The 72,089-nt window shown below is 36.6% G+C and overlaps 2 protein-coding genes across 2 annotated transcripts; both read right to left on the minus strand.

Annotated features, from left to right (window-relative positions):
* Positions 1-10,959: 10,959 nt before the first annotated feature.
* LOC136412293 (uncharacterized) lies at positions 10,960-11,430 on the minus strand. The gene has a single exon (XM_066395323.1). The coding sequence runs from the start codon at positions 11,428-11,430 to the stop codon at positions 10,960-10,962; it is 471 nt and encodes a 156-aa protein (XP_066251420.1).
* A 15,760-nt stretch (positions 11,431-27,190) lies between these two features.
* Positions 27,191-28,516, minus strand: LOC136412295 (tigger transposable element-derived protein 1-like). Its single transcript, XM_066395324.1, has 4 exons — positions 28,312-28,516; positions 28,019-28,218; positions 27,960-27,967; positions 27,191-27,830 (listed from the first exon to the last, which is right to left on the minus strand). The coding sequence occupies exons 1-4, from the start codon at positions 28,514-28,516 to the stop codon at positions 27,191-27,193; spliced, it is 1,053 nt and encodes a 350-aa protein (XP_066251421.1).
* Between the last annotated feature and the right edge of the window lie 43,573 nt (positions 28,517-72,089).

Raw genomic sequence — 72,089 nt, forward strand, 5'->3', positions numbered from 1 at the left:
TTATTTCGGCCAAATCTGTATATTTTGGATGGAAACAGAAGCAAATTGATGAAAACGTGGCAAAATGACTAAAACAGGCAGAAACGAGCGAAATCGGTCAGAAACGATCGTTTCATCTCTGAATTTGCTCAAATCGACCGATTTGGCTTATTTCGGCCAAATCTGTCTAATTTGGATGGAAACAGAAGCAAATTGATTAAAACGTGCCAAAATGACTAAAACAAGCAGAAACGAGCGAAATCGGTCAGAAACGATCGTTTCATCTCTGAATTTGCTCAAATCGACCGATTTGGCTTATTTCGGCCAAATCTGTCTATTTTGGATGGAAACAGAAGCAAATTGATGAAAACGTGCCAAAACTTCTAAAACAGGCAGAAACGAGCGAAATCGGTCAGAAACGATCGTTTCATCTCTGAATTTGCTCAAATCGACCGATTTGGCTTATTTCGGCCAAATCTGTTTATTTTGGCTTCAAATTGTACCAAATTGATGAAAACGTGCCAAAATAACTAAAACAGGCAGAAACCAGCGAAATCGGTCAGAAACGATCGTTTCATCTCTGAATTTGCTCAAATCGACCGATTTGGCTTATTTCGGCCAAATCTGTCTATTTTGGATGGAAACAGAAGCAAATTGATGAAAACGTGCCAAAACTTCTAAAACAGGCAGAAACGAGCGAAATCGGTCAGAAACGATCGTTTCATCTCTGAATTTGCTCAAATCGACCGATTTGGCTTATTTCGGCCAAATCTGTTTATTTTGGCTTCAAATTGTACCAAATTGATGAAAACGTGCCAAAATAACTAAAACAGGCAGAAACCAGCGAAATCGGTCAGAAACGATCGTTTCATCTCTGAATTTGCTCAAATCGACCGATTTGGCTTATTTCGGCCAAATCTGTTTATGTTGGCTTCAAATTGTACCAAATTGATGAAAACGTGCCAAAATAACTAAAACAGGCAGAAACCAGCGAAATCGGTCAGAAACGATCGTTTCATCTCTGAATTTGCTCAAATCGACCGATTTGGCTTATTTCGACCAAATCTGTGTATTTTGGGTTCAAATTGCACCAAATTGATGAAAACGTGCCAAAATGACTAAAACAGGCAGAAACGAGCGAAATCGGTCAGAAACGATCGTTTTATCAAGGAATTTGCTCAAATCGACCGATTTGGCTTATTTCGGCCAAATCTGTCTATTTTGGCTTGAAATTGCACCAAATTGATGAAAACGTGCCAAAATAACTAAAACAGGCAGAAACCAGCGAAATCGGTCAGAAACGATCGTTTCATCTCTGAATTTGCTCAAATCGACCGATTTGGCTTATTTCGACCAAATCTGTGTATTTTGGGTTCAAATTGCACCAAATTGATGAAAACGTGCCAAAATGACTAAAACAGGCAGAAACGAGCGAAATCGGTCAGAAACGATCGTTTTATCAAGGAATTTGCTCAAATCGACCGATTTGGCTTATTTCGGCCAAATCTGTTTATTTTGGATGCAAACAGAAGCAAATTGATGAAAACGTGCCAAAACTTCTAAAACAGGCAGAAACGAGCGAAATTCGGTCGGAAACAATCGTTTACATCTCTGAATTTGCTCAAATCGACCGATTTGGCTTATTTCGGCCAAATCTGTTTATTTGGGTTCAAATTGTACCAAATTGATGAAAACTTGCCAAAATGACAAAAACAGGCAGAAACGAGCGAAGTCGGTCAGAAACGATCGTTTCATCTCTGAATTTGCTCAAATCGACCGATTTGGCTTATTTCGGCCAAATCTGTCTATTTTGGATGGAAACAGAAGCAAATTGATGAAAACGTGCCAAAATGACTAAAACAGGCAGAAACGAGCGAAATCGGTCAGAAACGATCGTTTCATCTCTGAATTTGCTCAAATCGACCGATTTGGCTTATTTCGGCCAAATCTGTCTATTTTGGATGGAAACAGAAGCAAATTGATGAAAACGTGCCAAAATGACTAAAACAGGCAGAAAGGAGCGAAATCGGTCAGAAACGATCGTTTCATCTCTGAATTGCTCAAATCGACCGATTTGGCTTATTTCGGCCAAATCTGTTTATTTTGGATGGAAACAGAAGCAAATTGATGAAAACGTGCCAAAACTTCTAAAACAGGCAGAAACGAGCGAAATCGGTCAGAAACGATCGTTTCATCTCTGAATTTGCTCAAATCGACCGATTTGGCTTATTTCGGCCAAATCTGTTTATTTTGGCTTCTAATTGTACCAAATTGATGAAAACGTGCCAAAATAACTAAAACAGGCAGAAACCAGCGAAATCGGTCAGAAACGATCGTTTCATCTCTGAATTTGCTCAAATCGACCGATTTGGCTTATTTCGGCCAAATCTGTTTATTTTGGCTTTCAAATTGTACCAAATTGATGAAAACGTGCCAAAATAACTAAAACAGGCAGAAACCAGCGAAATCGGTCAGAAACGATCGTTTCATCTCTGAATTTGCTCAAATCGATCGATTTGGCTTATTTCGGCCAAATCTGTTTATTTGGCTTCAAATTGTACCAAATTGATGAAAACGTGCCAAAATAACTAAAACAGGCAGAAACCAGCGAAATCGGTCAGAAACGATCGTTTCATCTCTGAATTTGCTCAAATCGACCGATTTGGCTTATTTCGGCCAAATCTGTTATTTTGGCTGCAAACAGAAGCAAATTGATGAAAACGTGCCAAAACTTCTAAAACAGGCAGAAACGAGCGAAATCGGTCAGAAACAATCGTTTCATCTCTGAATTTGCTCAAATCGACCGATTTGGCTTATTTCGGCCAAATCTGTTTATTTTGGATGCAAACAGAAGCAAATTGATGAAAACGTGCCAAAACTTCTAAAACAGGCAGAAACGAGCGAAATCGGTCAGAAACAATCGTTTCATCTCTGAATTTGCTCAAATCGACCGATTTGGCTTATTTCGGCCAAATCTGTTTATTTTGGGTTCAAATTGTACCAAATTGATGAAAACTTGCCAAAATGACTAAAACAGGCAGAAACGAGCGAAATCGGTCAGAAACGATCGTTTCATCTCTGAATTTGCTCAAATCGACCGATTTGGCTTATTTCGGCCAAATCTGTATATTTTGGATGGAAACAGAAGCAAATTGATGAAAACGTGCCAAAATGACTAAAACAGGCAGAAACCAGCGAAATCGGTCAGAAACGATCGTTTCATCTCTGAATTTGCTCAAATCGACCGATTTGGCTTATTTCGGCAAATCTGTATATTTTGGCTTCAAATTGTACCAAATTGATGAAAACGTGCCAAAATAACTAAAACAGGCAGAAACCAGCGAAATCGGTCAAAAACGATCGTTCATCTCTGAATTTGCTCAAATCGACCGATTTGGCTTATTTCGGCCAAATCTGTATATTTTGGATGGAAACAGAAGCAAATTGATGAAAACGTGGCAAAATGACTAAAACAGGCAGAAAACGAGCGAAATCGGTCAGAAACGATCGTTTCATCTCTGAATTTGCTCAAATCGACCGATTTGGCTTATTTCGGCCAAATCTGTCTAATTTGGATGGAAACAGAAGCAAATTGATTAAAACGTGCCAAAATGACTAAAACAAGCAGAAACGAGCGAAATCGGTCAGAAACGATCGTTTCATCTCTGAATTTGCTCAAATCGACCGATTTGGCTTATTTCGGCCAAATCTGTTTATTTTGGCTTCAAATTGTACCAAATTGATGAAAACGTGCCAAAATAACTAAAACAGGCAGAAACCAGCGAAATCGGTCAGAAACGATCGTTTCATCTCTGAATTTGCTCAAATCGACCGATTTGGCTTATTTCGGCCAAATCTGTCTATTTTGGATGGAAACAGAAGCAAATTGATGAAAACGTGCCAAAACTTCTAAAACAGGCAGAAACGAGCGAAATCGGTCAGAAACAATCGTTTCATCTCTGAATTTGCTCAAATCGACCGATTTGGCTTATTTCGGCCAAATCTGTTTATTTTGGATGCAAACAGAAGCAAATTGATGAAAACGTGCCAAAACTTCTAAAACAGGCAGAAACGAGCGAAATCGGTCAGAAACAATCGTTTCATCTCTGAATTTGCTCAAATCGACCGATTTGGCTTATTTCGGCCAAATCTGTTTATTTTGGGTTCAAATTGTACCAAATTGATGAAAACTTGCCGAAATGACAAAAACAGGCAGAAACGAGCGAAGTCGGTCAGAAACGATCGTTTCATCTCTGAATTTGCTCAAACCGACCGATTTGGCTTATTTCGGCCAAATCTGTCTATTTTGGATGGAAACAGAAGCAAATTGATGAAAACGTGGCAAAATGACTAAAACAGGCAGAAACGAGCGAAATCGGTCAGAAACGATCGTTTCATCTCTGAATTTGCTCAAATCGACCGATTTGGCTTATTTCGGCCAAATCTGTCTAATTTGGATGGAAACAGAAGCAAATTGATTAAAACGTGCCAAAATGACTAAAACAAGCAGAAACGAGCGAAATCGGTCAGAAACGATCGTTTCATCTCTGAATTTGCTCAAATCGACCGATTTGGCTTATTTCGGCCAAATCTGTCTATTTTGGATGGAAACAGAAGCAAATTGATGAAAACGTGCCAAAACTTCTAAAACAGGCAGAAACGAGCGAAATCGGTCAGAAACGATCGTTTCATCTCTGAATTTGCTCAAATCGACCGATTTGGCTTATTTCGGCCAAATCTGTTTATTTTGGCTTCAAATTGTACCAAATTGATGAAAACGTGCCAAAATAACTAAAACAGGCAGAAACCAGCGAAATCGGTCAGAAACGATCGTTTCATCTCTGAATTTGCTCAAATCGACCGATTTGGCTTATTTCGGCCAAATCTGTCTATTTTGGATGGAAACAGAAGCAAATTGATGAAAACGTGCCAAAACTTCTAAAACAGGCAGAAACGAGCGAAATCGGTCAGAAACAATCGTTTCATCTCTGAATTTGCTCAAATCGACCGATTTGGCTTATTTCGGCCAAATCTGTTTATTTTGGATGCAAACAGAAGCAAATTGATGAAAACGTGCCAAAACTTCTAAAACAGGCAGAAACGAGCGAAATCGGTCAGAAACAATCGTTTCATCTCTGAATTTGCTCAAATCGACCGATTTGGCTTATTTCGGCCAAATCTGTTTATTTTGGGTTCAAATTGTACCAAATTGATGAAAACTTGCCGAAATGACAAAAACAGGCAGAAACGAGCGAAGTCGGTCAGAAACGATCGTTTCATCTCTGAATTTGCTCAAACCGACCGATTTGGCTTATTTCGGCCAAATCTGTCTATTTTGGATGGAAACAGAAGCAAATTGATGAAAACGTGCCAAAATGACTAAAACAGGCAGAAACGAGCGAAATCGGTCAGAAACGATCGTTTCATCTCTGAATTTGCTCAAATCGACCGATTTGGCTTATTTCGGCCAAATCTGTATATTTTGGATGGAAACAGAAGCAAATTGATGAAAACGTGCCAAAATGACTAAAACAGGCAGAAACCAGCGAAATCGGTCAGAAACGATCGTTTCATCTCTGAATTTGCTCAAATCGACCGATTTGGCTTATTTCGGCCAAATCTGTATATTTTGGCTTCAAATTGTACCAAATTGATGAAAACGTGCCAAAATAACTAAAACAGGCAGAAACCAGCGAAATCGGTCAAAAACGATCGTTTCATCTCTGAATTTGCTCAAATCGACCGATTTGGCTTATTTCGGCCAAATCTGTATATTTTGGATGGAAACAGAAGCAAATTGATGAAAACGTGGCAAAATGACTAAAACAGGCAGAAACGAGCGAAATCGGTCAGAAACGATCGTTTCATCTCTGAATTTGCTCAAATCGACCGATTTGGCTTATTTCGGCCAAATCTGTCTAATTTGGATGGAAACAGAAGCAAATTGATTAAAACGTGCCAAAATGACTAAAACAAGCAGAAACGAGCGAAATCGGTCAGAAACGATCGTTTCATCTCTGAATTTGCTCAAATCGACCGATTTGGCTTATTTCGGCCAAATCTGTCTATTTTGGATGGAAACAGAAGCAAATTGATGAAAACGTGCCAAAACTTCTAAAACAGGCAGAAACGAGCGAAATCGGTCAGAAACGATCGTTTCATCTCTGAATTTGCTCAAATCGACCGATTTGGCTTATTTCGGCCAAATCTGTTTATTTTGGCTTCAAATTGTACCAAATTGATGAAAACGTGCCAAAATAACTAAAACAGGCAGAAACCAGCGAAATCGGTCAGAAACGATCGTTTCATCTCTGAATTTGCTCAAACCGACCGATTTGGCTTATTTCGGCCAAATCTGTCTATTTTGGATGCAAACAGAAGCAAATTGATGAAAACGTGCCAAAATGACTAAAACAGGCAGAAACGAGCGAAATCGGTCAGAAACGATCGTTTCATCTCTGAATTTGCTCAAATCGACCGATTTGGCTTATTTCGGCCAAATCTGTATATTTTGGATGGAAACAGAAGCAAATTGATGAAAACGTGCCAAAATGACTAAAACAGGCAGAAACCAGCGAAATCGGTCAGAAACGATCGTTTCATCTCTGAATTTGCTCAAATCGACCGATTTGGCTTATTTCGGCCAAATCTGTATATTTTGGCTTCAAATTGTACCAAATTGATGAAAACGTGCCAAAATAACTAAAACAGGCAGAAATGAGCGAAATCGGTCAGAAACGATCGTTTCATCTCTGAATTTGCTCAAATCGACCGATTTGGCTTATTTCGGCCAAATCTGTTTATTTTGGCTTCAAATTGTACCAAATTGATGAAAACGTGCCAAAATAACTAAAACAGGCAGAAACCAGCGAAATCGGTCAGAAACGATCGTTTCATCTCTGAATTTGCTCAAATCGACCGATTTGGCTTATTTCGGCCAAATCTGTCTATTTTGGATGGAAACAGAAGCAAATTGATGAAAACGTGCCAAAACTTCTAAAACAGGCAGAAACGAGCGAAATCGGTCAGAAACAATCGTTTCATCTCTGAATTTGCTCAAATTGATCGATTTGGCTTATTTCGGCCAAATCTGTTTATTTTGGCTTCAAATTGTACCAAATTGATGAAAACGTGCCAAAATGACTAAAACAGGCAGAAACGAGCGAAATCGGTCAGAAACGATCGTTTCATCTCTGAATTTGCTCAAATCGACCGATTTGGCTTATTTCGGCCAAATCTGTCTAATTTGGATGGAAACAGAAGCAAATTGATTAAAACGTGCCAAAATGACTAAAACAGGCAGAAACGAGCGAAATCGGTCGGAAACGATCGTTTCATCTCTGAATTTGCTCAAATCGATCGATTTGGCTTATTTCGGCCAAATCTGTCTATTTTGGATGGAAACAGAAGCAAATTGATGAAAACGTGGCAAAATGACTAAAACAGGCAGAAACGAGCGAAATCGGTCAGAAACGATCGTTTCATCTCTGAATTTGCTCAAATCGATCGATTTGGCTTATTTTGGCCAAATCTGTTTATTTTGGGTTCAAATTGCACCAAATTGATGAAAACGTGCCAAAATGACTAAAACAGGCAGAAACGAGCGAAATCGGTCAGAAACGATCGTTTCATCTCTGAATTTGCTCAAATCGACCGATTTGGCTTATTTCGGCCAAATCTGTATATTTTGGATGGAAACAGAAGCAAATTAATGAAAACGTGCCAAAATGACTAAAACAGGCAGAAACGAGCGAAATCGGTCAGAAACGATCGTTTCATCTCTGAATTTGCTCAAATCGACCGATTTGGCTTATTTCGACCAAATCTGTGTATTTTGGGTTCAAATTGCACCAAATTGATGAAAACGTGCCAAAATGACTAAAACAGGCAGAAACGAGCGAAATCGGTCAGAAACGATCGTTTTATCAAGGAATTTGCTCAAATCGACCGATTTGGCTTATTTCGGCCAAATCTGTTTATTTTGGGTTCAAATTGTACCAAATTGATGAAAACTTGCCAAAATGACTAAAACAGGCAGAAACGAGCGAAGTCGGTCAGAAACGATCGTTTCATCTCTGAATTTGCTCAAATCGACCGATTTGGCTTATTTCGGCCAAATCTGTTTATTTTGGATGCAAACAGAAGCAAATTGATGAAAACGTGCCAAAACTTCTAAAACAGGCAGAAACGAGCGAAATCGGTCAGAAACAATCGTTTCATCTCTGAATTTGCTCAAATCGACCGATTTGGCTTATTTCGGCCAAATCTGTTTATTTTGGCTTCAAATTGTACCAAATTGATGAAAACGTGCCAAAATAACTAAAACAGGCAGAAACCAGCGAAATCGGTCAGAAACGATCGTTTCATCTCTGAATTTGCTCAAATCGACCGATTTGGCTTATTTCGGCCAAATCTGTGTATTTTGGATTCAAATTGCACCAAATTGATGAAAACGTGCCAAAATGACTAAAACAGGCAGAAACGAGCGAAATCGGTCAGAAACGATCGTTTCATCAAGGAATTTGCTCAAATCCGTCGTTTAGGCTTATTTCGACCAAATCTGTCTGTTTTGGCTTGAAATAGAACCAAATTGATGAAAACGTGCCAAAAAGACTAAAACAAGCAGAAACGAGGGAAACCGGTCAGAAACGATCGTTTCATCACGGACTTTGCTCAAATCGACCGATTTGGCCAAATTAAGCCAGAAATGGTGGAAAACGGACAAATTGCACGTAAAATGCCTCAAACCCACCAAATGACGTAGATTTGGCTGGAATTATAAAAATAAGTCGAAATTTGGCTTTTTTTTACGAGGAGGGGGAAATCGTCTAAAGACACCCAGCCTGGTCGTTAGCCGGGTAGTGTGGGATTTGACAGCAACTGGTGCGCCCACCTACTCACTAAAACCGCCTCCCCCCTTCCGCCCCGATCCGCCTCTCGGCATTACATCGGGGACTCCTGCTCGCCCGACCTAGGTACGGTGACCATTCCGCATCCCACTCTTCTTCTTTTCTTTCTCCCTGGCAATCTTTGCTCTCAGAATATTTTCAATCAGTCTCTCAAACAACCCCCCCTTCTCCCTCCTCTTCACCAATTCGTTCCTTATCGTACGTTGGTTCAGGTCGAGACTCCCTCCCTGGCCCCCGCACGATAGTTTTCCCATGCCGGACATCCCCAGAATGTGTGCTCTGGGGTGTCCTCATTTTCTTCACAAAACCAGCACTCCGCCCTCCTCTCAGTTCCGATCCGTCTCAGGAATTTCCCGAACACGCCGTGCCCCGTAAACACTTGAGACAGTATGTATCCGCTCTTTGTCCATTCATATCCATACCACGCCCCAATCCTGGGTACGAAGTTCTTCACCCAACCTTTGTACCCTTCCCACTCCCTTTCCCATTCCTCCAGTACCCTCCTTCGCTCCTCCCCCTGCGCTTCCTCCCCATTTCACACATCATGCACCTCTGTTTCACTCCAAATTCGCACCGGCGATATCTTGGCTAGGGCCAGCACCGCCGCGGTCGGAACCGTCCTATAAGCACTGGCTAGCACCCGGAGTGTTAGCGAGCTCTCCAGGATGCTGTCGTACTTTTTATACTTCAGCTCCTCCTGCCAGAAAGAAGCCGCATACAGTAGGGCTGACAATGCCGCCATCACCATCAGCTGCCTCCTTTCGTACTCTAATCCGTTCACTCGCGACAGTATGCCATCGAGCTTATGGATCACCTGTACCACCTTGTCGGTCGTTCTTCCGGTGTGCTCTCCGAAGCGAGCGTCTCTTCCGAACCATACTACCAAATACTTTACGCACTCCTTCGTTTCATACGTTTCTCCGTCTACTCTCAGACTCATACTTCGCAATTTCCTCCGTCCTTACAGGAGCACCATCTCCGTCTTTTCTGTCGCCATGTGGAGGCTTTTCGCATGGAACGTGTCGATGACCAGTTCCATGGCCTCCCTGGTCCTCATCTGCAGGATTTTCTTGTTCCCGCCCGTGACCATCAACGCCAGGGCGTCCGCGTACGCCAGAGGAATGACACTCTTTGAATAACCCACCCTCAGCAGCTCGTCGTAGTACAGGTTCCGCAACAATGGTCCCAGGACGGACCCTTGAGCAACCTCACCACATGACAGCTCACGAACCTCCCCGTTAAGCAACGTCAAAATTCTGTCTTGCAGGTATGACTGCACGACATCAGTTAGGTACCTGCTCACGTGAGATTTCCTGAGCACCTCTACTATGTGGTGTCAGGGCGCGGAATTGAACGCATTCTTAACATCAACGGTTACCATAACGCAGAAGCCCCTGCGCTTGTAATCCGTTCTCTTGATCTTCTCTACGATACTCATCATACTCAGCATGGTATCTATGGTGTTCCTGCCCTTCATGAACCCATACTGCCTTTCACTAATCATGCCATGTGCCTTCACCTCTTTCATCAGTCTGGTCTTGATCACCTTCTCCGTTACCTTTCCGAATCCGTCGATTAAACAGATGAGGCGCTACGAGGCCTCCGCACTCGACTTCCCTTTCCCTCGCTCGCTCCCTTGTCCAATACTTTCTTATCCTAATTCATTCTCTCCTTCTCTCCACCATCTTCTCGTTCCACCAATACGTCGCCTTCTTTCCTCACCTGTTCCCCTTGTCCCACTTCCTAAAACAATCATCGCAGGCGTCGCTTATTTCCCGAACTATTTCATCGAGAGTTTCGGCAACGCTCAGACCTTCTTGCACATTCACGTATCGACTCATTCTCTCAACTCATTTCTGGTTAACTATTCATTCCGCTCTCCCCACACCTCCGTCTCCACTGCTACCAGGTACATCTCCTCCCTGTGCTAACCGGTAGGAAATGTACCTGTGAGAGCTCCCACTCTCCATTCACGCTTCTACTTTCCATTCTCTCACCCATCTTGTCACAGACACATCCGCCATGGTTACATCGATCAGCGACCTGACGTTTCGTTTGCTGAATGAGATGTCTACTTGCCCCCGGTGTTGATGGGGACGAGTTCTGTCGCGTCTAGGAATTTCTCCAGGACCCGGCCGTAGGTATTCGTCACCGCGGAGCCGAACCGCCTACTTTTCGCCTTCAAATTCCCCGGTAAGAGGACCCTTCTGCTGTCCCGCCTGCTGACGTACCCCTCCAACCGACCAAGGCACACCTTTAATTCAGCGGTGCTCTCGTTCGGGAAGAAGTACACAGAGACGAGAGTGATGCCGTTCAGCTCCGACGCAACGAACCCCCGATCACGGAAAATAGACCGCGCTGCCACACCCGGCGCTAACCAGATGAATGTGTCGTCGCTCCTGTCCCGTATGAAGCCGCCGTCCACTTTACACGGTTCTTGTCCTAGTACCACGTCTACACCTCGCTTTATGCGGTCCATCGCGAGACAGCCCCTATCTAGATTCATCTGTAGGCACCGCATTGACTTGCCCGACGACGCCATGACCCTTTCAACATCACGCATTCACTCTCTCGTTCGTTCCTACTCATCCCCTTCCTCCAGCTAATCCGTCTGGGTTTGTTCCCGGTCGTTCCTCCTGTTAACTTACTCCCGTTCTTCGAACAGCGACCTTTTTTTTTACGAGGTAAAAATCTTCAAAAGACACCCAGCCTGTTGTTCTAGCGGTGGGATTCACCAGGGCAAATGCCTAGGTACCTACCCACTAAAAGCCTCGGTTCCATTTGTGCCCTCGACCGACCCGGAACTGTCCCTGGGAATATGACGTCGGTATCGGCTGAGGCTCCGGTGTTTTTTGTTTTTTGTTTTTTTTTTGGGGGAAACCTACTATACTGTCGACAGGGATCTAACAAAAAAGATTTTTACGTAATGAATGAAAAAAGGAAAACAAACTTACGTAACTAATTTAATATTAAATTTTTTAATTTAAACTTTGGCTTTGATATTTAAAACCCTACAATATGCCGAAAAATAATTACGCTCTCGATCGATTTTAGGATTATGCTTCCGTGGTGGTATGTTCCATCCTTTCTTTTACCCTAACCATGTCAGTAATGATTTTGCTACATTTGTACCAGCTTTTTTTACTTACGAGCATCGTCTCGATCAATGCTTTCGGAGTTAGCGCGTTCACGCACGTACGCAATTCGTTTCTTTGAGTTTCAAAAAGAGTGCACCGGAAAATACAATGTTCCGCAGTATCTTCTATCCCGCAGCTTGTGCAATCCGGTTCCGTTTTCCCGATGCGGTGCGTGAAGGCCCTAAAATTTCCGTGACCGCTAAACGCCTGAGTTAAATAATAATTCAGGCGCCTATGTTTGCACGAAACCCAGACTTCGAGATCAGGGATTAATTTCTTAGTCCACTGTCCCTTGTCTTCGAGTCTCGTCCAGCGATCTTGCTATTTCTGGATGGTCGCGGTTCGGGCCGCTTTTCTATCGGCCCTAGTGACTCGCGGAAGAACGCTGAGCTGGGTTCTCTCTTCGATTAATAAATCGATGGGAGAAATTCAAGCCAGAACTTGCACCGCTTCGTAGGAGACGGTCCGATACGCGCACACGACTTTTACTAGTGCTTTCCTTTGCACCCTCAACATCATGTGGGCGTATTTTTTGATTTTCCTAATCCCTCCCCAAACGGGGGCGGCGTAGAGGAGCGTCGATTGCATCACTCCGTAAAGCAGGTGTCTTTTTTGCGTGGACGGGCCGTCTATCGTCGGCATAATCCTTTGCAATTGTCCTAATTTTTTTAAACTTTTGTCGCAGATTGCTTTCACGTGCCGGGCAAAATAAAAGTTTTCTCCGAATTCGACTCCCAAATATCTTAAGGATTTTTTAGGCGTCACGCGAACGTCGTCAATTAAGAAAAACAATTTGTTTCTATCCCTCTTTCCGCTAAGGATAACCGCTTCGGTTTTTTCCGGGGCTATCGCCAACGAGTGGTCGGTCAGCCATTGCACGCAACGATTTATGGCCGCCTCCGACTCGTCGACGGGTTCGAGCCTATCGGAGCCGCAGACGACGAGAGCGATGTCGTCCGCATAGCCGATTGCCGTGACGCGCTCTGATTGGCCCACCGCTACGGCCAATAGAGGGTCGTACATTACGTTCCATAGCAGAGGGCCCAGTACCGATCCCTGTGGTATGCCCATCACCATATTGAATTCGATGTCTTTATCTATTTTGACTATTCTATTCGTAAAATAATCTTTAATTATGTTTATTAAATAATTCGAGATGTTTCTTCTCGATAACTCGTTTACTATGCATGTCCACGATGCAGTGTTGAACGCGTTTTTCACGTCTAGAGTAATTAATGCGCACCAACTTTCCTCGCGACCGCGCCGATTTTTCGCGGCGTCGACAACATCGAGAACTCGCGTCATGGCGTGCATTGCGGATCTATTTTTTCTGAAACCAAATTGTACATCGGAAAGCGGATATTTTGCTTCCAGTTCCTCTTCGAGACGATTCTTGATGAGGTGTTCGTACAATTTGGCCGCGGCTTCTACTAAACAAATGGGCCTGAACGATCCCAGCTGTTCGCTATCCTTGTTCGGTTTAAGGAGCAGGATTAGGTTGGCTACCTTCCAGGAATTCGGAAATTCTTGGTTTTCCAACATTTGATTTAACAGTCTAAGCCACACATCCGAGTATGCTTCGAAACTAAACTTGACCGCTTCCGCCCTCATCCCGTCGGGGCCGGGGGCAGCTGCGTTTTTTAATTTATTCGCAGCCGCTTGTACTTCCTCTTTCGAGAACTGAGTATAAACGACTGGCATGATTTTTCCTGGAACGTAGCCGGGGCCTCGCGAAAAGAGGTGTTCCGCGATTTCCAATTTTCTGAGCGTCGTCAATTCGAAAGGATTTCCGGGCTTGAGATACCTCATGACGATTTTGTAACCGTCCCCCCAGACGTCCTCGTCGAGTTTACGACATAATTCGACCCAGTTGGCCTTTTTACGACTCTTTATCTCTTTTTGAAGTTTCTTTTTCTCGTCCTTGTATTTTTGCCACGATGCTTCCGCATCGACATCCGCGACGTTACGATATCCGCGGGCGCGAAGCGCAAGTCTCCTAGCCTTTACACAATTCTTCCTAATACTATCGATTTCTTCGGTCCACCAGTACGGATTTTAACTGCCGGTTGCACCGTTGCGATTTGCATCGCACGCGACCCGGTAAGCTATTCGCATGATTTTCTATAACTCTTTCCCGCTATTCACCTCGGGGTAGCGGGTCAAAAGTTCACCGAAGGTATCGACGAATTTTTGCTTTTCCGGCTTTATGCAGCCGTTTTGCAGTCGCGTTTTCCGTCTCGGCTTGCTGCCAATTTCAAATAAAATATGTTTGTGCGGCGAACACGGCTCATTATCCAAGACCTGCCAATTAGTGACGCGATTGGCCAGGATTTCGCTTACAAACGTGACGTCGATGCACGTTTGCTGCTCTCTTCTGACGAATGTGGGCTCGCCCGTGTTTAGAGCCACTAAATCGAGTCCCACACACATCTGGGATAGCGCCGCGCCTCTGGCGTCTTCGGTCGTCGATCCCTAATCGGGCGATTTTGAATTGAGGTCGCCCATTAAAATTAATTCGCCGTGTCGGCCGGCAGCCGCTTGTTGCAAATCGTTCAAATATTGATCGAATTGGTCCCTCGTGCAGTTAGGTGAAATGTATCCGGCTATAATTGTATATTCTTCTCCGAATAGTACAATTATGCCGTCTCCGCGCTTAATTTTCGAAAACTTGACCGTATTGGTCCGATCATAAATAGCGACATTTTGTAAATTATCCCTTAGCCATTTTGGATTTCTTTGCAACAATTTTTTATTAGGCTCGCTAGCCACTATTAGATCGGCATTTCGCTTAGCTGCTTCAAAGAAGGCCATGTCGTGCGCTTTTATGGAGCGATCGGCATTGATTTGTAGGAAAGTCGTTCTCAAATGGATTTTCATTAGTTAAACGAAAAATGAGAGAAATAAAACGGAGGCTTGATTTTTGGGAAAGAAAAATAAAGTTTTTTCCTTGTTTTGTGAAGAAGTTTCCGTCAAGAACTAGAAAAAGGAAAACAATCGACGATTCGACGAAAGAGAAACGCGGATTAAATTCGATTAAAATGGTGTGCTTTATTCGCTGTTTTGGTCGCAAGTTTCGATGATCGTTGCGTCCGGGTCGGCAAGCAATTCGCATTGTTTTCGCATTTCCTCGCGATGCTGATCGGCCCTCCTGGCCGACCTCGCGCGATTTAGCGCGACGCGGAATTTCGCGCACCTATTGTTTCCCGGGCGATGTCCCTTTTCTTTACAAAGGACGCAGAAACCGTCTTCCTCTTTTTTCGGGCAGTTCTTTTCCCGATGGTCGGGTTTCCCGTATCGGAAACAGCACTTGCGACGGTCTGGACCGTTGCAGTTCGTCATCGCGTGTTCGTAAGACCAACATTTTGCGCATTTCTCGATTCTCAAATGTCGTTCTAATTTGAATCTGACGAGACCCACGCGCAAGGATCCTTCCAATAATTTCGTTGCGTGTTTTTCGGCGAGTTGCACAGTGACGGCTTGTTCGGATTTTGCGTCCGGGCACATTTCCCCTTAAAAATTTGGAGTTATGTTAAGTTCGATATTTACTATTTTTTTAAAAATAGTTTCAACTTGCTGTCACTTCCGGTTTAACCGAAAATAGCTGTAACTTGCTTATTTCAAATGGAACCCCCAGTATATTATTTTATTTTTAGATTCTTCATAATATTTTAGGTACATTTTCTGTATAATGTCCTATACTTAGTTCTCACCCTTTTTGAGATATTTGACCTTGAATTAAAAATGTGCCTCTGTAATGGCCAATTTTAAAATTGCATATCTCCGCAGTTATTATAGACATATTCTCCATATTTTGCTGAATGTCAATAAATAGTCTTAAGTTCACACTTTCACTATTTATATGGCTCAGTATTATATACAAGGTGTCCAAAATTCAGCTCCTAACATTTGCATTTTTGAAGTTGTAAATGTCGGTTTTTTTAAATGGGACACCCTATAACTTTAAGCAGTATCAAGTAGAAAATGTAATTCTCTATCGAACTGTATTAGGGTTACCTATACCTATTCCAAACTATTTTCGAAATAATTAAGTTAATGTGAATCTAATAGTAGATATTCATTCTGGTACATTTTTATTCTTCGCGTAGTTGGCCGTGGAAAAGAAATAATGACAGATATTAGGAAGAATACAGAAACGCTGATATTCTCAATTTTGATTCAAAGTTTCACTTTAATTTTGCTACTAACAGCCACCGAAAAACAAAAACGTACAATAACTGTTATTATTAACAAATAACTGTCATTATTTCTTTTCCACGGCCAACTACGCGAAGAATAAAAATGTACCAGAATGAATATCTACTATTAGATTCACATTAACTTAATTATTTCGAAAATAGTTTGGAATAGGTATAGGTAACCCTAATACAGTTCGATAGAGAATTACATTTTCTACTTGATACTGCTTAAAGTTATAGGGTGTCCCATTTAAAAAAACCGACATTTACAACTTCAAAAATGCAAATGTTAGGAGCTGAATTTTGGACACCTTGTATATAATACTGAGCCATATAAATAGTGAAAGTGTGAACCTAAGACTATGTATTGACATTCAGCAAAATATGGAGAATATGTCTATAATAACTGCGGAGATATGCAATTTTAAAATTGGCCATTACAGAGGCACATTTTTAATTCAAGGTCAAATATCTCAAAAACGGTAAGAACTACGTATAGGACATTATACAGAGAATGTACCTAAAATATTATGAAGAAGCTAAAAATAAAATAATATACTGGGGGTTCCATTTGAAATAAGCAAGTTACAGCTATTTCCGGTTAAACCGGAAATGACAGCAAGTTGAAACTATTTTAAAAAAAAAGTATATATCGAATTTAACATAACTTAAAATTTTCAAATTCGCATCACTTTTAGATCCTAGTAAACTTCTAATGAACGGGTTGAGTGAATAACCCTGTATAGTCGTCAAAGTTTTGCCTATACTGAAAAGGTATGGTCAGAAAAGAATTTCGTAATTGGTTGTTCTTGAAATCGATGTTTAATTTCAATTTACTAAGGTCCTTTAGTCCTAAGATACCGTCAAAATGTTCATGAAAAGGATACAGTATGAAATCGATAGGTTCTGAAATACCATAACTCAAAAGGAGTGGAATTGTGGCTTTGCTGGTTGCCTTTTGTGAACCTGCACAAGTGTGAAGAGTGCTTATATATGGTCTGATAGAATCGGGAAAACAAGTTTCAGCTATCGAGGGTCGTAATAAAGATGCATGCGAGCCTGTATCAATGAGTAGCCGAATTTGGGAATTGGGAATTTCAATATATAGTAGTTGATTTGTTTGAAAACTGTTATTATTTATCCATGATTTGTGGAGTTTGAGGCTTGCAAATGAAAATTTTCCAATTCATCGATTAGGGTTTCGTCTAGCATAGGAGATTCTTCAGAAATTTCATCACAATCAACTTCATCTGTATAGATATTAGTATTTTCGAACTCAGATTGAGAGTCCCAAGGACTGACATCTTCTTCGAGATGTGTTAACTCTTGGAAGGTAAAGTTGGGTTTCCTCAAGTAAGTTTGGAAAAATCTTGTTAGAGGTTTTACCTGGCTGGGATTTTTATAAAATGAGGTAGGAAATGGAATAGTACTAACCCCGGACATTAGTTGTGGATATTGTTGGTTAGAGTTATGATTGCGTGTGAAATTTTGATTAGGATGAGATTGTTCACGACTCATAAAATGTTGTGGTTTAAACAACGATTTTTAGTTTTTCAGCATTGGGGTGCGCATGAGTAAACTACTTGGACGATTCAAGAAGGGAGAATTGTTTGGACGATTCGGGAAAAATAGCGATTTTTTTTTTAATTTTGGGAGATTTCCATCATTCGCATAGGAGTTATCAGAAATGGGTTTTGGTTGGTTCTGGCTTTGCAAATAATGATTTTTGAAATGACTTTGACTTGTTAACCTTCGTAATTATTGATTATATCCATTGCCTGATCTAAATTTTGTAGGTTCTGAACAATTAGAAGGGTCCTTAAATCATTAAAAATATTTGCTAGAAGATTTTGAGTGGCGGTTAACTCATTTTGTGACATTAGAATAGTACGAGCTTCGATGTTTGTGACTTCTGTACATATTTTATTGTTAATTTGAATAACCAAGGCTTTGAGTTTCTGGACGTATTCTTGAGTAGATTCGTTTCTCTTTGATAGAAATATTAGTTGTTGCTGAAGCTCTAGTTAAGGAATCGTGGAATTTCTGCCTCAGAACAGATGTTAGGTTCTGCCATGTCACTAAATCTGGGCGAGTTAACAGAAAGTCCTCGGCTGTTTCTACAATTTTGGATTTTATTGCCAATATGACATATTCTTGCTTAGACAGATCTGTATTAAAATAGCGATTATGAAAGGTATTAATTTGGTTGATGAAAGCTTCTAATCGAGAAGGAGTTTCATTAAAGGTTTTTAGTAGGCTTACAGTTGACCTCAAAGCGTCGGCCATATTTCTTTCAGGATTATTACAACTAGGGTTACAACTAGGATTATTACTACTATGATTTTCGTTAAATAGATTAATGATATCACTTGAAAAATCGAGAGTAATATCAGAATACACTTGACTAAGTTCTATGCTTGATTTATTTGAACTATTACTGTCTACTGAAGTAGTGCTCTGTCGGGGATAGGTAATATTTCCTAGTATTGCCTTTTTTAAATTTTCGCATTTAGCATTTCGATTTCTTAACTAATATGTATACAACTATAAGAAAACAAGTCAACTTACAGTAAAGCTTGCTTCCAGTCTCTTTCCTATATCAAACGATATGATGCTGGTAGATAAACTATCCAAGATCGGTTGTCGTCTGTAGCGGACACTAGCACTGCCAAGTTGTCCTACTGGCTTCCGTTTTGATGAAACAAATTGCGGAAAATTTGCCAGGAGTTATAAAGTGCTTTGGTACTGCTGTTCGCTAATCCTTCTGGACTGTTAAAACAGAAGATTCAGTCACTTTTTGGGAATGTCTATCGTAACACGCAATGTTCACTTTTCGACTTTCGAATGGGACTAGTAACCGTTTCCAAAGAATCCTACCGACTGCACCAGTTAAATTTGGGTTTAAGCAAATTTGTTTAAAAAAAACTATTACATAAACTGAAGCGAGAACACTGAAGCAAACTTAATGACTAACTTGCATCTGGGCGATCTAGTATTTATAATTAAAGAAACTGCTGAGCTAGATTCAGCTACAAGATGCGTCATAAAAAAATAACAAGGATCATGGAAGTGCCCATATAACTATAGCCGGATTGCAACGTTGTTTTATGCAGGAAGGCAACGAAAGCAGCCCTGTATCCGCACTAAATACAGGGTGTTTCAGAATTATGGTGACAAATCGATAGAGGTAACAGATTATCAAAAAATAAATATAGTTTACTTAATAAAAGATTGTCTTAAGACCCGTTATTTCTGAGATACAAGGTATTAAAATTCTACTTTTCTTTTATTTTTTTTTTAGTTTATTTTAAAACTACTGGGAATATTGAAATGAAAATCGATGTATATTTGTTTTGTAATTCGATAAATTTGATAGGCATAATTAAAATTTGGTACTTTATAGAGGGTGCTAGTTATATGTGTATCATTACATATTTTTATCCAAAATTGTTTTAAATTTAGATTTATCGGTAAAAGAGTTCAAAATGTATGTATGTTCAATATGAACCTTCCGGAGCTCGCACCTATTTTAGGGATAACTCATTCGCGCGCGGACTCAAAGTCTGCAAACGTAAATTAACCATATTTTAGTTCCTTAGAAAAACATCTAGGGAAAAAATTACAAAAAACATAAATATAGTTTAAATATAATTTGTATTAAAAAAATCATCAGTTTTACAACACTGTTACTAAGAAAATGCTGAGAATAATTCAAGCTAACGTTATAGTATATTAAGTATAATCTAAGTCAGTCTTATTCCTGGCGACAGTCCCCGCATACCATGAGAGAGTGTTTCAAACACATGAATTTTTGACACTGAACACATCGATAGCGAATTGGTCTGTTCTTTTTTCGGTCGCAATATGAACAGCGTCCTCGATGTCCCTCGGGTACTGGCTCGGGTGTGGGTGCTTCTAATCCTAAAATGTCCTTTATTATTATTTGCATAACCCGTGGGATCGATTGAGTCACTCGTTGACGAATATGTTTTTCCACTAATTGAAAAGATAAAGCTCGTAAAAAGTGCCTTCTTTGTAAATTAGTAGAGTTTTTCATTAATAAAATGACATGAATTGATTCCAGTCACATTTAGTAAAGAGTAAAATATGACCATGGGTCATCTTCGTGTATTATGGGCACAATTATAAGCGGCACATAATTTGTCTACACAGTCGACTCCATCCTTAGTCATATTATAGTCCAGCATCACCTCTGATTTCTGAGACGACTCATCTATTTTATCATCATAATGCATACTTGATAAAAGCAAAACGTTTTTATTTCTTTTTGGAATAAAAAATACGAGTGTACAATTTTTCCTAAAGCCGAACACACTTGACAAAATTGGGCGGCCTACTGGACGGGAAAACTCTTGAGGTGTTTCTCTCTTATTTTTGCATGCAGTTCCTAATAGTGTCAACTTAAAATCGGTATAAAGACAATTTAGTAAATCCATATTGGCAAACTAGTTATCGACTGTTATATTACGGCTAGTTGCTTTTATTGATTTACATAATCTTTGCACTACTGCAGTTGGTGAATTACTATATTGAAATAGACCAGTAGGCTACTTGCCTATATAAACCTCCATATCACAAGTATAGAACGTCTTAGAGTCAGCTATAGCAAATATTTTAATCCCACATTTGTTGGGTTTACTAGGAATGTATTGCCTGAACTTACATCGCCCTCGGAATGCCTCCAATTTTTCATCTATGGTAATGAATTCTAACGGTGTATACGCTGTTTTAAAATTTTCGACGACATTTTCGAAAATTTCCCTTATGGCAGCGAGATTGTCCGTTTTGTTCCGTTTATCTCTTGTTGTTAAATCATCGAATCGTAAATGTTGCAAAAGAAATCGGAATCTACGTTCAGACATAGTCAGTATAAACAGTTTCACCCCTGTACCATTTTTGCTCCATAGCTCATCGATGTTTAGACGGATGGATTTCAAAACTCCAGCCAAATATAATAATCCAAAAAATACTTCAATTTCTATTACATCAGTGTCTCTCGCATCCCTTTCTCGGTGGTAATTTACTCTCATTGACTGTATGCGTTTATTTGTATAATATACAATCAAGTTTAAAACGTCATTTAAAAAGAAGTACCTCCAACATTCTATTTTGTTTTTAAATTTTTTGCAGCTCCTGTTATCCCTAGCACATCTTTTATCAGGTTTTCGGCTCTTGTTTTTACTTTTTTGTTTGCCACATGTTTCTCCCACTGTGTTATGCCATCTTTGCCAATGAATGTAGGTACTCTTTCTGTACCAACTTCTTCTGAATTCGAAATTTCTTGTTCCGTGTCACTATTCAAATTCTCGTGTTATAAATTGTCTTCTTCATCATCATATTCAATAACTGTTTCCAAGTTATCTTCTTCCAAACACTTGAGCATAAGCTCTTGCAAATGAGCCTGCTCTTCTTTCCAGGGGCACGTCATGTATAAAATATTGAAACATAAATTAAAATACAACCCAATCAATGCTAAAATTAAAAAATAAAAGATAATACTTACCTCTATTGTTTTAAAAATTAGCAAACAGTAAAACTCTTACGTGGACTCAGAATTCGACTGTAAAATTACTGAATAATTTTAAATAGAAATTAAATTGTTCTTCATTCATTCTTTTAAATTTTTGCACCCTGATTAAACTGTATTTAACAATATTCAAATGATCCGCCAACTAAAGCGGGCACTTGTTCAAAGGGTGTCGGTTCTTTGTCGGCGATGCCGACAATAGATTATAATTGCTACTGCAATTCTAATGTGATACATTGAATATTTCGGCAAATGCCGACAAAGTATATTATAAACATTCGAATATGTTTCCTAGTGCGAACCATGGACGTATCGCAAGGGAAGTTGCCTATATGTGGTTTAACAAACGGATTATGACTAAATACAAAACACCATTTATGTAAAATAATCTAAACCCGCCTTTCAATTAACAACCACTTCAACACTGCTCACTGAGATCGTTGAGACAGATAGGTACTCAAAGGCGTCAGAGAATAACATGGCCGATTCTGAAATTAACTTTCATAAGACACCATGGGGTCATATGTACCCCGGACTTGACACAACTATGAAAGTATTTTATATCAAGCGCTAAAATGTGCTACAATCTCGTGTAAATTTAAGTTAACAGTTATTCAGATACTGCCCGCAGTGTTCGTTGATATTTCAATTAGTTCAACGTTGGAACAAAGTGTGTGTGGGGTTAGCTTGACCCCTAGATGTCTTTGACGTTATTTATTTGTAATTACAATAATCCCTCATTATCCGCGAGAGTTACGTTCTTATCAAAATCGCTGATAACGAAAACTGCGGATAATTGGGCTTGAGATTAGATACAAAAAAAATCAAGTTTCATTCAATTCAAAATAACACAACAATATGTAAATATCATGTGAGTATGCATATATGTTATTTTATTAGTAAAAACATAAATATTGATGCAAACATAAAATTCTTTACACAGAATGACATAAATATACATTACATATGTATATTCGTATACAGGGTATTTCAAATTCGACCCTCCCCATTGGGATCTCGGAAACTAGAGGAGATACGAAAAAGTTTAAATGGGGGCAAAGTTGCGCAATCTAGTGCTTGATCGAATACCGTTTTCGAAATTTTAATTTTCCTATCAAATTTGTAATAAAGTCTTAACATATCTCGTTTTTCTTCACTTCGGAAACTCATTTTCATTGGAAATCTGCACACGCTCTAAATTCGTTTGAGAAGTTCTGTCATATAACGCGAACAAAAGAAAGTCTTTCGATGGAGTCAAGGCCAACTATGTAATATTTCTTTTTATTTAAATATTTCGGCTTTTAAAAAAGTAAATTATAAGAAATTCTATATCAATGAATTCAGAATGAAACGCACTATTTTTTTGTCGAAAAATCCAATATGGGGCCCATAAGAAAAAATAAAGTTAATGATGGTAGCCGAAAGACGAAACGTCGGATCGCAAATTTGAATATGTCATTGTGTAGCTGAGAAAAAGTGACAATGAAAATGTGCTTACGGATTTAACCTTTCTTGTCAAGTAACGCTAAAAAAAAATAAAAATGGATTCTCCAATTTTTAGTTTTTCTCGGATATCTTCGGAAGCACTCGGAAGATTAAAATTTTGAAAACGGTATTCGATCAAGCACTAGATTGCGCAACTTTGCCCCCATTTAAACTTTTTCGTATCTCCTCTAGTTTCCGAGATCCCAATGGTGAGGGTCGAATTTGAAATACCCTGTATGTACGTACATAATACATACAAAAAATATAATTATTATCATGGAGAAAAAACTGAGTTATGCAAGTTTGTTTTCTTTTTTGGTCAAATTCTTTTTTAATTTTTTTGTAAGGTTCCAACAAATTATCCATTCCCCTCTTAAATTTTAGTCCTCTTTCTACACTTGGATCTAACTCGATAACGCGGCTAGTTAGTTGTTCTGCTAATAAAAAGACATCATTAAGTGATTTAATTGAGAAATCTGATTTAGGAATTCCTTTTTCCTCTTGATCTTCAACTCTTGATTCATCAGGTACTGTGATAATGTCTTCTAGTTCTTCCAGAGTTAGCTCTTGTTGATGATCATGACATAAGACCATTTCTTCTATATCGGATTTATTAATATCATCAAAACCTTCGCCTTCTATATTTTGTGCTACGGTTACAATGTCAGCTATCACCCCATTTATATTTAATAACTTGCTGTCAACTACAATTTCTGGCCATAATTTTTTCCAACAGGCATTTATGGTAGACGGCTGAATTTCATCTAAGGACTCCTTGATATTATGAATGCATTTGGCAATATTATAATTTGTCCAGCTTTGGGCTACTGTTAAATGTGACTGATCTTCCATATTCCCTAAGAGATCCCTAAAAGTTCTTCGTTCGCAATAAGCCTTAAATGCTGCGATTACGCCTTGATCAAATGATTGCAAAAGTGAAGTAGTGTTAGGCGGTAAAAACATGACTTCAACATTTGGGTGATCCAATTTTATGGACTGAGGATGTCCTGGAGCATTATCAATTAACAGTAAAATTTTAAAAGGTATGTCTTTAGACTTTAAATAAGCCTACGTTTCCGAAATGAAACACTTTTTGAACCAATCGCTAAATATTTTTACTATAACTCATGCTTTGTTGTTAGCCCTCCAAAATACCGGCAAATTGTTCTTGTCCTTCTTTTAAAGCTCGAGGATTTAACGATCTGTATACAAGTAAGACTTGATCATGTACCCAATAGCATTGGCGGAAAGTAACAGGGTGAATCTGTCTATGACAGATTTAAACCCAGATGTGCTTCTTTCACTTTTTGATATGAATTAATAAACTAATAATAAATAAAATAAACTAATAAAATTCTTGAAGGCATTCTTTTCCAAAATAAACCAGGTTCATTAGCATTAAACATTTGCTCTGGCAGGTATCTCCTTTCTTCTACAAAACGCCTGAACTCGGTGGGCATATTGTTGGCCGCAACGTGGTCAGAGGAAGCTGATTCACCCACAAGCTTCACATTGTCAAGGAAAAAACGTTTTTTATAATTTTCGAACCAGCCTTTTCTCGCGAGAAATGATGGATTATTACTGCTTTCACCTAAAGATTGATTAAAATATTCATAGAGGTGTTTAGCCTTTTCTCGGATGATAAGAGAACTTAGAGGAACGTGTTTTCTTATTTGATCTTCGATCCATATATTTAGTGCCTTTTCGGTTTTCTCTAGCCTAACGTCCCGTGATGTAGCGCAAATTTTAGTGGCCATCACAGCACTTTCTATTATACTACGGTGTATTTTCTGTTCACACTTTTTTATTTCACGAACACTAGACTCATTCATGTTATAACTCCTAGCAACGGATGCTACACTTTCTCCATTTCTTAGTTTGTCAAATATTTCAATCTTTTTTGATAGTGTTAACACATTTCTATTTCTTTTTATACCCTTTTTTAATTGAAACGACATCGATGTAAAACAATAAACTTGTAAATAACGTGAAAAAATTCTTTAACTAATCAAATGTAAAACGCGAACTGATTTAACTAAATTGTCTTAATCTTTTATGGCTATCACTAGCAGGCAGGAACTAACAACGGACGGGGAAGTACCCGAAAACGTCGAAAAGTGATGACACGGTGTTCAAATATTACATCGTTGTAGCGCGGGGTATTTGAAAATATACAATAATGCATTTTTATTTTACACCATTACGCTGCCGCGGATAAACAAAACCGCGGATAACGAGGAATTACTGTACATCAGTTGGTTCAATTTTTTATTATTTTGTTAGGTGAGTAGTTTATTAACTTTTACTGTTTATTATAATTATTACACTCGATTATATTTTAATTCAAAAATTACATTATGGATAAAGATCGGCCATTAACGGAAAAAGAGCTTGAAGAAGAAACGGATAGATTACTTTTAGAAGAAGGTAACGAAGAGGAAAACATTTTTGGCGACGACACGGACGAGGATTCCGACTATTTGGAAGAACAGAAGGGGTCAGAAAGTGAGCAGAGTAATGACAATATCCCAGAAGAACAGTTTTCTGTGAGCCAGTCTGTAGGGCAGGTTGATGGTGACATTGAGGAACAGCCTTCTAGGAGTCGGACTGCAGCACTTAAGGGGAAAAAAACGGTTACAAATGGAGTGCTAAACTACCTGAAAGAAGAGGAAGACGTGCAATACGAAACATTGTGTCTCTTATGCCAGGTCCCAAAGGAGAAGCCTGCAGCGTGAAAACTCCGTTTGAAGCTTGGTCACTCCTATTTGACTAAGATACTCTGAATAAGGTTGTTCTCCATATTAATGAGGAAATTGTAAGAAAAAAAGTGTGTTGAATAAATTACAGTCCTACCACAGTGATACAGATTTGACCGAAATTCGAGCTTTTATTGGACTTCTGTATTTATCTGAAATTAGAAAATCCACAAATTCAAACACCGAAGAATTATGGTTAAATAAATATGGAATGACTCTGTTTAGAGCAACAATGTCAAAAAACAGATTTAAATTTTTGTTACCTTTTCTACGATTCGATGACAAAGAAACCAGAACAGAGCGGCGCGCCAACGATAAACTGGCTCAAGTTAGACAGATATGGGACAAATTTATATCTAACTGCCGAAAATACTATACCCCCCATTCCTAGTGCACATTAGATGAGCAACTGATGGAGTTTAGAGATAGGTGCCCATTTCGAATCTACCTGCTATCCAAACCAGATAAATATGGAATTAAAATTGTCATGATGAACGATTCCAGAATTTGGTACACGGTCAACGCAATCCCGTATGTCGGAAAAGTCGCAACAGAAAATAATCAATTAGTACCTGAATATTATGTTCGAAAACTATCAGAAATTATACATGGAACAAATAGGAATATAACCGTAGATAACTGGTTCACTTCAGTAAATCTGTTCCATAAGATGTTCACTGAATATAATATCACTATGATAAGAACACTTAGAAAAAACAAAAGAGAAATTCCTCCTTTCTTTCTCAACACACAAGAAGTAGGAATATCAAAGTTTGCATTTGATAACAATAAGACCCTTGTTTCTTTTGTTCCCAAAAAAGGTAAAGTTATACTTTTATTACCGACTATGCGTTATTCTGGTAATATCGACAACGAGATGAGGAAGCCTGAAATAATCATGTATTATAATACACCTATCCCTCGATTTACACGGAAGATAGGTTCCGCACAAAATCGTGTAAATTGAAATATTAGATTTTGCTAGGTAAAATCGTGTAAAACGAAAAAAAAAACAAAATGTGTATCTCGGTCGATTCTTTATGTAAAGCAAGAGTAAGACATCTTGGAAAACTTAAAATTATATTTTGTTTATAAAACCAGAAATATATTTAGGTAATATGTACGTACATATAACAAGAAATAAAAAATCAAAAAGATCCTTAGAAAATGAATTATAAGTTTAATTGCTGTCATCACTTTCGAGAACTATCAGTCTTTTCTTCTTGATTGGTGTGATATGACTTTCATCACTTGAGATTTCTTCATGCGATTCTGGTTTAATGGTTGACGAATTAAGGAAGATCTCAGATCGACAAGACTTTGTAGTGAAATCCGTAATTAACAATTGCGTAGGTTTTTTTGCTAAATTTTTATAGACCTCCTCATATTGATTTAAGCACTTACTAAGATCTCGTTGAAATCGGAGAGCTCGTTCCACATTGGTGTCATATTGTAAAAAATGATTACTCAATTTTTTTCCCATTTCAAGTCCTACACTGATAACTCTTGCTGTGAACGCAACTGGTTCAGATTGCTCTTCATCAGAATCATATTTTTCATCATGTTTATTTGTTTCATGAATCATGTTAACTAACTCATCTTCATTTAGTTCTTCATCAGCCATTATTTCTTCAATATCTGCCTCAGCTAAATTCTCAAAACCTTCTCCTCCTATGGTATGAGCCAACTGAATGATCTGAGAACATTCATGTTCTAATGGTGATTTATCATTTTCACTTTCAACAGCATCCGGCCATATTGCTTTCCAGCAAGCATTGATCGTTGATTTTATGATCTGAGTGTCCAATATGTCCAATATGCTTAACACAATTTAAGATTGTAAATTTCTTCCAAGTATCCATAAAAGTAAGAGATTCATCATTTTCCATTTGTTCTAAAATATACCTAAAAGTTTGCTTGATATAAATTGCTTTAAAAGTTGAAATTACCCCCTGATCTAAGGGTTGTAATAAGGAAGTCGTATTCTTTGGTAAAAAACAACTTTTACATTGTCGTGTTGTAAATCTGGAGGATGACCTGGTGCATTATCGATTAATAGAAGAGCTTTAAAAGGCAATCCCTTTTTACTTAAATAACTTTTCACATCTGGGATAAAGAAGTTATGAAACCATGCATTGAATGCTATGGCAGTGACCCATGCTTTCTTACTAGCCATCCAATAAACGGGAAGGTTTTTGATATTTTTTCCTTTAAATGAGCGTGGTGTTTTTGATTTGTTAATAACCAATAGTTTCATCATATAATCCCCTGAAGCATTGCAACAGAAAAGAACCGTTATACGATTTTTCGCTGCTTTATGACCACTAGCTGATTCGTGAGCTTTAGCTAAATAGGTTCTTTCAGGCATTTTCTTCCAGAATAACCCAAACTCGTCAGCATTGAAGACCTGGTAAGGAGTATAAAAGTTGGCGGCAATAATTTCAGCAAATTTTGCGGGATATTGTTGTGCTGCACTCGAATCAGCAGATGCACTTTCACCTTTCATTTTTAGATTATGTATAGAATGTCTTTGTTTAAATCTTTCGAATCAACCATGGCTTGCTGAAAAAGATAACTTCTTTTCATCTGACGAAGTGGACGGTGACTGATTCTGAAGTGCCTGATAAATTTTTAAAGCCTTATTTGTGATAGTATTGGTATCAATTGGGATCCGTTTTTGAGTTTGGTCTTCGATCCATATCACTAATGCTTTTTCCATATTTTCCATTGTGACATTTCTTACATATGAAATTGTACTCATACTGCAGCATGTTCCAGTAACTACACTTTTTCTAATAGAGTCTTCATTTTTTCTTATGGTCCTTATTGTGGCTTCATTCATGAAGTAAAATTTAGCAACATCCGTTACTCTTTCTCTATTACGTAGACGATCTAATATTTTAATTTTGGTTTCTAAAGAAATAACTTTTCTTTTCATTTGATTTTTTCCCAAATCTTTTGGTATTCTAAAACCTTAAAAAATTTACGCCAATTATAAAAATGTTAGAAAAACTATAAATGTTGAAAACTTACCGTTCAAATACGTAAACGCACAATGTAATACATATGCATAAGCTTTGCTGCTAAAATGATTCTGAAGTCGATATGTAATTCATATGAACAAGATAACCTTACTGTAGTGAAATACAGATGTACATAGAACGGGGATTCCCCTAAATGTATATTATATACAATTTTACAACACAGGGAATCCCCTGTTGTTGCCATCAGTGCTACCAAAGGAATGAGGTTTAAAAATGTCTTCAATTATATGTATATGCGTATATGCAACCAAATATACATTTTTACCGGTTTTCTGAAATTCGTTAATTTATAAACCGTGTAAAAGCGAAATCGTGTAAAATAAGTACCGTGTAAATCGAGGGATAGGTGTAGTACTAAAGGAGGGACTGATACTTTTAATAAGCTCTGCCACAGTTATACAACTGCAAGAGCAACTCGGCGGTGGTCAATGAGTTTTTTTGTGGAATGTTGGACCATTGTGGTATAAATTCATCAGTGCCGCTAAATTTAGCTAATAGGGACAATACGATCACTAGAAGACAATTTTTAAATGAACTCTCGTTTCAACTAATAGAGACACTACTTAGGGCTAGATTAGAAATTCCAACACTAAATAAATTGCTTAAGATATACATTAGAGAAATATTAGGTGTTCCCGAAAATGTAGAACCTGCACAACAGGATAGATATTTAGTAAAACGAGTATGTGCCTTTTGCGTGAGATGTGCCTTTTGCCCACGTGAAAGAGATAGGAAGACAAAAATGGTATGTGGTAAATGCAACTTTGCCATTTCCGATATTTATCGAGCCATCATGTGTTGTAACTGTAGTCAATGAATTTTTTTTGGTATACACCATTTAATTTGTTTTTAATATTTAATCAAGGAAATGTTTTATTAAAAGTATTAAGTTTTAATTAATTTAACTAGTTGAGTACTTATTTTATTTACTTCATTTTTTGTCAGAAAAAATAAAGAGGTTTTTCTAATATTCCTATAAAAAGTTCTTAAAAGAAATTGATCTTTCATTTAAAAATATAAGGAATTTACTGTTTTCTGTTAGTTTAAGATCTTATTTAATACCTATTTTTTTCTTAAATATTTTTTTTAAGCTCGAAATGCTCTAAATGCTCTAAAAACTTATGGAGTCTGTCTAACCCCATGGTGTCTTTCATGTTGGTAAAATTAACGGTGTCGAATGAAGGTTAATGAAGAAAGAGTATGCTTGCGAAGTGAGAATCCGCGCGCGAGCGCCGGAAGATTAAAGAACAGTCAATTCTGCATAAAAAAGTAACTCTTAGTAAAATACCCTAAAATTAACTGTTGTCCGGAAAAATTACAATTATTGTCATATCGAATTTAAACGCTATTTTAAAGAAAGTGTGAAGTTTATCATTGCTTTTAATACTATCTAATTACAATGAAATAAACACTAATACAGTAGACACTTGATACCGTGAACAAAATAAAACAACGCACGTTCACGTTAGCGATTTATTTATGTAATCGGGGGTTAATCTAAATAGAGTGGAAAACAGATTATTGGATGACAAAAAAGTCTGAAATTTTAGTTTGCTTCTTAGGATTTGTAATTTTTTGCACAAGGGCTGTTTCTCTTAGTCTTTTTAAAACTATGAGGTCTGTGAAGTCCACACCACTATATTCTGCCCACTGGATTGCAGTATTTAATGCAGTTATAGCGCTGTCTAGTGACACTTTACTTGACATTTCTTGAAAATTCTTGACTACATGAACTTCACATTCTTCTTGGCCGTTTTCACATTCTTTGTCAGCATCATTCCATTTCAATACATCAGTTTCCTTGAATGTGGCCTACAAATATACATAAATTATACATATGTAATAACAGATTTAAATTTTAAAGATAAATCCCTTACTTGTGGTACTAGTGTATTTAGAAGATCACAGGATTTGGAGATTAAGCCTGCCTTATCATCGTCCCATCGACGTTTTAAAACAGAAAGAGGTAATTCATCATCGTCATCCTCGGACATTTCAGTGTTCTCTAAAATATTTCTTCAACATTTTGCAATAATTTGTGAATCGAGTCGATTCCATGCAGCCGTTAAGTTGACAACAGTTTCCTTAATAGTCAAGTTTTTCAATGTATCAATGTATGTTTGAATTACTTGCTATAACATCAGCAAGAAGGCTATTCCTGTAATATAATTTTGTAAGCCTAATAACATTTTGATCCATAGGTTGGATAAGCGGCGTAACGTTAGATGGAAGAAACATTGTTACTATCTGTCCATCTTCGCTCTTTAATTCTTCTTCGTTTGAATGAGATGGAGCGTTATCTAGCAGAAGTAAGGCTTTTATCGGGAGCCTTTTATTTGACAAAAAACGTGTAACCTGTAAAGGAATACGTAAATTTATGCTACGATTTCAAGAAAAATACACAACAAAATTTACCTGAGGTACAAAGGAATGATGGAACCATTTTTTAAAAATGTGTGCAGTCATCCACGCTGTCTTGGGGTGTTCATAATCAAGAGGGCAAGTAACGTTTTTAAATGACCTTGGATTGGCAGCCTTACCGATAACTAATGGTTTTACTTTATGTCTTCCAGTAGTATTTGTGCAAACGAGTAATATTATTCATTGTTTTTCAGTCTTTCGTCCCGACGCTGTTTTTTCTGCAGATAAAACAAATGTTTTGTCCGGTAGAAGTTTCCAGTATAAGCCCGTTTCGTCAGCGTTATAAAGTTGATCTAATGTAATTCCAAGTTTCTGGATTTTATTTTTAACTGCTTTTTGAAAGGGTCAATAAGTTCCGGTTGGGAAGAAAGTTTTTCCCCGGAAATTTTTAAAAACCGAATTCCAAATCTTTTTTTAAACTTCTGTAGCCATCCCTCACTAGCCGTAAATTCCTTATCAGTTTCTTTTATTTCAGAATGTATGGATTTGGCTTTTTGCTTTATCATTTCTCCGCTTACAACAAAATTTTTATTTCGTTGATTTAGAAACCATTTGTATAGCTATTTTTCCATTTGTGGTAATTCAGACCCTTTAAGTGTTTTTCTTTTACTTGATCCAACATAAGTATCTGTTATTACTCTTAAAATGGTTTCTTTTCTTTGCTTTATTTTGCAAATCGTAAATTTAGCTATATTGTATTTTCTGGATAAATTTGAAACACTTGCACCTTTACTTAGCTCCTGAATTACAAGAGATTTTTCATGGAGAGTTAAACACTTTGGTTTTTTCAGCGACATTACATATAACAACACGTATTTACTAAACCTTTCGACAACCGTTCAAAAGCAACAGGCAAATGTTGCAATGCAAAAAATGAAACAATAGGGGATCGTCAGTAAACTACAAAGTAAAACTGGGGAAATACCGGACACGACGGTAGGGCAACCCCGTATTGAGCACGACTGCCAGGGAATCCCCAGAAGTAGTTCCCCCGGTAACGGAAATCATTTGTCCACGTTATACGATGGTTAATGTGATAGAAAGATGATTCACGTTATCCGGAGGTTTAGGTTATCCGATGTTCACAGTATCGAGTATTTACTGTATTACAATAAATGTTCAAACTGATGACAGCGTTAGTCAATACATAAATTGCACCGTCGTAACAAGTTTTGTTGTACCCTTTGGAAAATTCCTAGGGTATTCCGAATCACATCAAAAGCATTTAACATTCTTTCAGTTAATTCTTCAACATTTATTACTGGTGTCGTATACACTAAACCCTTCACATGACCCCAAAGAAAATAATCCAGGGGTGTCAAATCGGGGGAACGATGAGGCCATGCCACTGGACCGAACCTATCTATCCAGTGCCTGCCATAAACCTCATTAAGATGATCTCTTACTGCTCTGGAAGAATGAACTGGAGCACCATCCTGCTAATACCACATTTTGCTACGTAGTACTAGTGGCATATCCTCCATAAGCTCTGGTAAATTATCACATAAAATTTGCAAATATCTGTTTGAATTTAAATGATGTGATAGTACAATAGGACCTGTTAGGACTCGCGACGTATTACTATATCATGGATTATGGTTATGTTATTTATTAGTTTAAATGTTCAAAATGAGTTTAAGAAACTGATGTTATGCCTATGGACAACCCCAGCCATTGGGTAATACTGTTGGAATTCCCAGCGCTTAACACCCGTCTTCGGTTGAGGGAAGTTATTTTATGATTGGGATTTCCAGCACTATTCTTTGTCGGACTAACATTGCGAATTTAAATTAAAGGTACCGCCAAACGAATACAATGGCTGAGCTCCAATAAAAGCCCAGCGATCGTGCCTCTAAGTGCTACGCTTTAACGCGACAAGGTAGCCTAGAAGCCGCTAATGGGGCCTTATCGGGGGTACGTCTATGGGTGTTACACCTCCGTATCAGTACTTAAGGAGGGTGCGAAACTGAAGAAGCTCTCTTTTCTCGCAACTTCATCACGGACTCGTACGCGCTAGATTCCTCTCGTCAACATATTTTAAATAATGTGTTTCTCGATATTGTATAGTTGGTAATGTTATCAATAAACCTTTGTTAAGTTAAGAAGGTTTAGTTTCTTTTATACGCGAAAACAGTGTCTCTGAGACCGCGAACTCAGGGTGGTCCTTCATAATCGATCAATCCAGTCCACGATTTACGTAGTTCACGTTATCGTATCGAAAGGGGTGAATCGACCCAACCACGTACACGCGTCAAATTTGGACCAAACAGGACCTAGTAAATAGTCACCTACTATTTTAGTCCAAATATTGACTGAAAAGCGGTGCTGGTGGTTTTCAATTTATTACACAATAAATTTTACGTGCATTGCAAACCATTAGTACTACTGTCAGTGAATTGACAGTTTATAATCATGTCATGAATTTATTTTCTTTAGGGTCATGTGAAAGGTTTAGTGTACACGACAACAGTAATAAATGTTGAAGAATTAACTGAAAGAATTTTCAATGCTTTTGATGTGATTCGGAATATCCCAGGAATTTTCCAAAGGGTACAACGAAACTTGTTACAACGGTGCAATTTATGTATTGACTAACGCTGTCATCACTTTGAACATTTATTGTAATATTACTGTTGATTTCATTGTAATTGGATAGTATTAAAAGCAATGATAGAAAAACCACAGACTTTCTTTAAAAAAGCGTTTAAAGTCGATATGACAATAATTGTCATTTTTCTGGACAACTTTAGAGTATTTTACTAAGAGTAACTTTTTTATGCAGAATTGATTGTTCTTTAATATTCTTGAACTCTTTTACCGATAAATCAAAATTTAAAAAAATGTTGGATAAAAATATAATGATACACATATAACTAGCACCCTCTATAATGTACAAAATTTAAATTATCCCCATCAAATTTATCGGATTACGAAACAAAGATACACCGATTTTCATTTCAATAGTTCCAGTAGTTTTAAAATAAAAAAAAAGAAAAGAAAAGTAGAATTTTAATACCCTGTATCTCAGAAATAACGGGTCTTAAGACAATCTTTTATTAAGTAAATTAAGGGTGAGTCTTAAGTAATGGGACACAGAGCAACGATGGATTTATAACATAAAAATAATGCAATATAGCTAAATTTATGTTATTCCAAAAGTTGATAATAACTGAGATATAGGGTGCCAAAGTTGAAAAATCAAATCAAATTTTCTTTAATATCTCTGGAACAGTTCGGGCTAATTTCACGAAATTTCTTATCTAGGGGTTTTTGAAGATGGTCAATTCAAATTTATCGACGATTTCGGTGTAACTTCTAGATTGTGCCACAATCGACAATTAGGAGTCATTTAAACCATTTAAACTTTTTTGTGCCACGGTGTATGTCATTTGGACTCATTAAAATTTGTTCCCCTACCTTTTCTAGTTAAAAAAGTTATACCTTATTGGTGTCGCTAGGAGCAACGGTTTTCGAGAAATTCAATTAAATAACTTAAATTCCCATTTTTTCTACTTGTTGACATGTAACAACATAATTTTTTTGTATTGTTAAAAAAGCACAAAGATAATATGAAAACAATTTAATACCGTAGTTGGTCTTCTATTGACATATTTATTTAAGTTCCAAACGAATATTTTAACAATAACAAAAAAAATTACGACGTTACTTTATCTTAGTAGTCTATGATATAACAAATGAATGATATAACATATGAAAACAAAGATATGTCAAACAAAAATTCAGTTTCACTGCATTGTGTTTGTGAAGTATACAAATAAATTTACAATTTAATTAAAATGCCGAGACATAATAATTATTCTAATGTTGAAATGAGAGATATGGTGTGTGTATACGCCCAAGAAAATTATAACGGGCGTCAAGCTTGTCAACGTTATTTCGAAATGTACTCAAATCGACAACAACCAAATTTGAAAACGATTAAAAGAATTTACGATCGATTGGGTGAGACCGGCTCATTTCAACATAAAAAAAAACCCTTGGACGCCCGAAAATTATTACACCAGAGCAAGAAGAAGAAATTCTAGAAGGCGTTGTTGATACCCCAGAAATAAGCACAAGGCGTATGGCAGCACGTGCAGGAGTAAGTCAAAAATCAGTAGTGCGAATTTTTCATGAAGAGAAACTGTACACGTACCATTTTACGCCGGTACAAAACTTATGTGAAGTCGATCTTCAAGCGAGATTGCAATTTTGTAACTTCTTTCGTATGTGCCAGAATGAAGATCCACTGTTTTTAAATAAGGTCCTCTTTACGGATGAGGCAACTTTTACCCGTCGAGGTATAATTAACCACCGTAACAAACATGCATGGGACACAGAAAACCCTCACCTAACTACTGAACGCCACTTTCAGCACGAATTTAAAATAAATGTTTGGTGCGGGATTATTGACAACTATTTCGTAGGACCCTATGTATTACCACCCAAATTGAATGGTCCTCTGTACTTAGAGTTCCTCCAAAATGAACTAGGGAACCTTCTTGATGATGTGCCTCTGAATTTAAGGCAAGCAATGTTTTTTATGCAAGATGGTGCACCCGCACATTTTTCCCGCCCAGTAAGGGATTTCTTAAGTACACGTTTTGCCAATCGTTGTATAGGACGTGGATTTGAAATACCCTGGCCCTCACGGAGCCCCGACTTCAATCCTATAGACTTTTGTGTATGGGGTTACATGAAATCTTCGGTTTACCAAAATACAATAAATACACCTGAAGAATTATTAAACAAAATTCAAAATGCAGCCACATTATTTCGGAATGAACAATTGCTATTTAAAATAAAGAGGTCGTTCTGTAAAAGAATTGCAAAATGTATCCAAGTAAATGGTGGACACGTCGAACATTTATTGTCACAGGAAGATATGTTTAATTTTTAATTTTTTGTTATTGTTAAAATATTCGTTTGGAACTTAAATAAATATGTCAATAGAAGACCAACTACGGTATTAAATTGTTTTCATATTATCTTTGTGCTTTTTTAACAATACAAAAAAATTATGTTGTTACATGTCAACAAGTAGAAAAAATGGGAATTTAAGTTATTTAATTGAATTTCTCGAAAACCGTTGCTCCTAGCGACACCAATAAGGTATAACTTTTTTAACTAGAAAAGGTAGGGGAACAAATTTTAATGAGTCCAAATGACATACACCGTGGCACAAAAAAGTTTAAATGGTTTAAATGACTCCTAATTGTCGATTGTGGCACAATCTAGAAGTTACACCGAAATCGTCGATAAATTTGAATTGACCATCTCCAAAAACCCCTATATAAGAAATTTCGTGAAATTAGCCCGAACTGTTCCAGAGATATTAAAGAAAATTTGATTTCATTTTTCAACTTTGGCACCCTGTATCTCAGTTATTATCAACTTTTGGAATAACATAAATTTAGCTATATTGCATTATTTTTATGTCATAAATCCATCGTTGCTCTGTGTCCCATTACTTAAGACTCACCCTTATACTGTGTCTATAAAGTCACGCACAAATTTTATTCAAAATCAGCTGTTGGTTTTCTGGAAAAATGTTGGGACACGTCGATTTTTATTTGTTATTGAGATTACTGTTATTGAGATTTTTTCATGATAAATTCACGTATACAGGGTAATCCAAAAATAAGTTACCACAGCCAACTTCATTTTTTCAAATGGAAACCCCTATTTTTATTCCATTTTTGGATTCTATATCGAATTCTAAATGTTTCATGTACCTTGTCTTAATACCTAAACTCGATTGTTATTGAGAAATTTACGCAATGAGACCGAATACTAAAGATTTATTACTTCGTTTATTTTATTAAATATTCAAATTGAAAACTATTTTGAATTTGACAATATCCTAAACGATCAGTACATTCCTGTTGCACCCTCTGTAAAATATCTAGTGAAATGTTATTGCACTAGATTCTTATTCCCGTTTTTCAGGTCCTCAATGTTGTCGGGTTTACTTTTATACACTATATTTTTAAGATGTCCTCAGAGAAAAGAATCCAACGGGGTGAGGTCTGGAGACCTCGGCGGCCACTCGATGGTATTACGTCTTCCAATCCATCTATTCGGAAATATCTGATCAAGATATTCGCGAACAATGACCGAATAATGGGGTGGAGCTCCATCTTATTGAAACCATAGGTTTGTGTTGATTACTCTTAGGTTGTTTACATCCGGAAATAAATTTATCAGCGTAGAAACCAAATATTCTTGTAAAAATCGAAGATATTTTGGGCCATCTAAATTTCCATCGAAAAAGTAAGGTTCTATAATTTGATTTCTTACTATACCGGCCCGTACGTTAATTTTTTCTGGATGTTGCGTATGAGTTTCTCTCATCCATCGAGGATTTTCTCTTGCCCAGTACCTACAATTCTGACGATTCACTTCCCCATGTAATGTAAAAGTAAACTCGTCCGAGAAGAGGACATTTTCCAATAGAAGTTGGTTATTGTTGATCATATTCATTAATACTTCACAAAACTACATTCTTCGATCTGGGTCGTCTTCAGTTAATTCTTGTATTGGATAAAATTTGAAAGAATGCCATTTTTCTAACTTTAGTACTTTATGCACCGTAGTACGCGTAGTGAAAATATCACGGCTAACCTGACGAACGCTGTTGTGTGGATTTTCTTCCATGCTCAGAAGAACATTTAATTTTAGTTTTTCGTCAACTTTAGGACGTCCATTTCGTAGTCGAACGTTAACAGATCCAGTTTCTCGAAATTTTCTTTCCAATCTACTAACTGTTGATTGGGTTATCGGTCTTTCCTGGTATTTATTGTTGAACAGCGCACACACTTTTTGTTGCGTTCGAGTTCTATCACTGTACCCTATCATCATTAAAATTTAAATTCTTTGGGTAACAGTTAAATTCATTTTTGACAATAAATAAAATAGTCGTTTGACAATGTAAATCTCTACTATACTAGAAATAAAATAATATCTATGTTTATCTACAATAATTTTTTTCCACAATTTACGCAAAAAATTGTTATTGTTTACAATCCTTTTTGCTACGTGCAGTACTTTTATTCAATAAACAATGCACCGGAGAGACTGCTGATCGAAGAATAAAGTTTTGGGAAGTTTTAATTAATTATGATTAACAATAATCTAATTTTATTGGAAAATGTCTTTGCACGTAAATTTCTCGATAACAATTGAGTTTAGGTATTAAGACAAGGTATATGAAACATATTTAGAATTCGATGTAGGCTCCAAAAATGGAATAAAAAATAGGGGTTTCCATTTGAAAAAATGAAGTTGACTGTGGTAACTTGTTTTTGGGTCATCCTGTATACATGAATTTATCATGAAAAAAATCGCAATAGAAAATAAAAATCAACGTGTCCCAGTGTTTTTCCAGAAAACAAACACTTGATTTTTAATAGAATTTATGTGTGACTTTACGGACACAGTGTATAATTTGTTTTGATACGTTTAATGTGGTACAAAAAACTTTTAAGATAATATTTTGAAGTATCCCGTAATTTTTTAGACTAGTCTAGATGAATGGACAGTAAGATAATAACAATGGCTTTATCAGCACACACCGTTAATCCGATACATCAATGTAGAATATATTCTCTCTCTCTCTCTAGTCTGATCAACGTTATTTGAATATCTCCCAATTAGATGTAGTAAGGCGCTATAATAAATTCATGGGAGACGTTGATTTACTAAATCGATAAATTGCAACTTACAGAAGCTATCGTAAAACAATAAATGGCCAGTTAGTGTTTGAACACTTTATGGACTGTGCAATAGTCAATTCGTGAAATCAATACAAGAAAGATTGCCAAATTTTAAAAGTAAAAAAGAACGATATTTTAGATTTAATTGGATTTAAGATGCGCGTAACAGAAGCCTTAATTAAGGGAATATTAACTACCCAATCAGAATCAAATCATGAAACTTTTGAACCTCCAGTACAGAGAAAAACACCGGGTCGACCTGGAAGAGTGCCATTACCTCCACCTAAATTTGCCAAGTCAAAAGCCCTACACTTACCAAAAGCTATGGAGATAAAAGAGGCTCAGAGATGCAAAAATCCAACTTGTACGAGGCGTAAACAAGTCAAATGCGTTTCTTAAAATATTTTTTTATGTATTGTGAAGGATCGCCATTGTCATGTCGAGTTTCATCGTTAAGAAATAAAAACAATCATTTATAACATATTTCTGATTAAAAAGGGCTTAATTTAATTTTATTATTTCTTTTGTTCTTTACTTTTTTATAGAATATATAATTTGCCCACAAATGTGCACATTGGAATTTTTGAAGATGAAACACAAATTAACCCCAAGACTCAATTTGTGTACAAATTGTTTTATCGCCTTCTATAACTGAGTTGCGAAATTTGGATCAAATAATAATTCAAAATAATAACCTACATGACGGTAAGCCAACCAAATTAAAACTACACACATTTATGTTATGTGAGTTTGAAAAGGATATAACTAATGCTTACTAACTAACATACTAACTAGAGTGAACCAAAAGTTCGTGCGTTTTTTGCCTTGTTTCAGTTTGTACAATTTTTTGAAATCAATAAAATTATAATACATTATATGCAAGTGTTATATATTACTTGAAAAGCTCTTTTATATTTACTTGTTAGCTACAATTAATTTAAAATTTTTTAAATTTATTTTCGTTATAGTAAAAACGTAGAAAATTTTGAAATTCGAGTATTTTTACGTCATTACTGGAAGCAAAAGTATAAAGCTACTGAAGCAGCAAGGAAAATATATGAAGTGGAAGGAGAAGATATAGTCTCAGTTCGTACAGTGCAAAAATGGTTCAAAAGGCTCAAGGAAGGACACAGAGACCTCAGAGGTGAGCCACGCTCGGGTCGCCCTATGACTGTGAACACTGAAGCCATTCGTGAAGCCGTCGAAGCCAATCCATCAACCAGTGCCCGCAGATTGTCGGCTGAACTCAATATTCCACAAACATCAAGTGTCCGACATCTTAACGTTATTGGAAAGGTCAACAGACACTGTCGAGAAGTGCCTCATGATTTAATGGAAAATCAAGCTCAAAATCGTGTAGACACATGCTGAAAATTGTTGGAAAATCTGCATGACAATCGTTTTATCCTCCGAATTGTTACTTGTGATGAGAAGTGGGTTTACTTCAGCAACCCAAACAAGCAAAATTAGTGACTGAATCCCGGACAAATAGCGAAATCGGTAACAAAACGAGACCAGTTTTCTAGGAAGACTTTATTGTGCATCTGGTGGAATTTTGAAAGTGTAATTCACTTTGAGCTTGTTCTAAACAATCGTACCGTCGACACAGACCTTTATTATGCTCAACTCGACCGAATGTACACAGAGAAGGTCAGAAGTACCCAGCATTGGTCAATTGAAAGCAAGTACTTCTATAGCAAGATAACACCAAATGGCACACCGCCAGATAAATCAAGAAAAACATCAAAGGACTCGACGCGATTGAACTTCTACCACATTCAGTATACTATCTTGCGCCATCCGACTATCACTTTTTCCCTCAATAGCACACTTCCTGTGACGTCGCAGCTTTGATAACTTAGAGCAAATCGAAGTGAAGTGTCGCAAGTTTTTCAATTCTAAGGACAAGGAATGGTACCAACGTAGAATCAAGCAATTCACCGATAGATGGCTTCAGATAATGTCGGATAATGCTGACTATCGTCATATCATCTCGATTTACTCAGTGGCAAATAGGGGTTCGTGAATGACGTACGCGTGAGGAATTAACTTTTCAGTTGTGATGTCTTTCAAAGTATTTATTTTAACAAGTAACGAAGATAACAACCGGGATAGTGATAACGATAAATTCCCGAAGGATATCAAGTGCGCCCGTTTCGATTACTTGCCAAAGGTGTTCTGCCTTCTTGTTGTATATCACCATTGGCTGTCTCCCTGGTCCTTGGTCAGCTGCACCCCATGTGCAGCACACATGTTTCCTAGCCGTTGTCCACTTGTAAACGGTACAAGTGGGCCCGTGTGTCTCCTTTCCAACAAAGAATATTCTTTCCCTTGATAATTATTTACAACGGGAAATGGGCAATGATTTACTACGTGCAAGAAGTCCGATCATACTCCCCTCGTTGAAGTGATCCCTTCGCTTCAAGTAATATCCTTCTCAGAAACTCAACAAAGGCTTAACTAGCACATACATCAACATTACTAACAATGAAAATAAACCCTCTGACACATTGATGCACCATCGACCTTGTGCCCTGGAATATTAACAATAGCGTGCAAATTAAATAAAAAAAAGAAAATTGCATTAAACTTACCAAACTTTAAAAGTCGAAATCCTTACTACTAACCACGATACATATGTTAGCAATAATTACATAAATACAAGTCAGTTACAGATTAACCGTCATTGGGAAGGGGTGATACCTTCCTGATTGGTCTAGTTAACGTTCCTCCCTTTGTTTTTAATTTTACTAGCCTAACCCTTCCGTCAGCTCCAGGAAGTAGCTCCGTAACTCTACCCATTGCCCACCTAAGTGGAGGACTGTTATCGTCCCGGATTAGAACGATTTGGTTTAATTTTAGATTTTCACAGGGTTTCAATCATTTTGGACGATTTTGTAACTGATTTAGGTACTCCACTGACCACCCCTTCCAAAAATGTTGGTGCATTTTGGAACATTTCTGCCAAATAGATAGACGATTGTCAGAGATGTCGATAACCTCCAGTTCGGGATACGCTACTAGACTGTCTCCAATTAGAAAGTGACCCGGTGTTAAAACATAAATCTGCTGGGTCATTGGACAAGGGACACGTCGACCGAGAATTTAGAATTGTCTCGATTTAAGCTAATATAGTGCTGAAATCCTCGAATGTTAAACGAGTTTCCCTAATTACCCGCAAAATATGGTGCTTCGTGCTTTTTATGGCAGCTTCCCATAACCCCCCCCAGTGAGGTGACCGTGGCGGAATAAATTTCCACTGTAGGTTTGTGGTCGATAGGAATTCAACGATGGCATCCTTGTTTTTCTTACCCTTAAAAAAGTCGTGCAATTCCCTTAATTGATTGCGAACCCCCAAGAAATTTATTGAATTTTCGCTGTAAATTATGATAGGATGGCTTCGACGCGAAGTTAATCTCTAGAATGTTAGTAAAAATGCTTCCGTGGATAATCCTGTTACTAGTTCTATGTGCACACATTTTATAACCACGCACACGAACATAGCAATATATGATTTTATAAGTGAAGCTCATCGTGTTTTGGAAGTTTTTATTAAAAAAGGACCGCCGAAGTCAATCCTTACCTTTTGAAAGGCCCGGGTTGATAGTACCCTATCCGTTGTAGGTCGGCCATAATTTGCTAAGCGGACTGACACTTGAATCAATAGCATGTTACGCAATTTTTTATCATGCTTTTAACTTCCCTTAATCCGTTTAACGACCAATATCGTAACCTAAAATTCGATAAAACCGTATTTGGACCGCCATAATACAGTTTTACGTGTTCAAGTTTCAGTATTAACATGACTACATGGCTGTTCGAGGGTAATAAAATAGGATGCCTTTGGTCATAGCAAACATTGGCATTTGCAAGTCTGCCTTCTACCCGTAGAATGCCATTTTCATTCAAAAAGGGGTTAATGATAAAATAGTCTTGTTCTTAATCATTTTAGATTCTGTCAATTGCAAGATTTCCTTTGAAAAGTGTTTGTTTTGCAAATGCCTTACGATTACTGTGAGCGCATTAGCTAATTCTGTTACCGCCAACGGACCTGTCATTTTAGCTGACTCATGTGATTTTGAGTTCTCCATAAATCTCAAGCAATAAGATAAGGTTCTTTGCAGTTTACTGAATGAAGAGTACTTATTAAAACATCTGATTACGGTCATGATTGTCATGATTTGTTGTTAAAACTGTCTTCCTCTGTTCCGGCATCTCTGTTACGGTACCATTAAAATTAAAACTATCCAATTCCAAATAAAAATTTTGAAGAAATGTGGGTCCCATCCACTACAACCCGTTGTCAATTAAGTGAAAGTAAGTCGTGAAAGTAAGTCAGCTGGATTTTCTGCCCATGGTACATGCTGCCATTGAAACTTTGACGTTAATTCTTGTATTGCCGCTACCCTGTTTGAGACAAATATATTCCAGTGAGAAGGGTGTGATTTTAGCCAACACAAAACTATTTGAGAGTCTGTCCATAAGTTAACCTTGCTCATAAAGGAGCTATTTTTACACATGTCCAGCACCCTCGTAACTATTCTTGCCAAAAGGACACACGCGTTGAACTCTAATCTGGGAATGGTTATATGTTTGAGTGGGACAACTCGGGATTTGGAACAAACAAGGTTACAGGAGACTGTGTTATCTGGATACAAAACTCTTAGATAAACACAAGCGCCAAACACCCTTAAGCTTGCATCAGCAAAGCAATTTCAATTGTTTGACTTTTTTTATCATTAAATAACCACCTAGATATTTTTAAATCTGACAAACCCAAAATGCTTGTTACAAAACTATGCCAATAAATTTTTAATTCTGACGGTAATTTTCATCCCACTATAATTTAGCTAACCAGACTTTTTGCATAAACATTTTTACCATAACTATTACTAGAGTACTCAAACTCAATAGATCATACAGTTGCGCGATGACAGAGAGCACATTCCGTTTTGTTACTGATTTGTTGATTTGTTGGGGTAAGGTAACTGAGAACATGTCGAACCTTGAATTCCACGAAAGATCTAAAACCTTGCTTGACTTATCTTTCGAATTGATATTGTATTCGTGAAACGGTTCAGTGATGCCACATTGTGTTGCGAATTCCGCACAATTAGTGTTCCACTTATGCAATTTAAATTGAGCTAATCCTAGTAAGTTGCATAACTGATCTTTCAATTCTAATAAGTCCCCGCATGTTTCCGCTCCCCCTAAAATGTCATCAGCATAGCATTGAGTATAGTGTTCGCAGCGAGAGGATAGGTTTCAACATTTTTGCTTGCTAACTTAAACAAACACCTTGTGTCTAAAAAGGATGCGCTCTTAATACCGTACCTTACGGTTTGCAGTTCCAAGCACTTTAACGATTCCGAAGGGTTATTTCTCCATAAAACATTCTGCAAGAATGTTCGCGAAGGGTCAACCTTAATCTGCCGGTACATCTTTTCAATGTATGCAATTAGAACAAATTTAAATAGCCTAAATCTACTTAAAATGTCCACTAATTCTGGTTGAACTGTAAAACTCTTCAATACTGTGTCATTTAATTAATACCCAGTTGAAGACTTCATTGAGGCATCAAAAACAACTCTGAGTTTGGTTGTCGCGTTGTCTTGTTTAATTACACAATGATGAGGAAGAAAGGATTTATTCTGTCCAGCATTATTTTTAAAGGTGAGCGGTACATACTTGGCGTGCCCCAATGATACATACTCATCGATAAACCTTTTATATTCTACAAACAAATCGTTATCCTAAATAAATAATTTTTCCAAATTACAAAACCTCTTCTTGGCCATTGTGTATAAGTCACCTAATTTATAGTTTTCCGTCGGTGTCTTTAATGACAGGCTAACTTGAAATGACCAATCTTTCAAAATCGCCGTGGTATCCCTAAATATATTTTCTGCCAAATTGTTTTCTGGCAAAAAATCGGCACCTTTATTAACCGCAACTTTTTCAGACTGCCAAAACCTTTCCATTAAGCAATGAATCTCAGAAGTACTTGTGAATAATGAAGCCCTATTGTTATTGACCGTGCCTAAATGTGCCATCAACTGATCAGGTACATTCCCTGTAATGACTCAACCCAATGAAGAGTTTTGTAGCATTGGCAAGCCATTCCCTAGTCTTATCATCCCTGGCACCAATAACTCGTAATAGACATCAGCAACAATGAGTAGGTCAATTGATGTTGACTCATAAAACGTTGGATCCGCCAACTTTAAATCCTTAGGAATTGGAAGGTTACTGATATCTATTGTATAATGTGGTAACCGGCAAGTAATATTGTTAAGGACCAAGCAAGACATATTTATTTCTCGACTATTTCTTCCATTATGGATGTTTGGAAAAATTGAGACATCTACCATTTCCTTATAAATTGATTTTTTTCCGGCTATTCCTGAAATTTAAACTCTCTCATTATACAGTGCTTTCATTTCAAAACGAACCATCCTAAACAACTCTTGAATTATCTATTGTTTTAAAATTTCCAAAAACACGTCAATTGAAATGTCGAGGGGGAAACTTTTTGAGCTTATGTCCAATCCCCTATCTTCATTCCCTTGAGCAGCGGGTGACTCACCCCTAAAATCTTAAATGGAATGGGGGCTCGAGTAATACCTCATTTTAAAGGGCATGCAAAGACTTTTTCATCTACGAAGTTTCAGCTCATTCCGTTTAGCCATTCCAAAATGGCAGCCACTTGAATTTTGTGATTTTTACAACGAAAAAATTATTTTATCAAATGTTCAAAATGCGACTCGTTATTTTCGAGACAATAACCCTAAAGAAATGCCAAATGCCTTGCATTCTTTTGATATCAAAGCAACAAACACTAGTTTTTAGGACCACTTAGTACTATTTTAACGATACTTTTTCTTTTGGGGTTACTTAAAATCTAAAATATATAAAACTCCAATTGAAAGTATTCAAGAACTGAAAAACAGAATAACACTGGAATGCAAAGGTATTACCAGACGAACTTTCATTAATGTTCGCAAAGTATTTGAAAATAGACTTTATTATTGTCTCGAAAATAACGGGTCGCATTTTGAACATTTGATAAAATAATTTTTTCGTTGTAAAAATCGCAAAATTTAAGTGGCTGCCATTTTGGAATGGCTAAACGAAATGAGCTGAAACTTTGTAGATGAAAAGGTTTATACATGCCCTTTAAAATGAGGTAGCACTCGAGCCCCCATTCCATTTAAGATTTTAGGGGTGAGTCGCCCCCTGCTCAAGGGGATGAAGATAGGGGATTGGACATAAGCTCAAAAAGTTTTCCCCTTGACATCTCAATTGACGTGTTTTTGGAAATTTTAAAACAATAGATAATTCAAAAGTTGTTTAGGGTGGTTCGTTTTGAAATGAAAGCATTGTATGTTTGATAATTCAGGCGATTGACTAGTTCCTTACGGATGAAGCAGCTTTGAGACCCGTTGTCTAGTAAGGCTGTGGCAGAAACTGAATACCCATTGCTGTCAAAAAGACAGACCCTCGCTGTTGCTAACAGGACATAATGTGTCTTATTTGGCGCACATGCCGATAATGACTGAATTGACTCATGTAGTGAGCAACTGCTGGTCTGTTTACCGGTTTCTACTTCCCTACTAGATGATTTGAGGGTTCATGTTTGAGCTAGCTTGAGTTGCATCATTTGATTGAGAATTATTTTCGTGAGATTGTTTGTCCCAAGTTTGATCACCCGGTTGGTCTCTTGATTTGATACGTAAAAGTGCGTTATGCCCGCCGTTACAGATATAACACCCTAGCTGTGAACACGTACTGACTAAATATTCCGATAGACATTTGAAGCACAATTTATTTACAATAACAAACTGTTTTCTCTGAAAAACCTGCAATGCCTTAAATTTAAAGCATTTAGCAATATTATGATTAAGCCCCTTACAATAAGCGCATGATACCCCTGAATTTGGCTTTCCTTTTTAATTATTTTTTACCGTATAATGTGTAAATTTACCCTTGGGCTCAGGTCCCAATAAATTTTCCAAGGCACTACACCGTTTCTCCAGGAACTGTAAGAAATCCTGCAAACTGGGAATCTCACTAGTCCCCCTATTGAATTCAAGTGCCTGCTTAGTATTAAAGTCTAATTTTTGTGACAGTATACTGTTATATGCTTTAAATTAGTTTACAATCCAGTGACCTCTGTTTCGGCAAAGTTTTATTGGTAGCGATTGAGTTTCCCACGATATCGTAGAATGTTCAAGACCATGAATAGCACGTCCAGTTTCATGCCGGCATACAGTTTTTGAAGGCACCGATTGTTCTCTTATTCACGCGATTGTTGCGAAGATGGACTGAGGACAGATGTGCGTCTAATTACAAGATGTTCGCCTTATTTGATTTACAACCAAAATTTCCAATGTCGAGTCCAATAAACCTCCCTTCCGAACTTCTCATTTGGACGGGGTTAAAAAAGATGAGACAAGTCTCGTCCTCTTCTCCACGAACATTGGGACGGTACACATCGCGATCGGTCACTCACAACACCTTAATTTACACTCACTAATACTCTAGGTATATTACATTATAGTTATTCAAACATATCGTATTTTAGATTCATTGCTATTAATTAATAAATAGTGTTAATCAACATTGTGAATTAATTGAACTACTAATATCATCTCGTAACGAACAACGGGAAAAACAATACATATAGATTAATATCAAATCCCACGTCTCGACGGGAATATTTAAATTTTTTAGTGATTCCGTATGTTGCTTAATGGTGGTGATAAAGTCGCGAAGGCTACTATCTGGAGATTTATGATTATTAGAAGATATTTCGACCAGACCCCTTACGTGATCATTGATAACGAATAGTTTGTTGTCATATCGCTCCTTAAGTGTATTTAGCGCTATTATGAAATTGTCATTCGTTAATGGCAAGTTTTGCACTAAGTGGAGCGGTTCGAATTTTAAAAAAGATTTAAGATACATGAACCTTTGGACGTTTGACAACTGATCATTCTCAACAATTAATGCCTTAAACAGATCATAAAATGTACTCCATTCCGAAAATTTGCCACTAAACGTAGGAATTGACAATTCTGGGACCTTAATTAGGCCTTGTGCATTTGTATTAGCAGCGGCTTGATAGTTATTGGCCCTTGATCGACCTGTGATAACGTCGGCAAGCTCTGCCCCGATTGAATGATATCTAGTTTCAGTGGCACTTCTATCATTCGCTTGAGTCTCAAAATCGTCAATTTCTTCAATTTGCTCCTGAATTTCTTCGTATTTTTTAAATGCGTTCTTTAACGTTTCTTCTCTTACGGAGAATTCAGAAGTTTTTACAGCCTTATCAAGTTTATTTTTGTTGACAAATGTCTCGACGCGTGTAATTGCAGCCTTACAATTAGTTATACGTTTAACTAAACTTTCCATTTTATAATATCAAAATAAATTGACAAACAACCAAGACAAATGCTATGTAAGAAATTGAGAATCGAAGTTGATGATAATCCTTAACTGAGTAATGACAACTATGCCTATAAATTGAATGATCTGACCTTCTGTTCGCTGATTGTAGATCAATTTGCTGACCACGTCACTATCACTGGTTATCTTCCTTTGTTGCACTTACTGAACTGTCTGGAATGTTACGCTCCAAACCCGCTAACTCCTCGCTGAAAATCTATCGCACGTCCATTTCTATTATTTCAGGATATTCTGATGATTTTTCACCTTAAGGGTAGTTTTTTTCTATCCGGCTCAAAGGACCAATTAATATGTCAGATAATGCTGACTACCCTTATATCATCTCGATTTACTCAGTGGTAAATAGGAGTTCGTAAATGACGTACGGGTGAGGAATTAGCTTTTCAGTTGTAATGCCTTTCAAAATATTTATTTTAACAAGTAACGAAAATAACAACTAGGATAGTGATAATGATAAATTCCCGAAGGATATCAAGTGCGCCCGTTTCGATCACTTGCCAAAGGTGTTCTGCCTTCTTGTTGTATATCACCATTGCCTGTCTCCCTGGTCCTTGGTCAGCTGCACCCCATGTGCAGCACACATGTTTCCTAGCCGTTGTTCACTTGTAAACGGTACAAGTGGGCCCGTGTGTCTCCTTTCCAACAAAGGATATTCTTTCCCTTGGCAATGATCTACAACGAGAGATGGGCGATGATTTACTACATGCAAGAAGTCCGAACAGACAATACAATCAAATGACCTTTACTTTGAAATTTGATAATGTTTTGTTTTTTTTTTTTAAATTAAAATATTAATTTAAAAGAACGCACGAACTTTTGGTTTGTCCAAATAATTACTAAAAATTAAGTATAACTAACTGTAATATACCTTTTGGCTACGCCTATGCATTTCACTACTTTAGTGATATGCCCTGGATGGCCATATGTTGGGAACCCATTATCTCCATCATTATCTTCTCTCGACGTTACGGGTTAAGGATTTAGAAAGTTACCATTTGTGGATTGTCTTGTTAATTGCCTAAAACTGGAGTACGCCTATGGGTACTGATCCCCAGATTTGGTACTTAAGATACCCCGAAGCTTGTAAAAGCACCATTATAATAATATAACTCGACACTCCAGGAATTCCGTAACTTCCCTCATAACTCAGGGACTTTAATAATTCGGCTCTCTCTATTAAAATGTCAGTTTAATTCCAAGACCTTTAGTTTTGTAAACGATTAAGGGTTGTGTGTGTCATAACGAGTGGAATAAAAATCTGTCAAAAGTGTTTCCGAGTTTTGTTTCGCGTGTTTCATTACATAACTAATAATAAAATTAAGTATAACTTTAGAATTAATTGGGAGGGCCTGGCTTTGTTGTATTTGATTCCTCCGAACTGGAATCTACTGATGGAGACGTGGATTTGTCACTGTAAAAAATATAATTGTTCATTACACAACACAATATAAACTGCAAAACACAGATTGCATTCAAAAGAATTAATAAGTAAGTATCTAACCATTATATTTAGCAGCAAACAAAACCACAGCAAAATATAAATGTAGGTTTCTCTAACGTCGTCTAGGATTTTAATAATAGGACTTATTGATATTAACGGATACACTTTGGATTCTGCTTGCGGATAATAGTTCTTATGAGTCATTCGAAAGAAAGAGGATTCTCTAGATTCGGGGCGCTCTTAAATACTAAAACTAAGGGTAATTAAACAGTGTCGTACCCTGGCTAGAAAGCAATTACCGACTTATGACACCACTGACACCACCTGCGACGTTACCGTGGTACTGGTAACACTTGATCGGACATTCTCATAGATGTCGACAAAGCGCGGCCGCACTTCTCATCAACGCCAACAAAAGGCGGCTATACTTTCCCACAAGTACCGACAAAGGGTGGTTAGACGTTAATTATAAAATATCAGAATTGCATGAAGATAACGATTGCGAAACCCTCTTAATTGACGAGAATACTTCTAACCAGGTTGCGACATACATAGGTGTCCTATAGGGGCACATCAGCCCCCTCACAACTCTTTCATCTTAGATCTAACAGGCCTAACCTAATTAACAATATTAGCACTATCACTATGTACAACTCAAAGATTTCCTGATCGTACCTCGATTTTGTCGTACAAATAGAGAAGTTTCTACATATATACAAAAGGTTTAAATCTATTTGACCTAAGAATCCCACATGAATGACACACATTCAATTTTAATTTTAACTACAGTAGAGTTTGGTTATAACGGACCCCCAAAGGAGCTTAGTTTTAGTCCGTTATTACCGGAAGTCCATTAAAAAAGAATATTAATTAAAAATATGTATACAAAAACTTTATTTATTATTTAGGAACAAAATATAAATTCTTAACTAAAAACATAAAAAGAAATTCAATTCAAGCATAACAAACGAAAATTAAAAAAAGAAGTAATTTTAGTTTGAATAGCTTTAGGTTTTTGAAATTCTATAAAACTTGACATTTTTAAAGCAGCACTTATTATATCTTTAGAGGCATTGTCTCTCCAACTAACTTAGTACTCCAACTCCAACTCTCTCCAACTAACTTAGTAATGTATTTATACTCTTCACTGCATCTGAACTGCTCGGTACTGGTATTTCGCCTTCTATGTATTCTAGTACTATCATTATCCGTTTCAACTTCAGTTTGTTCATAAATTTCCAATGCTATTTCCGCATCAGTAGGTGTTTCAGACGTTATTAATAGATCATCTACACTATAAAATTCGTCTATTTGGGGAAATGTAGATAAGACGTCTCTTGCAAATCTCTTTTCTAACCAGTTACTAAGAGGTAAATCTGTTTCCTCATTATCTCCCATGTGGCTAAAGATAAGTAATCTTCTTCAAACTCATTATTGGTTGTAATACCGGAATATTTGAAACAATTTTTGATAGTATTTTTTTACACCATTTCTTATGATTGTGCCAACATATTTATAGCATCAATCAATGTTAGCAGAAATGTTTGATCTTCAGACGCATTCAGCAATTTAATCATCAACTTTTTACGATAATTGGACTTGAGACAACGTATAATACCCTGATCTATAGGTTGTAAGGTAGCAGTACAATTGGGAGGTATAAATTCTAGACGAATGTTTGAAAATTCTAGGTATGGATGTACTGCACAATTATCAACAAGAAGCAATTTTTTTTTATTTTTCAGCCGCAGTTCTTCATTTCATAAGGAAAGTTCATTTTTAAATATTTCTGACGTCATCCATGCCCGTTTGTTAGCAATGTACCTAACGGGCAATCGATGAATATTTTTTAAGCATCTTGGCTTTTGATATTTTCCAATAACTAAAAGTTTTAGTTTTTCGTCACCATTCATATTAGCACATATAACACTGTGAGACGTAATTTTGATTGTTTTCCTCCGATACACCATTCGCCTTTGAACTTAAGTATTTTCTCTGGCGTAAGTTTATAAAAAAAACCAGTTTCGTCACAGTTAAAAATATCATTTTGTCTATAATTTTGTTTTAAATCTTTTCAAACAATATTAATCCAATTCGAAACCATCACATTGTTGACATTTGCAGCTTCACCTGAAACTTTTCCAACGACAATTCCATGGCGGGATTTAAATCGCTCCAACCAGCCCGTTGAACATACAAAATCATTACCGGCAATGTGGGAAGTTCTTCAACTTTGGCTTTTAAAACTGGACCACTTATAGCGTTATTCAAATTTCTTTGAATTATAAACCATTTAAGTAATGCATGGTCAATGTCCTATCGCACAGGATTTCGTATTTTCTTCACAGAAACTTGCTTACGTTTTTGTGCGGCCTCCAATATTTCCTTCCTGTTTATCTATATTGTCGACACTGTTTTGACAAATTTTTGCGGTGACACACTTCGGCTTGTGTAATATCATCTTGAATACTCTCAATAATTAACACCTTTTCTTTTAGATTTATTACATTACGTTTTCTAATTTTAGAATTTTGCATTATGGTAAGAATGTACTGAAATGAGTTATGTATATGTCAGAGTTCGAGTTTTTTGTAAAATAACACAACACAAGTTTCTGAAGCAGTCTTTCACTTTTAAGAACCAAACCCAGAATGCCCCCCAATTAAGCTCATCATTAGCTTCATAAGCGCATATTCTTTTTTTAAGAGAACTAATAAACTATATTTCAGCCTTTTTCCCACGGTTATCAAATCCTTTCATTTTCATCAAAGATTTTTTTCTCGCCTATGTTAAAGGAATTCATAAACAACCCTCTATCATCTTGAGATAATATTAATTAATTGTCTTAACATAAATAAGGAATGCTCACTTGTAGGTATAATAAATGATATGTGATGAATTACTGTCGAATGAGGTTACTACTACCGCTGCTGCTAAATGGTCAAATGTCGGGAAATTCCCTTCTACACTGGGTAACTCAACACTACTGAAAAGGAACGAACAATTGAAACGTAGAAGAGCAGAGATACGGTTGGGTAACGGTAAACTCGTTGGTCTATCTTTCCATATATTTTTAATAAATATCCATATATTAAAATATGGAGAATGTTCCGAGAAGTGTTTCACCATACATATAGATTTTCGAAATCTATATGATTATTTATGAAGTCTGTTATAACCGGTCATTTATTGTTTTAGGGATTTAAAAATAGTCTGTTATATCGGGAATGTCTACTATAAAAGAATCTGTTAAAATCGAAAATTTTACATAGAAGTTAAATTGAAGTGGGTACGGACCAGACAAATAGTATGTTATATCTGGAATGTCTGTTATAATCGGACTTTACCGTATTTGCATAGGTGCTGGTAAAGTAGACGTAACTACAGTAGAACTCGTTTAACACGTTCAATGCCAAAAACGCAATTTCGCAATAGGGTGCATTGCATACGCCACCGACGCGATATCGCGTTTTTGCTTATAATCCGATTACAGATCTGCTAAATTCTTATCCCTGGCGATTCGGCTTTGATCTTTACCGGCGTGTTTGTGGCAGCTGTTAGAACTCACGATGTATTGTTATATCGTGAATTATAGTTATATTATTTATTAATTTAAATGTCCAAAGTGAGTTTAAGTAAATGATGTTATTTCCATGGACAACCCCAGCCATTGGGTAATACTGTTGGAATTCCCTGCGCTTAACACCCATCTTCGGCTGACGGAAGTTATGATTGGGATTTCCAGCATTATTCTTTGTCGGACTTAAATTTCGAATCTAAATTAAAGGTACCGCCAAACGAATACAATGGCTGGACTCCAATAAAAGCCCAGCGACTATGCCTCTAAATGCTACGCTTTAACGCGACAAGGTAGCCTAAAAGCCGCAAATGGGGTCTTATCGGGGGTACGTCTATGGGTGTCGCACCTCCGTATCAGTACTTAAGGAGGGTGCGAAACTGAAGAGGCTCTCTTTTCTCACTACCTCTTCACGAACTCTTGCGTGCTAGATTCTTCTAGTCAACATTTTTTAAATAACGTATTTCTCGATATTGTATAGTTGTTAATGTTACCAATAAACCTTTAAGTTAAGAAGATTTGGTTTCTCTTATACGCGAAAACAGTGTCTCTGAGACTGCGAACTCAGGGTGGTCCTTCATAAACGATCAATCCAGTCCACGATCTTCGTAGTTCACGGTTATCGTATCGAAAGGTGTGAATCGACCCAACTACGTACACGTGCCAAATTTGGACCAAACAGCAGCAATTAAGTATTGGTTGTAGTTAAATTGCTAAATAGCCAAAATCATATATGTAAGTGGTGCGGTTAGCAATTTTCACCCAACACCTCGATGATGCGACGTCGCGACGTGAGATAAATCACTGACCATGGAAGTGGTGTTATAGGGTAGGCGCTCTATGCCAACTGGCATTGAACGTGTTAATACTAGATCACGGTTATAACGTCCAATTTACAAAATTCCCTCAAAAGTTTCATATAAACACATGTATTTGTGTTTGTTTATAATGAGGAGAGGTACCGTTTAGGAGCACATTTGTAAGTCCTAATATGAAAAAATAAATAAACGCGTGATTCACGTAACTGCTTCATTATAAACTTTTGGACTTGTAACTATTTTTAATTTTTTATATTTTGGGGTTAAACTAATATGGTGACACTCTATTTTTTTAAATATTTTTGAAGATCACACTACTAACTGTCGTACTGCTTAAGAAATAAGACTTCTCGCTAAAATACGTCAATGTAAGAGTAACTAGCCATATTCTTTTCAAAGCCGACTAAGATATTTCGAATTATTATTATCTAATATTAAAAACTCACAAATTACAACAAAATCGTTAATTTTAGGTATAGAGACACTTAATAGAAATCGATTAAAAATTAAATTTAGAATTTAGACATGTAAAAATATACGGGGTGTTCCACTTTAAAATAAGCGACTTTTTTGCTTTGAAAATTCTTTAAATTTTACATTACTTTTTGGAGACCCTATATCATATTTGTGGGATTGCGTCCCTTGAAGATAGGTGTTACTGTTAAGTTGGATATACACTCACTTTCACATGAAATGCACCACCCAGTAATAATAATAATTAAGTCTTGTAATTTTGGCAAAATAATGCTTCATAATAGAGTATCAAATGATCAGACTTTCAGTAAAAAAGAAAGAATGCTGGTGGTTTTTTTGTCATCGACCTATTAGATTTTTTATTCAATTGTAAATAAATAAAATAATATTTACATGGAAATATCAGTTTATTTTGTTGTTGAACTGTGAACAAGACATCTCAAAATGCCCCCAGTGAGACAGCGTCGAAATTTTTCCCACGTTTCGGATTTTGATAGAGGGCGAATTATCGGCATGAAGGAGGGTGGACTTTCTTTTCATGAGATTGCCCGAAGAATGAATCGGAACCACACCACGATTGCGAGAATATGGTCTTCGTGGTCTGAAGAAAGGGTTCAGCGACATCGTCCAGCTGGACGTCCTCCCCGTAGCAGTAACGCACGTGAAGATCGACTTCTTAAACAGATGGCCATTGGTGATCGATTTCAAACAACAATGTCTGTTGCAGTAGATTGGATGGGAGCTCTAAATCGTCGGGTGTCGATGGCAACAGTTTACAGAAGAATTTCGTCTTTTGGCTTGCATTCATACCGCCCAAATCTACGACTGCTACTAACCGCCCAACACCAAGCTTCCAGATTGGCCTGGTGTCAAGAACGAATTGATTGGAATCATGAGTGGAACAATATCGTCTTCAGTGACGAGTCGCGATTTTGTTTATGGATCAATGATGGTCGTAGAAGAGTAAGACGTAACGATTTGATGCGGCGGGTGGTGCAGATGGCACCCTAGCCAGGATACGCCCATGGTTTATCACCATGGGTTTTAGTATTTAAGATTTTGCAGGGCATGTACAAGTTCTCTTTTCTTCTGGGTTCGGTTGTCGTTGGTAACTCAGAAGTCGCGTCCGCGCTCGCTAAACTCATAAGTTACTTTATACTCTCTTTTGTTCACTTTACATTAATAAACGCATATTTATAGTCCTTTCCTATCTGTGATTTCATTATAAGATATAAACACCATCCTATATCTACAGTAGTATCAAAACCCGATGCTACATATTTATAAAAACTTTTCTCGTTAATCTAATCTACCACGTCTGGTTAACATGTCAACAAATTTTCATAAAGCCAGCTTCAATAATACCTAAAAATTTTATATTTTGAAGAAATGGTGTTTTAGAAAGATTTTTCTTTTAAATCAAAATATCTTCGAAACGGTTAGGTTTAGATGTAGGGATATTTAATAAAAATTTAATCAGTGTTATAATTAGTTCTCATAATTAATTAAGTGTGTACATAATATATATGTGATCATTCCTCGCTTATGTTAAGACTATCAAGTAATACCATGTGAGAATGACATGGGGGTTAGCCGTAAATTACTTCTAAGGTAAGCGTGAGAAAACGATAGAGGGTTGTTTATGAATTCCTTAACATAGACGAGAGAAAAATTGATGATGGGTCAGGGAATAGTGGGAAGAAGCCTGGAATGTGGCTTATCAATGCTCTTAAAAAGAGAGGGGTGCGCTCGGGGGTGGATAAGACATGTGTATCGGGGGGCATTCCGGCCTTGGTTCTTGACAAGTAAAGGAGTACCTCAAAACTTGCTTTGTTTTTTTATTTTTTTCTTTCCATAACGATACCGAAATCTTACATATATCTGTTAAGGACTTTAGGTTATTGTTTCTTGGCGTAGTTTGCTTAGTTAATTTATTTTGTACTTTCATCCCTTAAGTTACGCCCATGTGTATCGATACGTATTTGAAGGATTCCATCTGGGCGCCAGACCATCGTACCCATCAGGCCATATCGAAGGGCTCTTTATGGCTGGGAAATACGCTACTCGTCAAAGGAAGCTTTCTAAATTGGACCATTGCCGCGATCCGCAGTTCGGCGGATCTGCAATACTTCAATGAAAGCGACTTATATAGGTATTTGCCAGATGGCGGCGATTTATGACCTTAGGCGCGACCATTGCCCGTAAGGACTTCTGATATTGGTGCGCCCCTGGTTGGAGTTCCTCGGGTTTAGTACTTAAGGGATGATCGCAGTAATTTGGCTCTCTTTGACCGGTGCTCACTCCAGACATATGATCGTAAACGTAGTTCATAATCTTCCCAACTAAGTAAACTCCCACTTCATACTTAGACCAATACTTTACCATTATTTATATAAGTGAAAATTAATACAGTCCACTTTCGTAAACCAAATTGTTGTTTTCGTGGTTTTCATTTATCGAAGGAACCTCAGCAATATCCCTTATTATTTAGCCCTGTATTAAATTAGAATAAATCATTTGTCGTAAAAAATAAAGTCTGTTTATCATCTTGGCTGGAACATAAAATGCAGAAAACGATTCACCTATCAGTTCGTTCTAACATAAATGTGAAAAGAATGATTGAGGGTTGCGAGCGTGGGAAGAAGGTGGAATGGTGTATGTTAATTCTCTTAAAGATAAACAGATGCACTGGGGGGTGGCCCTGATGCACTTTTATGTAGGTGGGATATTTGACTCCGGGAAACAATAGAATAAAGTTGTTAAACAAGACGCGCGTGAGTTTGATTATCACCAAGGAAAAACCTTTCCTAACATACAATAAAGCGAAACGTTGAGTCATAGTGATATTGCAGAAATTCATTCAGTAAAAATACAAGTAAAAAATTAATCACTATCGCTCCTCGCAGGTGATGTTGGAATGTATTCCTCCCTGAATCAAAATTTAAATAAGTAGTAGGTACACAATAAACTGCAAATTTCTTGCTTATTACCTTTAGATATTTTCAAATTCACTCTGTACTATTTCCCGTGTTCTTTCATTAGGAAATTCCAACGTTTCAAATCTTTCTTTGGGCAAGGTAAATCGAATGACTGACCCCTCCGAGGTGAAGCCTAATATGTCACATAACAATACGTTCCATGTGACATTAATAGTATTATCAGAAACTTCCATTCGTCGTTGACCTTCTGTTTTGGTGAATGAAAGATTTCCTGGTATTATAGTTCTGCTAAAGGAAAAACTTAAGATGCAGGGATAACTGTTGGCAATTTTCCGTTTAAAATGTTGATATGATTTCCACATCTGCAGCAAGTTTTCAATTGAAAATAAAATGCTTTATACGTTAGATCAAGTTAAAGTTTTTTAAGTACGATCCATTGTTATTGTAATACATCGCGATTAGATAAGCACTATATCAGGTTAGGCGAGTTGGTTTTCTATGGCGAGTTCATTGGTTATATTACAGTTTACTTATATACCGCAATGTCGATTGTAGCGCGCGTGGTCGGAAGGAAACTATAATACCGACAAGTTACTGTTATGTAGTACATATTTTAGCTGTAAGATTGCGCGATCATGCTGAAAAGGTATTAAAGTTATGAGGATTATACAGTTGCGGACAAAATATCGGCCCTAAATTCATAAACTTTCTTTATGGAAACATTGCAAGCTTATTACTGACCATTTAAACAAGTGAAATACACCATTTTGTAGAGAATTTGAAGCTCTATAAAATGCATAATTTTGCTTTTGTATAACTTTTATTTAAACAAAACAAGGTAAAAATTCGACCGGACAAAACATCGGCCCCAAAATTATTCTTTAAGTGACAAAATCACAAGCTTTTATTACTGCTTGACATTTGCGCGATATTAATTCAGTTAGACGGTAAATCAATTCATTATATAATGTACCCCAGATATTATTTACGGCGTTAAACGGATCATCTCGATTGCCAAATTTTTGCCCGCGTAATTATTTTTTAACCACTTCCCATAGGTGCTCAATAGGGTTCAGGTCCGGGGATTGCGCTGGCCAGTGAAGGTACGAAATACCGTTATTGCCGGTCCACGTTTTCACAATTTTAGCTGTATGTTTGAAGTCGTTGTCGTGCATTAATAGCCATCCATTTGACATATTATGCGTGCCATAAAGCAAAATTACCCCTTCCAAAATTTCACGATACTGAATTTGGTTCATCGTGTCGATTATTCGATGCAACGATCCAATACCGTATCATGAAAAACGACTCCACTCCATAATCTTTCTATCGGTTCTAAAATGAAAATCTTTTAGTTTCTCTCACCGAAACCCAATTACGGTAATCCTGATGTAAGAAATAACAATAATAAGCGCACGTCTATCATCGGCTTTTTGAGGTCATCCTTCTTTGTTTACTTCCTTCGGGTGTTTTGTACGGCGATAAATTCGTGAAACGTTGCTACGGTGCATTTTAACATGGTTTCCGATAACTTCCATCGTCAATCCTTCCTCATCTCGCAGACGCACAATTAAACTCTGTACACAATCGTCAACTTGCGGGGGAGCCATAATTTGCTTTACACACTTTGGTTAAAAGTCAAATGATTAATTTTGTTTATGTGAAAATACACATACCAACAAAATAATCTAAACATAACGTAAAAAACATTTAAAAATATTGACACAAACAAAATTAAACATTTGACTTGAGTTTGAGACTGATGTTTTGTCTGGTCGAATTTTTACCTTGTTTTGTTTAAATAAAATTGTTACGTTATAAATAAAAGTTATGCAAAAGCAAAATTGTGCATTTTATAGAGCTTCAAATTCTCTACAAAATTATGTATTTCACTTGTTTGAATGATCAGTAATAAGCTTGCAATGTTTCCATAAAGAAAGTTTATGAATTTGAGGCCGGTGTTTTGGTCCAGGTAAACTTAGAGCTGCCAAAGTAAAAGAAGGTAATAAATAAATAAAATGAATGGTTAAAAATAATACAAAATAAATTAAATTCTTAAAATGAATAATTCTTTTATAATTTACAGGTATGTTTAACGAGCCAGATATTAGAAGATTAATGAAAAATGATGAATTTGCTAATTCATTAGATCTAAATCAGTTAGTTACTTAGAATGCTATTCAAGAAGTTGTCACTGGTTTTCTTGGTAAAAATAAAAAATGATTACAGACAAAGAGTAGAACATACTTTATAAGCATTTAAGGAACAGAGTGTTAATACAAGTATTCAGTAAAAATTCATTTCCTTTATTATCATATAGATTATTTTGAAAAGCAATTGACTACTGAGTTTGATGAACAAGGTGAACGATTTCATCAAGTAGCCTTGACGATGGAAAATAGATACAAAAGAAAAAATCTTGATAGAATGTTAGGCGATTTGTGTTGGTGGTTGAAAAGAACTACTGATGAAGAAGAGAGTAATGATAAAATAGATGTAGTGTAGATTTTATAAAAAAAGTTCAATTTTTATTTTTTAGAATTCGCAAAACTGTAAGGCATTTTGCAATTTCTAATAATACACTTAGTAAAAGAAGAGAGAAAAGAAGAAAATAATAGAAAATACTGATTAAATTGAAATAAAAATATAATCAAAAAAAAATAAAAAATAAAAAATAGAATCAACTAAATGTACCTGTGCAAAAGTATTTTAACAACAGTCAATTGTTGTAAACAAACAGTTAGTGGTTATCAGGGTGTCAAGCCCTACTCATTTGAAATCTGAAAAAACGAGTTGTTTTATTTCTTTTAGTACTCTTTTCATCTAATTTCATTAGTATAAATTAACTAAATAGTAATTCCTACTTTATTTAGAAATGCTTATAATTAAGATTCTTGTAATTATGATAAAAATTTTAAATTATCAGACATTTAATTAATTTCACAAACAAAGGGAGAGGTGCAGCACAAAAACTAGATGTGAAGATGTTTCTACTATATCATGATCTAAATAACTACATATACATTTTTTTTTAAATACACAGTGCGTTTTATTTTTAAGGAAATAACAAAAAATCGCTTATAATAGTCCCGACCTGGAATTTTTCAATTCTTGTTATTAGAGGTTCTTAGGCATAGACAGTAATATAAAACTACCAAATTTTGAGAAAATATCTCAAGCCATAAAAAAGATATAAACAAAAGAAGATTTGGATCATACCTATAAAATACCCTGTGTCTTCGTTGTTAATACACTAAGGGAACATTTTAATAGTCAATATGGTATCACAGCAGAACCCTCCATCCAACATTAAAGTTTGTCCCTTTAGATCCCAATCACCCTGTATTTCTGTCTATAATCTATAATGATTATGGATTTTAGAAAATATTTAATCAGGTTGCATAACCAATTTCTGAACCTCGGCAAAAAATCGTGGCACATTAATATTCGGACATCGTTTAAAAATTCCATGTCTAAAAGTAGATTTTAAAAACAAAATATGGAATCTTTATTTACTGACAGTTGCTGTTGGTTGTTGATCATAATTTAGTGAAAACTGCACGTGGTGCAGCAACAAATACTAAAATTCGCGATTTAATCATTAAAAAATACCTTGAAAATATGTAATAGCGTTCGCAAGATCGCTATAGAGCTGAGTTTGGCAAAATCTACAGTTTATGATACATAATTAAACTGTATAGGGAAACAGCCAACATCAAGATATCAAAGAAAACTTGTAAAAGTGTACAAAGTATCTCGAAGAGAAACTTTGCGCGAAATAACTGCAAACAGGAACAATCAAGCGGAACTTAATATTTCGCAAGAAACATGCAGAAGACGGATTCACAAGTCTGGTTTAGGTTTTTATTGCATTCCACTTTGTTTTTTATTAGTTTATCTGCCAAAATTAAAATATGAACGAATTATTTTTGATTAAGGAAAAACCTCTTCTTATTGAAAAACAAAAAAAGAATCGGCAAATATGGGCAAAATCGAAACGTTTGTGGAGTGTAGAGGACTGGTCAAATGTCACGTTCTCCAACGAATCAAAATTTAATATTTGTGTCGGGGATCATCGCAAATGAGTAATTAGGTCTATACAGGTCAGAAACAATTCACAAAAATTGCATTGAGTAAAATTCAAGTAAAATTAAAAAATTAAAAAAAGTAAAATTCCCAAAAAGTGTAACGATATGAAGGTGCATGTCTGCACGGAGTTTGGGCAACTTTCAGTTCATAGATGAAGCTATAAACGCCGAAAAGTACCAAAACAATCTACAAGAAAATCTTTTGCCGAGCGTGTGATGTTTGTAATTTGTATCCGGAAGAAAACTACTAGTTTCCAACAGGATGGTGCTACATCTCATACAACTAAATTTACAAGATGATTTGAGGAAGACAAGCTAAAAGTTCTTTCAATGCCAACTAATAGTCCCGATCTTAACTTTATTGAAGACATATGGCATAAAATGAAGCAGAAATTAAGAAACTATCCACAACGAACCGTTCTTAAGTTAAAAATTAAAATTACTGACACATGAGGGGCCTTTTTTCGCTGGAAATGTGTTTATCATTGGTTAAATCAATGCCTAATCGTATAGAGGCAGTTATTCAGTCGAAAGGCGATGTAACTTCCTACTAATTCTTAGTTTTTGTTCAAAAATTATGAAGTATCTGAACATTTATGCGTTGTCAATTTAATTGTTTTTTTTTCATTTGTTATAGTAACTCAACTTGTCTTTCAAATATGTTTTTGTTTTTAAAGAAATACACTTGATATGACAAATAAACGTAATCTTTTCGCTTCAACAAGCCTTTGAACGGTGTTATTAATTTTTTTGTCAATTATTAAGTTAAACGTCGATATCCGAACTTTTATGTATTAGGGCTCGTACATATCGTGGACGTAAAGTAACCAAGTAACAGGTAAAAGTCATAAATGTATTAGAAAAAAATTAACTAAATCATATACGTCATCATAACGCTACTCAATTAAACCCACCCAAAGTCACCAAGTTAAATAATAATGTACTTCTAACATCAGTTAAAATTGACTAAATCGCTTTGACATTTTATGATGTTAGCGAAAATGCAAATTTCCAATGGATAAAAATGATCAAATCGACTTGGTCAATTTTTGCTGTAGCGATAACCGTGTTTTTGACATGTCATCCTTTTGGTTTGAGTGATATAAATATCGTTATTTTGTTAATAAAGAAACCAAATATTGTACAAAAATGAGTGGCAAATCCGGACTTAAATAGATTTATAGTGCAAAGTAAAGGCCACCGATATTTTTTGGGCTCGCATAAAACACTCAACAACCCAACTATCATAAAGAATGTTTAATACCTTGTTGTTAGTAAAACCATGATTTATATTACTTTTAGATTCAGTTGAGCTACACAAGGAAGAAAATAAAATAGACTCGGGTGAAACTAATTTCATACAGGGTGTTCCTAAATATCATGTACATACGAACGGGGGTAATTCCTCAAGTCATTTTACGAAAAACAGTTCATTATTATAAACATAAGTCTGGAAATATATTGTTTCCAAGATACAGGTCATTAATTGTTTTTTAAAAAACGGTGTTTTAAAAATATCTGAAATATTCTGTGGCCGATTTTTTTAAAATTTGGTAGTAGTGTTTGTAATAATAAAAAGTTAATTTGGCTCTAACTAGGTTAAAATTATTAAGTCTGGAAATCACCCCCCTCCGTTTACAAATGATATTTAGGAACACTGTGTATAAAGTATAGTTATGAAAAAAAAGTGAAAAATCGTTTAAAGTAAAATAAACTTTTTTAAGTGCAACTAACCCTTTCCTGATCTTCCTGATTTTCAAGGCAAAGTTGTCATTCGGCAAGACAAAGATATAAATTTAAATTGGAGTTGGTTTTTCAGCTTCCCACCAGAAAATATTGACAACTTAAAAAATAAAACTATCTTTACGTGTCAAAGCATTACACCCAGAACACTTAGAAGTATCCAGAAAAAACTTATAAATAATGTACGGTTATGTCTAAGGGAGAATGAGAGACACTTTGAATATTTAGGATAATTATAGGTTAATAAGAAAGTACAGTATATAGTTTAGTTTAAAAAGGTAAATAAAAATAGTCTGATGATGAATTATTAGAGTTGAAACGTTAATAAATGTAAACATTTTATACATGGATCTGTCAGGAATAAAAAGCATTTTCGAAATATGAAACAAAAATTCCAGGACCGTATTTAAAATAATGAAGTTGATACCGATTACTTAATTACTAAAAGCTGTACAATGACGTTCGATATGTTGTTTTGTAGAGAGTAAAAAGTTGTGAAACTTTGTAATTTAAACTTCTTTTCTGCTACAAATAGTATACGAAATACGAGAGATTGAAGTTTTGGACTATTTTCATATTTATCAAATATCTAGGAAACTACCGAAAATGTGGCAACCTTGCAGCGGTTTCCTTAATCAGATCCATGAGGCGCCAATTTAGTCTAATTTAATTGAAGTTGTAACTTTCACCGTTTCGAAGATAGCAATGGTAGGCACACCAAAAAAAAACTCCCTGTATATCAGCCACGAACCCATTGATCACGCATTACGAGGGGTAAACGAAACAGGCGTTTTTGAATTGCTTGACAGGAGGGGTAAAAGAATTCCCCAAAAATAAAACACATGATGATCTAATAAAAAATGTAGATCCACATTGAAAACTTTGTGACTATGGAATCACGTTATTGTCGGAAAAGTAGTAAGTTATATCTAGATCCGAGTTTGTCCATTAGCAAAATGTATGACCTCTATGTACAGTGGTGCAGAGAACAGAACGAAAAATATTTTATGTCGGAAATAACATACCGGAGAACATTTTGCAACAACTACAACATGACATTTTTCCACTCCAAAAAAGACTAGTGTGAAATCTGTGCGCAACATAAAAATAAAACAATCCCAGAAGAGGTCTACAATGAACATCTACGACGAAGAAATGAGGTAATCAATGCGAAACATTTAGGCAAAATTCAAACTAGTGAAGATAGATGGTACCTTCTTTAGCGCTACTTTTGACTTACAAAGTATACTTCAGATACCTGCCTCTGGAGTATCTCAAATGTATTACTTGTTAAAATTATATGCATACAACTTCACAATTTATGAAGCGGCACCTCCCAATAATGTATTCTGTTTTGCATGGACCGAAATAAACGGTCAAAGAGGTAGTGCAGAAATTAGAACGGTATTGTTAAGATGGATTAACACAATTCCACAAGTTATAAAAAAGATTAGTTTATACTATGATACATATAGTAAACAAAATCATAATCAGTTCATTGCTGCATTAGTGTTGTATGTCGTACAACATACCAATATCAAGGGTATACAACACAATGCTTTAGAGAAAGGCCATTCCTAGATGGAAGTGGACTCTATGCATAGTGCCATAGAAAAAGCAAAAAAAAAATTGTGAAATCTAAAGAATGAATGACTTTCTCGATGTATTTAAGCCGACGCGCTCAAGAAGAGTGAAAAATAAGACAAGCGACCCATAGTACGTCGAGGAGTTACGATTCTGTGACTTTTTGAACTTAAAATATTTGGCGTCAGTCTTTTTGAAAAATCGTAATAAAGACGATTTAGGAAATCAAGTCTCATGGCCAAAGCTAAAAGTGAAGAGATATGAAAAGACAAAACATGGTCGTATTCTCTTCTAGTATAATTACAGAGACCCTGAATTTCGTGTCTTAAAGGTTTTTATTATATTTATGTATTCCGCCAGTCTAGACCCAAAAAGGAATAAATAATAATATTAGGTTTCATTTAAGAGCAAATGTCTAGACTTATTAAGAATATTGATGACTAGATAAAATAAACAAAATGTGAAATAGGACTACATACCCCATATAGAAGAGGTTTGTAAGTCAGTCTTAAAAAGGACACTGCCCTTGCCCTTCGATAAGAAAATAAAACGCTCCAGCTTGTATTAATATTTAGTGCCGTGTTTCATTCATACCCATTTTCCTATGAAAATCGAATAGTTTTTGGCAAAGGAAGACTGGCTGAAATTCCCAAAGATATTTTGCCATTATATATCACTTTTAGCAATCTCTGAATAGATAATAATCTGTTTAAGCTACGTTTAAACAACATTATCCCACTGGAATATCATGCCTGGTATAAATCTATCCCAGTGGATAAGAAAAAAGCTGTGAGCATACCCGAACCAATAAGTGATTTAGAAAATTTGATCATAAAAATAAAATATAATATTATTATTTTTATTTTGGTATTTATTCATGACCAACTTAATTTTGAATTATTTTAACTTACATCATAAAATTCCCAAGTCATATTTTTTCAAAAACTTACATTTTAGTAGGTTTATTAAAAAGTACAGTATTTCATACATCTATATTCGAAAATTCATATACTTGCCAAAATTTTTTGATTTTACAAAGAGCTTTAATATTTAAGTGCTCCTAAGAATTTACTATTTTAATTTGGTCACTTTTGGCAATAAGCCCATGATATTTGATCATTAATATGACATATTAATGGATAAACACAAAAAAGAAACCCAACAAAAAGCAATCCAGGCCAAGTGTGACAAAAAAAGTTATCCCACCCATAATACCCCAATCGATTTTGATTTCAAACTGGTCGGCTAATTTTTTAGGTGATAGTTGGAAATTCAATTTGGAAATACAATGGACCTAATACAATGAGCAATCAAGTTTGCCAGTCATTTGGGCCCTCACATGGAGTTGAATTGCATATTAAAAATTAAAAACTGATTAGAATATTACATACCTTATGAGGCTTTTAAGCTTTTCCACAACAATATCTCTCTCTGGTGGGGTCCTCAGAAGAAGTGTAATTGGGGGTTTTTGAAAGCGTCGGTTAACTTTGATTCCCCTGTTTCCCACCTCTATGAACCCATCGAGGTGGCGTGGTTGGAAAGCAATCGGGTTAATTTCATCGTCATCCGGAAATATAATAACGCAATTTTTATGTATTTTTAGGCGAGCGTAGAACTGTTGATCCTCGATTTCTACTCTGACTCTTCTCAGCGGCATTTTGTGGAGACGATTTTCTTGCAACTGAATTCAATTTTCCATGCACATATCTATTTTATCTGACAATTAAAAAAAAAACATTGTAATGGAACTCGCGAAACAAAACTTGGAAATACTTTGGTAGATTTTTTATTCCGCTCGTTATGATACACACAACCCTTAATCGTTTACAAAACTAAAGATCTCGGGATTAAACTGACATTTCAATAGAGGGAGCCAAGAATTAATGAGGGAAGCGACTAAATTCCAGGAACGTCGAGGTATATTATTATAATTGTTATGATCCTTTTACAAACTTCGGGGTATCTTAAGTACCAAATCTGGGGGTCAGTACCCATAGGCGTACTCCGGTTTTAGGCAATTAACAAGACAATCCACATGGTAACTTTCTAAATCCTTAACACGTAACGTCAAGATAATGGTAAGAAAAGATTATTTACGGGGGTGTTGCAGCTGTAGTGAGATTTTAGCAAAATGTGGATATTTTAGACTTTTGTCTTGACGAGGAAAAGGAGTGAAAGTTTTTTATGAATGGTAACCCTTATTGGAAGATAATGGGTTCTCAACGTATGGCCATCCCGGACATACCACTAAAGTAGTGAAAATTCATAGGCGTAGCCTAAGGGTATATTACAACAGTTTTTTTCCCTTTTTTACAATTTAAGTATCAGTAGCTTTTCCCATGTTGGATCTAACTCAACAAAAAATTCACGTTGTTAATAACAGAAAGCGGTGTCGGGGTTATGTTTGTGTTTACCAATGTGTCGGTGTCGGTAACAGTGTAGCGTGCACCTGGAGTAAACGGATTCGATTTGTTTTATAGTTCCCGGTGGAAACACAGGAAGGATCAATATTCAACCCGACAGAGAAATTGATCCAGTAGATTGAATATGCACTTTTCCTACTAAATCACTTTATTTGTACTAGGTATCACAGCTTGATATCATTAATATTAAGGGTTATGTTGTGGTACTTTACCTCGAGAGAACTCAGAGATGAAAGAGCGATTTTTTAGCGGTTGTTTTCCCCTTTAAAGGCTAAGTTCTCTTTCTGTTCGTCCGTTACTCTCACCCGGCAATTGACACTTTCCTGACAATGTCACTTGCCGGTGTAGATTTTCGGAGCGGGCAGTCTCTCAAGTGATACACCACAACGGGAAGATTTCGGAATACTGTGTGGCGAAGCCAGCAGCGCGGTGCGTTGTCATCCGTCTATTAACGACAGTGACAGTGCACTGCGAACCAGAGCAACATCTCGGTTCTGTAGAAAATTCAAACAACGGCGGAAAAACATTTTCCGTAACGGTTTCTGGCAATTTATTTCGGATTGTTCGACCAAAACTTTATAAAATCGTTGATCACACCAACAATTTCCTCTTTTCTTTTTTAGGCTCTGTTGTCTCTACATATGCTCCGACAACTGGTAACATTAATGCTCTATACACGGTAGATATAAGTTTATTCTAAGTGTTGTAATTAAACATTCAAAAAGTTCCCGTTTTACGAATTCTGTTTGGAAATTCACGTTGGCGTAGACAACTAACGAAAACGCCTAGCGATCTTATCCTGTGACCACGGGACAACTGATTAAATTTACAGTTGGCAGTTAGTGTAGCAGTTGAGTTCCGAGGTGTTTGCGTATACCGATTAGGTGTTGATACAGTGTAACGTGTAGCTGGAGCTAACGTGGTAATCTGAAGTCCCGTTACTGGATAAAGAGATTGGAGGGATCAGTAGTCAAACCCGGCAAAGAAACCTGATCCTAGATATTGAATACGCACTTGTCCTACTCAACCATTTTATTTACATAGGATTAATACTACACTAAATATCACATCTTTGTGTATGCAATACTGAGAGTGATGACAGTGGTACTTTACTTCGAGAAAGAGCCCAGAATGGTAAGAGAATCCCGAATGGAAAAAGAGGGTGTTTTTTGGGGAGAGGGTTGGACCCTGGGGAAAATAAATCTCGATAAGACGTACTGGAGCCCGTACTCCGGTCTGTGTGTGAGATTTTTACCTATTAACAATCCCCGTATCTTCTGAAGATTTTGGGCCTAGTTCCTATAAATCCTCGATCTCTCCGTGGCAGTCGTCGTTGGAACTCATTCTCCTTTTTTTAAGATATCTCACAGCTCGCCAATTTAATGGCTGCAGCTCGACTTTTGGGCCTTTACTACTCAACTTGTGTTGTCTGTAAGTTCTACAGCTAGTGTCGCTACCCCTTTCATTACTGAGTTATTTCGGGTTCTGATGTGTAATTTACCAGAACCCAACCTCAGTAATTCGTCTGGATATACAGGGTGATTCATTGGGAATGGGACATGGCGAAACCCAAGATAGAGGACACCAAAATATGACGATTGGACGCAACATGCCTTATATCAATGTTGCGCGTTTCAGAGTTACAGGGTGTTAAATGTTAAAATTTTATTTTAAAATTCCTTAATAACTTTTTGTGTTTTCATAGCATCAACACCAAAGTCGGTGTACTTAGGTTTTGTAAGATGCCAAATAAGGATTTTGATCTAATTTTTACGAAATTTCTAGAAGGCGCTAGTTACAACCCACCGCTTCAGTATATTTGGTCATATTTTTTTATGAGTGCAACTAAGGTCAAATTTTATTCAATATATTGAAAGAGCGTATATTTTTACACAAAAAAGGTATTCTTATTCAATCCCGATATCTCTCTTCGTTTACGAGATTTTTACCTATAAGCTAATTCGTGTCGTGCCATTTCAAATCCTCAAAAACGGAGGTGGCTGTGATTCACTTGCATAGCAACGCATTACTTAGCAATTGTTACTTTAGCTTGTCAAAGTAATTACACTCTTTTCTTGTCATTTGCTCTTTTTAAGTAAAAAATAGTAATTTAAAAGTAAAAATGCCAAGGCATAATGACTTTTCCTTTAGTGAGATGCGCGATATGATTTGTGTTTTTGCTCAAATGCATTTTAACAGTCGTGCTGCAACACGTAGTTATTTTGAATTATATCCCAACCGACAACAACCCAATCACAAATTATTTAGAAACCTGTACAATCGTTTGGAAGAAACAGGCTCTTTTCGCCCTCAAAGCCAAAACAATGATACTCGAAGGACTATCCCGGTTGAACAGGAAGAGGAAGTTTTAGTACGAATTGCTGAAAATAAAACATTAAGTACATGTCGGTTAAGTGCAACGATGGGAATGAGTCAATCGTCTGTCTGGAGAATTTTACATAAAGAAAAATTCCATCCATATCATTTAACACCTGTTCAAAATTTGTTCGCTGAAGACCGTTCTGCTCGCTTAAGATTTGCTCGATTTTTGCAAGAGAAACAAAACGAAGATCCAAATTTTTTGAATAAAATTTTATTTACTGACGAGGCAACTTTCACACGCCGTGGAATTTTTAACTGGAAAAATAGTCATTTATAGGATTCTGAGAATCCAAATGCTGTACGAGAAACACATTTCCAACACGATTTTAAGATAAACATTTGGTGTGGTGTAATAGATGACTTTTTTATTGGTCCTTTCGAACTTCCAGCCAATTTAAATGGCCTTCGGTATTTAAATTTTTTGCAAGGATAACTTAACGAACTTCTCGATGATGTTCCATTATATTTACGTCAAAATATGTGGTTCATGCAAGACGGAGCGGCTCCACATTTTTCTCTCCAAGTGCGCCAACATTTGCACGATGTTTTTCCACATCGATTGATCGGTCGTGGAAGTGAATTTCCGTGGCCTGCGAGAAGTCCAGACCTCAACCCATTGGACTTCTCAATATGGTCAAGTATGAAATCAATTGTATACAAAGGGACAATTAATACTTGCGAAGAATTATACCAAAAAATTCAACAAGCAGCTGATGAAATCAAGAATAACGTCGATATGCAATTTAGAATAAAAAGATCTTTGAGAAAAAGGTTAGTAAAGTGCATTGAGGTGGAAGGTGGTTATTTTGAACAGCTGCTTAAATAAAACTTATTTTTCATTTGTTAATGGCTTTTCATTTGTTTAATGCGGCAAAATATTTATTTGAAAATTAATAAAACTGAGTTGAATTGGAACGACACGAATTAGCTTATAGGTAAAAATCTCGTAAACGAAGAGAGATATCGGGATTAAACAATAATACCTTTTTTGTGTAAAAATAGACGCTCTTTCAATATATTGAATAAAATTTGACCTTAGTTGCACTCATAAAAAAATATGACCAAATATACCGAAACGGTGGGTTGTAACTAGCGCCCTCTAGAAATTTCGTAAAAATTAGATCAAAATCCTTATTTGGCATCTTGCAAAACCTAAGTACACCGATTTTGGTGTTGATGCTATGAAAACACAAAAAGTTATTAAGGAATTTTAAAATAAAATTTTAACATTTAACACCCTGTAACTCTGAAACGCGCAACATTGATATAAGGCATGTTGCGTCCAATCGTCATATTTTGGTGTCCCCTATCTCGGGTTTCGCCATGTCCCATTCCCAATGAATCACCCTGTACCTCTGTCTTTTTAAAGGTTTTGTTGGCTTTGATTCTCATGAAGTTGCGCACTGGTTGCCAATTTAGATTATAACGCATTACTTGGTTACTAATGAATCTTGGAGCATTCACCGCCATTCGGAGGTAAATACTTTCAACCGATTTTATCCGTCTAAGATGAAATTCCGCGACGCGATGATTCCCAAGCTGTTGATCCATATGTGAGGATTGGCCACAGTTTCCCATCGATGGACATGTGGCTTTTTCTAATGAGTAGGGAGTATAGCGAGATCATTGTCCTCTTAGCCTTTGCAGCGGCCACTCTTATGTGGGAATCCCAGGCCAGTTCTTTATCCAGTATTACTCCCAGATATTCGACTGAATCCTGTCACGGCACCTCGATATCATCGATCTCTAAAGAATCTGGTACCTCATCACGCAGTTTCCCTAATAATACGGCCTAGCATTTTGTTAGATTGACTCTGATCCACCAAATAACCAGCCATTCCTGCAAGTTGTTCAATGCTCACTGCAGATTCCTTTGTATAACCATTTTCTTCCGGTGTTTGGAAAGAGTATAGTCATAGTAATATTATCAGCATAGAGTGCTAATGCAGTCTTAGTCGTTCT

Source organism: Euwallacea similis, chromosome 11, assembly GCF_039881205.1.
Source record: "Euwallacea similis isolate ESF13 chromosome 11, ESF131.1, whole genome shotgun sequence".
In the NCBI taxonomy this organism is placed as follows: Eukaryota; Metazoa; Arthropoda; class Insecta; order Coleoptera; family Curculionidae; genus Euwallacea; species Euwallacea similis.

Bases quoted from the DNA above. Each gene is read 5' to 3' on its own strand.
- LOC136412293 (XM_066395323.1), bottom strand. From the start codon at position 11,430: ATGGCGTCGTCGGGCAAGTCAATGCGGTGCCTACAGATGAATCTAGAT.
- LOC136412295 (XM_066395324.1), bottom strand. From the start codon at position 28,516: ATGAAAGGTGAAAGTGCATCTGCTGATTCGAGTGCAGCACAACAATAT. The intron at 28,219-28,311 runs GTATAACGGTTC...GCTCATTTAAAG, and splicing joins TCATAAAGCAGCGAAAAATC to GAAAAAATATCAAAAACCTT.